Source organism: Triticum aestivum, chromosome 7D (genome assembly GCF_018294505.1).
Source record: "Triticum aestivum cultivar Chinese Spring chromosome 7D, IWGSC CS RefSeq v2.1, whole genome shotgun sequence".
NCBI classification, from domain to species: Eukaryota; Viridiplantae; Streptophyta; class Magnoliopsida; order Poales; family Poaceae; genus Triticum; species Triticum aestivum.
This window is the reverse complement of record NC_057814.1, coordinates 59457380-59529468: the sequence shown is the minus strand read 5'-3', so window position 1 is coordinate 59529468 and position 72089 is coordinate 59457380. Positions and strand designations below refer to the sequence as shown.

The following is a 72089-nucleotide window of genomic DNA, read 5'->3' as shown; positions in this document are numbered from 1 at the left end:
AAAAAAGAGAATTAAAAATATAATAAATAAATAAAAATATTAACTAATAAATAAGTTAATTTGATTAATTGTGTTTAATTAACCTAATTAACTATTGCTAATTAACTTAACTAATATGTTAGCTAAACTAATTAACCTCGATAGTTAGTTAACAGTCAATGACATGCGGGACCCACACGTCAGCGACCCACTCAACATCTCTGTTCACTGCTGACGTCATGCTGGTGCAATAATGCTATTTTCGAATTAATTCAATAATAATAATTTAGAAATTGATTAAAACTTTGAAAATTAATATAAAATAATTCGTAGCTCGGATGAAAATTCCTTGTACATGAAAGTTGCTCAGAACGACGAGACGAATCCGAATACGCAGCCCGTTCGTCCGCCACACATCCCTAGCATAGCAAACACACAACTTTCCCCCTCCGGTTCATTTGTCCGAAAATGCGAAACACCGGGGATACTTTCCTGGATGTTTCCCCCCTTCGCCGGTATCACCTCCTACCGCGTTAGGACACATCTAGCACTGCATTTTTCATGTTAAGCTTTGTGATGCTTTGATTGCTCTGTTATTTATTGTGTTCCCCCTTCGTTACTTCTTTCTGGTAGACCCTGAGACCGATGTCGGTACCCTTGTGATCGACTACATCGACGACGAACCCTTCTCGCCAAAGCAACCAGGCAAGCCCCCCCCCCCTTGATCACCAGATATCGCCTATTCTTCTCTATACTGCTTGCATTAGAGTAGTGTAGCATGTTACTGCTTTTGGTTAATCCTATTCTGCTGCATAGCCTGTCATTGTTGCTACAGTTGTTACCCTTACTTGCAATCCTAAATGCTTAGTATAGGATGCTAGTATTCCATCAGTGGCCCTACACTCTTGTCCGTCTGCCATGCTATACTACTTGGCCGTGATCACTTCGGGAGGTGACCACGGGCATATACTATATACTTTATACTGTTACATTACTTATGATACTGTTCGGAGATGGGGGCTGAAGGGGCAGGTGGCTCCATCCCGGTAGAGGTGGGCCTGGGTTCCCGACGGCCCCCGACTATTACTTTGTGGCGGAGCGACAGGGCAGGTTGAGACCACCTAGGAGAGAGGTGGGCCTGGCCCTGGTCGGCGTCCGCGGTTACTAAATAACACGCTTAACGAGTTCTTGGTATTTGATCTGAGTCTGGCCATTTGGTCTATACGCACTAACCAGCTACGCGGGAACAGTTATTGGCACTCGGCGTTGTGGTATCAGCCGAAGCCTTCGTAACGTCAGCGACTGAGCGGCACGCGCCGGATTGGACCGTAAGCCTGCTCTTGTATTAATGGGGCTAGGTCTGCTTTCGGCTGCGTTCGCAACGTAGAGGTGTGCAAAGGGCGATGGGCCCAGACCCCTGCGCCATAGGATTTAGACCGGCGTGCTGACCGCTCTGTTGTGCCTAGGTAGGGCTGCGACGTGTTGATCTTCCGAGGCCGGGCATGACCCAGGAAATTGTGTCCGGCCAAATGGGATCAGGCGTGTTGGGTTATGTGGTGAACCCCTGCAGGGAAGTTAATCTATTCGAATAGCTGTAATCTTCGGTAACAGGACGACTTGGAGTTGTACCTTGACCTTATGACAACTAGAACTGGATACTTAATAAAACACACCCTTCCAAGTGCCAGATAATACCCGGTGATCGCTCTCTAACAGGGCGACGAGGAGGGGATCGCCGTGTAGGATTATGGTATGCGATGCTACATGGTGAACTTACCATCTACTCTCTTCTACATGCTGCAAGATGGAGGTGGCCAGAAGCATAGTCTTCGACGGGATTAGCTATCCCCCTCTTATTCTGGCTTTCTGTAGTTCAGTCCACTGATATGGCCCTTTACACATATTCCCTTGCATATGTAGTGTAGATCCTTGCTTGCGAGTACTTTGGATGAGTACTCACGGTTGCTTTCTCCCTCTTTTCCCCCTTTCCCTTCTTTCTGGTTGTCGCAACCAGATGCTGGAGCCCAGGAGCCAGACGCCACCGTCGACGACGACTCCTACTACTCTGGAGGTGCCTACTACTACGTGCAGGCTGCCGACGACGACCAGGAGTAGTTTAGGAGGATCCCAGGCAGGAGGCCTGCACCTCTTTCGATCTGTATCCCAGTTTGTGCTAGCCTTCTTAAGGCAAACTTGTTTAACTTATGTCTGTACTCAGATATTGTTGCTTCCGCTGACTCGTCTATGATCGAGCACTTGAATTCGAGCCCTCGAGGCCCCTGGCTTGTATTATAATGCTTGTATGACTTATTTTATTTTAGAGTTGTGTTGTGATATCTTCCCATGAGTCCCTGATCTTGATCGTACACGTTTGCGTGTATGATTAGTGTATGATTGAATCGGGGGCGTCACATAGATGTAGAATCGTTTCGCTCTACTTGTCGCGGACATGATGCCTTTATACATGACCATGCCTAGATATTCTCATAATTATGCGCTTTTCTATCAATTGCTCGATAGTAATTTGTTCAACCACCATAAAACATGCTATCTTGAGAGAAGCCACTAGTGGAACCTATGGCCCCTGGGTCTATTTTCCATCATATTAATCTCCTAACAACTAGTGATCTTTACTTTTGTTCTAGCGCCGTTTATTTTGCAATCTTTACTTTTCAATCTATACAACAAAAATACCAAAAATATTTACCTTATTATCTCTATCAGATCTCACTTTTGCAAGTGGCCGTGAAGGTATTGACAACCCCTTTATCGCGTTGGTTGCAAGGTTCTTATTTGTTTGTGCAGGTACGAGGTATTTGCGTGTAGTCTCCTACTGGATTGATACCTTGGTTCTCAAAACTGAGGGAAATACTTACGCTACTTTGCTGCATCACCCTTTCCTATTCAAGGGAAAACCAACACATGCTCAAGAGGTAGCAAGAAGGATTTCTGGCGCCGTTGCCGGGGAGATTTACGCACAAGTCAAGACATACCAAGTACCCATCACAAACTCTTATCCCTCGCATTACATTATTTGCCATTTGCCTCTTGTTTTCCTCTCCCCCACTTCACCTTTGCCTTTTCTTCGCCTCTTTTTCGTTTTCCTTTCTTTCGCCATGGCCGAATCGAAAAGGGCTAAGGGTTCTCTCACGGGTTTTAGTACTTTGGATAGTCCCTCTGTCCTCTCTAAGCTCATAAATAATGATGCTATGGATAAACCTACCGGGGTTATCAATGATAGTTTGAATAATTTCGATGAAGATGATACCGAAATTTTTCATTATTTACTTGATGAGTCTTTGAAAGATGCTTGGGATAGGTTATTAAGAATCCGGGCCAGCTATATGCCCCATATCAAATTGAAATATACCTAAAAAGCTTTTATGTTGCCTTACCCTCTTCATTTAAGCACGTGTTAGATTCTATCTTTGAAGAAGGTTTTCTTGAGGGGGATGCCGTAGATACTTATGGAAAGATGAAAACCATATTTGGGAACCCCATGAGTGAGAATGTTGAATCCACCTCTCTTTTGTGCTTTTATCAAAATGAAATTATCAAAGAGATGAAGGCTAGCATAGATGCAAATTTCCGTAGCGTGCTTAATCTTTCTTCCACCATTAATGGCCATGTCGAAGGAAATATGCCCTAGAGGCAATAATAAAGTTATTATTTATTTCCTCTACTTGACTAGCTCGTTGATCAAAGATGGTTATGTTTCCTAGCCATAGACATGAGTTGTCGTTTGATTAACGGGATCACATCATTAGGAGAATGATGTGATTGACTTGACCCATTCCGTTAGCTTAGCACACGATCGTTCGGTATTCTGCTATTGCTTTCTTCATGACTTATACATGTTCCTATGACTATGAGATTATGCAACTCCCGTTTACCGGAGGAACACTTTGTGTTCTACCAAACGTCACAACGTAACTGGGTGATTATGAAGGTGCTCTACAGGTGTCTCCAAAGGTACTTGTTGGGTTGGCGTATTTCGAGATTAGGATTTGTCACTCCGATTGTCGGAGAGGTATCTCTGGGCCCACTCGGTAATGCACATCACTATAAGCCTTGCAAGCATTGCAACTAATGAGTTACTTGCGGGATGATGTATTACAGTACGAGTAAAGAGACTTGCCGGTAACGAGATTGAACTAGGTATTGAGATACCGACGATCGAATCTCGGCAAATAACATACCGATGACAAAAGGGAACAACGTATGTTGTTATGCGGTTTGACCGATAAAGATCTTCGTAGAATATGTGGGATCCGATATGAGCATCCAGGTTCCGCTATTGGTTATTGACCGGAGACGTGTCTCGGTCATGTCTACATAGTTCTCGAACCCGTAGGGTCCGCACGCTTAAAGTTCGATGACGGATATATTATGAGTTTATGTGTTTTGATGTACTGAAGGTAGTTAGGAGTCCCGGATGAGATTGGGGACATGACGAGGAGTCTCGAAATGGTCGAGACATAAAGATCGATATATTGGACGACTATATTCGGACATCGGAAAGGTTCCGAGTGATTCGGATATTTTTCGGTGTACCGGAGAGTTACGGAAATTCGTATTGGGCCTTAATGGGCCATACGGGAAAGGAGAGAAAGGCCTCAAAAGGTGGCCACGCCCTTCCCCATGGTCTGGTCCGAATTGGACTAGGGAAGGGGGGCGCCCCCTTCCTTCCTTCTCCTTTTCCCTTCCCTTTTTCCTATTCCATGTGGGAGGAGGAATCCTACTAGGACTAGGGAGTCCTAGTAGGACTCCACTCTTTTGGCACGCCCTAGGGGCTGGCCAGCCTCCCCTCCTCCATCCTTTATATACGGGGGCAGGGGGCACCCCATAGACACAACAATTGATCGTTTGATCCTTTAGCCGTGTGCGGTGCCCGCCTCCACCATAGTCCACCTCGATAATACTGTAGCGGTGCTTAGGCGAAGCCCTGCGCCAGTAGGACATCAACATTGTCACCACGCCGTTGTGCTGACGAAACTCTCCCTCAACACTCGGCTGGATCGGAGTTCGAGGGACGTCATCGAGCTGAACATGTGCAGAACTCGGAGGCGCCGTACGTTCGGTACTTGATCGGTCGGATCGTGAAGACGTACGACTACATCAACCGCGTTGTGCTAACGCTTCCGCTTTCGGTCTACGAGGGTACGTGGACACACTCTCCCCTGTCGTTGCTATGCATCACCATGATCTTGCGTGTGCGTAGGAATTTTTTTGAAATTACTACGTTCCCCAACACATGTGCTTTCTCAAAATAGAAAGATAAATGCTATAGATAAGAATTTTTCTCTTTTCTTCCCTAATACCAAAGATGGCAATACATAGATCTATTCTCGCCATTATGCCTAGCTAAGGGCGTTAAACGATAGCGCTTGTTGGGAGGCAACCCAATTTTATTTTTGTTTCTTGCTTTTTGGTTTTATGTTTTAATTAGTTTTTGTGCCAAGTAAAACCTATAGGATCTTCTTGGATGATAGTTATTTGATCTTGCTGAAAAACACAGAAACTTTCTGCTCACGAAAACAATTGTTAAAAATCACCAAAACGTGATAAAATACTGATTCCAGTAGCAGTAGGTCAATAAAAAAATTATCTAGTTCGTCCTATTTTGGTACAGATTACTACAGATTGTTCTGTTTTTGACAAATTCTGTTTTTCATGTGTTGTTTGCTTATTTTGATGAATCTATGTCTAGTATCGGAGGGTATGAACCATAGAGAAGTTGGAATACAGTAGGTTTAACACCAATATACATAAAGAATGAGTTCATTACAGAACCTTTAAGTGGTGGTTTGTTTTCTTGCACTAACGGAGCTCATGAGATTTTCTGTTGAGTTTTGTGTTGTGAAGTTTTCAAGTTTTGGGTAAAGATTTGATGGATTATGGAAAAAGGAGTGGCAAGAGCCTAAGCTGGGGGATGCCCAAGGCACCCCAAGGTAAAATTCAAGGACAACCAAAATCCTAAGCTTGGGGATTCCCCGGAAGGCATCCCCTCTTTCGTCTTCGTCCATCGGTAACTTTACTTGATGCTATATTTTTATTCACCACATGATATGTGTTTTGCTTGGAGCGTCTTGTATGATTTGAGTCTTTACTTTTTATTTTGCCACAATCATCCTTGCTGTACACACCTTTTGGGAGAGACACACATGAATCGGAATTTATTAGAATACTCTATGTGCTTCACTTATACCTTTTGAGCTAGATAATTTTGCTCTAGTGCTTCACTTATATCTTTTAGAGCACGGTGGTGGTTTTATTTTATAGAAATTATTGATCTCTCATGCTTCACTTATATCATTTTGAGAGTCTTTTAGAACAGCATGGTAATTTTCCTTGGCTATAAAATTAGTCCTAATATGATGAACATCCAAGATGGGTAGAATAAAAACTATCATATAAAGTGCATTGAATACTATGAGTAGTTTGATACTTGATAATTGTTTTGAGATATGAAGATGGTGATATTAGAGTCATGCTAGTTGAGTAGTTGTGGATTTGAGAATTCTAAAGTTTGTGATTCCCGTAGCATCCACGTATGGTGAACCGTTATGTGATGAAGTCGGAGCATGATTTATTTATTGATTGTCTTCCTTATGAGTGGCGGTGGGGGACGAGTGATGGTCTTTTCTTCACAATCTATCCCCCTAGGAGCATGCACGTAGTACTTCGTTTTGATAACTAATATATTTTTGCAATAAGTATGTGAGTTCTTTATGAATAATGTTGAGTCCATGGATTATACACACTCTCACCCTTCCACCATTGCTAGCCTCTCTAATACCACGCACCTCTCGCAGGTATCATACACCCACCATATACCTTCCTCAAAACAACCACCATGCCTACCTATTATGGCATTTCCATAGCCATTCCGAGATATATTGCCATGCAACTTACCACCGTTCTGTTTATTATGACACGTTCCATCATTGTCATACTGCTTTGCATGATCATGTAGTTGACATCGTATTTGTGGTAAAGCCACCTTTATAATTCTTTCATACATGTCACTCTTGATTCATTGCATATCCCGGTCACCGCCGGAGGCATTCACATAGAGTCATATTTTGTTCTAAGTATTGAATTGTAATTTTTGAGTTGTAAGTAAATAAAAGTGTGATGAGCATCATTATTAGAGCATTGTCCCAAGTGAGGAAAGGATGATGGAGACTATGATTCCCCCACAAGTCGGGATGAGACTCCGGATGAAAAATAAAATAAAATAAAGAAAAAAATAAAGAGGCCATAAAAAAGAGAAAGGCCCAAAAAATGAGAGAAAAGGAGAGAAGGGACAATGTTACTATCCTTTTACCACACTTGTGCTTCAATGTAGCACCATGATCTTCATGATAGAGAGTCTCCTATGTTGTCACTTTCATATACTAGTGGGAATTTTACATTAAAGGACTTGGCTTGTATATTCCAGTGACGGGCTTCCTCAAAATGCCCTAGGTCTTCGGGAGCAAGCGAGTTGGATGCACACCCACTTAGTTTCTTTTGTTGAGCTTTCATACACTTATAGCTCTAGTGCATCCGTTGCATGCCAATCCCTACTCACTCACATTGATATCTATTGATGGGCATCTCCGTAGCCCGTTGATACACCTAGTTGATGTGAGACTGTCTTCTCCTTTTTTTTGTCTTCTCCACAACCACCATTCTATTCCACATATAGTGTTATGTCCATGGCTCATGCTCATATATTGCGTGAAGATTGAAAAAGTTTGAGAACATCAAAAGTATGAAACAATTGCTTGGCTTGTCATCGGGGTTGTGCATGATTAAATACTTTGTGTGATGAAGATAGAGCATAGCCAGACTATATGATTTTGTAGGGATAACTTTCTTTGGCCATGTAATTTTGAGAAGACATGATTGCTTTGTTAGTATGCTTGAAGTATTATTATTTTTATGTCAATATTAAACTTTTGTCTTGAATCTTTCAGATCTGAACATTCATGCCAAAATAAAGGAAATTACATTGAGAATTATGCTAGGTAGCATTCCACATCAAAAATTCTGTTTTTATCATTTACCTACTCGAGGACGGGCAGGAATTAAGCTTGGGGATGCTTGATACGTCTCCAACGTATCTATAATTTTTTATTGTTCCATGCTATTATATTATCTGTTTTGGATGTTTAATGGGCTTTACTAAGCACTTTTATATTATTTTTGGCACTAACCTATTAACCGAAGGCCCAGTGCAAATTGCTGTTTTTTTGCCTAAGTCAGTGTTTCGCAGAAAAGGAATATCAAACGGAATCCAAACGGAATGAAACCTTCGGGAGAGTTATTTTTGGAACAAACGTGATCCAAGGGACTTGGAGTGGACATCAAGAAAGAAGCAAGGAGGCCACGAGGCAGGGAGGCGCGCCTGCCCCCCCCCCCCCCCCCCCCCCCGTGGGAGCACCTCCACCCTCGTGGGCCCCTCGCAGCTCCACCGACCTACTTCTTCCTCCTATATATATCCATATGCCCCGAAAACATCCAGGAGCACCCCGAAACCCTATTTCCACCATCGCAACCTTCTGTACCCGTGAGATCCCATCTTGGGGCCTTTTCCGGCGCTCCGCCGGAGGGGGAATCGATCGCGGAGGGCATCTACATCAACAACATGGCCTCTCCGATGATGTGTGAGTAGTTTACCACAGACCTTCGGGTCCATAGTTATTAGCTAGATTGCTTCTTCTCTCTCTTTGGATCTCAATACAAAGTTCTCCTCGATCTTCTTGGAGATCTATTCGATGTAATTCTTTTGGCGGTGTGTTTGTAGAGATCCGATGAATTATGGGTTTATGATCAAGATTATCTATGAACAATATTTGAATCTCCTCTAAGTTCTTTTATGTTTGATTTAATATCTTTGCAAGTCTCTTTGAATTATCAGTTTGGTTTCGCCTACTAGATTGATCTTTCTTGCAATGGGAGAAGTGCTTAACTTTGGGTTCAATCTTGTGTTGCTCGGTCCCAGTGACAGCAGGGGAAACGACACGTATTGTATTGTTGCCATCGAGGACAAAAAGATGGGGTTTATATCATATTGCTTGAGTTTAAACCTCTACATCATGTCATCTTACGTAATGTGTTACTCTGTTCTTATGAACCTAATACTCTAGATGAATGCTGGATAGCGGTCGATGTGTGGAGTAATAGTAGTAGATGCCGAATTGTTTCGGTCTACTTGTCGCGGACGTGATGCCTATATACATGATCATGTCTAGATAGTCTCATAACTATGCACTTTTCTATCAATTGCTCGACAGTAATTTCTTCACCCACCGTAATACTTATGCTATCTTGAGAGAAGCCACTAGTGAAACCTATGCCCCCGGGGTCTATTTTCCATCATATTAATCTCCCAACAACTAGCGATTTCTGGCGCCGTTTATTTTGCAATCTTTACTTTTCAATCTATACAACAAAAATACCAAAAATATTTACCTTATTATCTCTATCAGATCTCACTTTTGCAAGTGGCCGTGAAGGGATTGACAACCCCTTTATCACGTTGGTTGCAAGGTTCTTATTTGTTTGTGCAGGTATGAGGGATTTGCGTGTAGTCTCCTACTGGATTGATACCTTGGTTCTCAAAACTGAGGGAAATACTTACGCTACTTTGCTGCATCACCCTTTCCTCTTCAAGGGAAAACCAACGCATGCTCAAGAGATAGCAGGACCCACCAGGTCTATGGCCGTACGCAAGCAAGTGCCTTATCGGAAAAAACTTCCTCCTAATGCTATACTGACGTTGGGGCCCATGGGTTTGTCAACATAGTTACATTTTTTTAGGTGCTTCAACGTAGGAGATAAATTCACAACGAAGTTTTGGAGCTGGCGGGTAGTATCATTTATTATCACTGGGGCAGCAAGTATCCGCTGGGTTTTGGGCTGCCCCGTCTAGGCTTTCTTTTTTCACATGCACAGCCCATGACATGCCGGTTTGTATTTTTTTGAGGGCCGTCATGTATCGACCGGCCTATGGACCTCCCATGCGAGGTTTCATTTTTCCTGAAACATTAGCAGCCCAATTTATATATTTTTTTGAAGAAAACGCGAGGTTTGTTCTATTTTTCTATATAAGAATAGGAACGCCTGGTCCAAATTTTGTTTCCCTTCTAACTATATTATATATATTTAAATTATTTTATATGTTATTATATATTATTCTCATCATATATTTAATAGATACTTACATATGTAAGAAAACAATATCCCACATCGTATTAACTTATAAAAATAATTTCTTAACAATAAAATACTGGATCTTTTTGGCAACGAAAATCCTGGTGATTGTGTACAAAAGCTTGGTAAGATTTAAGGACCAATGTAATAATAAATCACTTATTATTTAAATTTATTTATAACAAAATGCTCAGCCCCTGTTTATTTTTTGATAACATTGTTGCGCCCAACCCAACATTATAATTAGAATCAGCCCAGAAAAATCGTGTATTTCGAGAAAGTGCAAATGGCCTGTAATTTTTTAGGAGAAAAATAAATGAGCCGCATGGACGCTACATTATTTGTTCACCTAGCCCAGCAAATGGACTGGAATTCTAAAAAAAGAGATGAAATTGACTGTAAATTCTGAAAAAATGGGTTGAATACGTGCCACATTTTTGGAGGCTGAAATGAGGGCCAATAGGTCGAAGCCAACGCAAGTCGTTGTCAACTTAGTCAACAAATGATTCTGACATCGTTAGCCGCTGGATTTACATCCAACGATCGGCATCCATCTTCAATCTCTCGTCTTCTTCCTCCAGCGCCGCTGGGACCACCTGCTCCCGCCTCCTGCTGCTAGCAGGTCTACTTAGCACGCTTCGCTGTGAAGCGCTACCCCACCGTTGGCCAGGCCATCACTCCACCCCTCCACACCTCATGTTCTTCTCCACCGACTGCCGAACCACACCGCACCAGAACCTGTTAACCCTCGTTCACCTCTCCGTGTGCGACTCTACTCCCGCGTCTTCCCATCTCCAGCTCGTTGCTGTCCGGGGCCTCGCCGTCGTCCACCACCTTGGATGCGCTCGGTGCATAGTAGTCAATGTGGTCAACGAATGACATCCATCGGAAGTAGACTGTGCGTGGAGAGGCTCACAGCTGGGTCCACGGCCGCATGCAAGGAAATGCCTCCTTATTATGCGGAAAATAATGATTTCTCCACCTAACAACTGGGACCAACCGGAAGGGCCTCTGTATTTCGTGAAAAAAAGTTCCCCCCGCTGACAAGTCGGACCCACCAGCTATATCTTCACACACAAGGAAGTGCCTCCTTATTACGCACAAAAAAATTAATACCCCCTGCTAGCTGGGACCCACCATAGTGGGAGGCTGACTTGTGGGCCTACTAAGTTGACGGGGACGGAGGGCTTTGTCAACTTAGTCAATATGAACGATTCTAGATCCAGTGACCATACGATGTCCATCCAACGGTGGTAGTGCTTCTTCAACCTCTGGTCTTGTTGCTCTAGCCGCCCAAACCAGCGCTGGTCGTGTCGCGTGCTGCTGCTTCCCGTGTCCGGCTATGATGCCGCGGAGACCTCACCGCCCCCTACTACTCCCACCGCTGGCCAGGCCCTGCGGCGAGGGCAGCCTCGCACCGCAGCCGAAGCAGTGAACCCTCGTACTCCTCTACGCTGGGCATCCACTGCCGCGTCTTCCCCGGCTCCGCGTCGTCCCCTTCCTAGGCCTCGCCATCGTCAACCGCCCTGGTGCTCTCGCCGCGGCGTGGTCAACGTGGTCAAGGAACGACTTCCATTGGAAGAGTACAATACGTGGAGAGGCTGACAGCTGGGTCCACGGCCGCAGCAAGGAAGTGCCTCCTTATTTCGCGGAAAATAATGATTCCTTCACCTGACAGCAGGGACCCACCAGACGGGCCACCGTATTTCGTGCAAAAAAATGTTTCCCCCTGACTACTGGGACCCACTAGCTACATCTTCGCATGCAAGGAAGTGTGTCCATATTACGGGCAAAAAAAGTGATTCATCCCCCTGACTGCTGGGACCCACCAGCTACATCTTCGCATGCAAGGAAGTGCCTGACAGTCGGGACCCACCCGGTCGAAGTGTACGTAGCATTGTCATTCTGGTCATGAACGTGTACATACATACTGGTCGATGTAGAGGCGCGCAAGTGTGGTAGTAGAGGCGCGCACGTGTGGTAGTAGAGGCGCGCACGTAGCATGTACACGTACGTACAGCGGCCAGGGTGCAAGAAAGTAAATACGGACACATACGTACAGACGGGCGGGGTCTCGAACGCCTACTCGCGGATACGTACGGCCAGGGCTCGTGTACATGGTTGTGGCTCGGTCGGAACGGAGAAACTGCGTTGTCGTCGTGTTCATGGGGAGGCAACGGAATGCGTCGTGTTCATCGAGAGGCAACGGAACGCGTGCTGTTCATCTGAGCCAACCGGCTTGGACGAAACAGCCGATGGAAACGAGGCATGGAGTGCCGCAGAACGGAGGAAACGGCCTTGTGTTCGAGGTGCTCCTGGAAACGGGATCCTGTTCATCGGGAGGGTCTAGAGTACCGCAAAACGAAAGAAACAGACCTCCTACGGTCAAAACGGGGTCCTGTTGATCAGGAGGGGTGTGGCGTACCGCAAAACGGAGGAAACGAACTTGTGTTGGAGCACTACAGTCGAAATGGGGGTTCTGTTCATTGGGAGGGGTGTGGCGTACCGCAAAACGGGACTCCACGGGAAACTATTCATCTCCACCGTCGACCTCCTCCAGCATCCACGGGCTACTGTTCATCCACCGTCGACCTCCTCCAGGCTCCACCTACGACTGTTCATCCACCGGCTCCTGTTCATCCAGCCTCCATCGGCTACTGTTCAACCAGCCCTCTCCACGGGGTCCTGTTCAACCACCCCTCCACGGGCTACTGTTCATCCAGCCCTCCACCGGCTACTGTTCAACCAGCCCTCCACCGGCTACTGTTCAACCAGCCTCCACGGGGTCATGTTCATCTAGCCCTCCACGGGGTCCTGTTCATCCACCAGCTCGATCGACCGGGGTACTGCTCATCCAGCGGCAACGGCCTCTACTACCATGGGTTCCTGTTCATCCAACCCCCACCGGGAACTGTTCATCCAAACCCCCCGACAACGCTCACTGTTCATCCAGACGCAGCATCGATCGGCTTTAGTTAGCAGCAGTAGCGAAGGAATCGCTCGATCGGGTTCAGTTAACAGCCATCGTCGATCGCTCGGGTTCAGCAACGCGTAGCCTGCAGTGCAATCGCTCGGGTTCAGTTAGAGCCCAATGCCTCGCTCGGGTTAAGTTAGAGCGGAACGCCTCGCACACATGCGCGTACGTACGAGAGAAACACGCATCGCTCGGCTCCCGACCACCCACCATAACCGGGAACTCCCCCGATATTTTCCTCGCCCTCGCTTCCACCACGGTTTTCTCCATCCTGGACGGCCCAAAGAATGTCATGCAGCTGCGTCTCCGGCCCGCCCAGGACGAAAAGCCCATTTTCTGTCATGCTTTTTTTTCATAGAAGTAGGAGCCCACCACATCTACGATGATATCGGGTTTTATCACAATTATCGTCATAGAAGTGTCATAAGTATGACAGAAAAAAATTCGTTTGGCCCAAAATGTCACAGATCTGTCTTTTTTTGTAGTGCAAGTAACATACGATCACAAAGGGAACAACATATGTTGTTATGCGGTTTGACCGATAAAGATCTTCGTAGAATATGTAGGAACCAATATGAGCATCCAGGTTCCGCTATTGGTTATTGACCGGAGATGAGTCTCGGTCATGTCTACATAGTTCTCGAACCCGTAGGATCCGCACGCTTAACGTTCGGTGACGATCGATATTATGAGTTTATGTGTTTTGATGTACCAAAGGTTGTTCAGAGTCCCGGATGTGATCACGGACATGACGAGGAGTCTCGAAATGGTCGAGACATAAAGATTGATATATTGGACGACTATGTTTGGACTTCGGAATGGTTCCGGGTGAGTTCGGGCAATTACCGGAGTACCGAGGGGTTACCGGAATCCCCCGGGGAGTCTAATGGGCCATATGGGCCTTAGTGGAGAGGGAGAGGGGCGGCGAGGGCAGGCCGCGCGCCCCCTCGCCCCCGGCGCCTCCCTTTCCTTCTCCCTCTCTTCTCCTTCCTTCCTCTCCTACTCCAACTAGGGAAGGGGGGAATCCTACTCCCGGTGGGAGTAGGAATCCCCTTGGGGCGCGCCATGAGAGGGCCAGAACTCCCCCTCCTCCACTCCTTTATATACGGGGGAGGGGGCACCCCGTAGACACACAAGTTGACAGTTGTCTTAGCCGTGTGCGGTGCCCCCCTACACAGATTCCACCTCGGTCATATCATTGTACTGCTTAGGCGAAGCCCTGTGTCGGTAACTTCATCATCACCGTCATCACGCCGTCGTGCCGACGAAGCTCTCCCTCGACACTCAGCTGGATCTAGAGTTCATGGGACGTCACCGAGCTGAACGTGTGCAGATCGCGAAGGTGCCGTAATTTTGGTCCTAGGATCGGTCGGATCATGAAGACGTACGACTACATTAACCGCGTTGTCGTAACGCTTCCGCTTACGGTCTACGAGGGTACGTGGACAACACTCTCCCCTCTCGTTGCTATGCATCACCTAGATGGATCTTGCGTGTGCGTAGGATTTTTTTTGAAATTACTGCGTTCCCCAACAGTATACCCAAGTAGCTATTGCCATTGAGCAGCTTCTTGATCTTAAAACCATGTCCATGGAGGAGCTTGTGGGAAGGCTCAAAACGGCGGAGGACCGAAGCGACTTGGACGAGGGCGCCAACAACTATGGCCAGGGTGGTGGGATTCATGCGCTCCTCTTGGAGGAGTGGCTTGCTCGCCACCGCAGCGGCGCCGACAAGAAGAACAGAAACTTCAACATTCGCAAAAAATAAAAACTTCGACATTCGCAAGGTTCATTGCTACACTTGCGAAGAGTACGAGCATTACTCTGAGGACTGTATCGAGCCGAAGAAGGAGCGGGCGCTTCTCGCCGACGCGACCGCCGACGACAAGTCGGGGCTGTGCTGAAGGTCGCCATGGAGTTCCCAATAAAGCACAACAAGGTTAAGGGGGTGATTTTTGGTATTAACCATTGTTGTTTAGTAGTTCAACTAGTTTATTTCTTTTTGGGTCTTTTCAGTCTAAGTTTTGTACAGAAATGCATGGCATCCTGGTGAAGTGGACTGATGGATCGGCAATGGTGTGAGCTGATCATCGGTCAAGTGAAGCCCGGAGTTGTGAGTGCATGCATAACTTCTAGATAGATTGTGTCGGTACGTGCATGCAGCCGAGAGCGAGAGGGATGTGTACGTTGTCGTGCCAAGAGACTAGCTCAACGTGAGGTGAGTTAGTTGAGGCAAAGACGATGAGTTCGTCCATTGGAGTGGCTGGATGTGCATGCACTTGTTTAGTGGAGTACACGTGTGTGTGGTGCGTGAGTTTAGGATCAGGCCGATGTGTGTGACTTGGCCCGTGCATTTGCTTCCCTTTTAAATACCCTTGTAATCACTTTGGTTAATTAAGAGAAAGAGAGTTAGAAAAGGCATAAGTTGTGCGGTACCAAAACTCCCGTGTACTCTTCTTCCATGAGTTCATCCCCTACCTTGAGCACATATTACATTAACGCCGTGGAACACAACCGGCGCTCATTACAACTTCAAGTGGGTCGCCCCACGAAAGCGCAGTGCACAGAATGGTGTTAAAAGCATGAAAAATCCCCAAGAAAATGCGCTCTCGCGATAAATCGAACTCGCAGCCTACAATTCCTGCAGGTGTTTGGATAACTCGCGGTCACGTCGGCCTTTTCACAAATGGGAAGTACGCACCACACGGTTTCCCATGCGAGGAGTCGCGTTGCTGACATGCCTGACAGGCGCCTATTAATGCCTTCTATAGCCGCGCGGCGCACTGGCGTTCACCCACTTCTATCCTAATCCCCTTTCCTCCCGTCGCCACCCCACAACCTTCTCCGCCGTGCGCCCCCACCAAACCCGAGCCACCTCCACCAAAGCCTAGTCGCGTCCACTTCCGCAGCTGCAGCAATGGCCAGCCGCGGCGGTGGGGTGGGAAGCAGCACCCGGGAGTGCTGTCGTGCGTTGTTCGTTCTGGACATGCCGCGCACCCTCCGGTTAGGCGTTGCTCCTCACCTGCTGCGGCATCATGGTGCTCCCGAACACGTGCCTGCCAGCTGGATGGCACATGAGCTTGGGGGGCTCGCGGTGGAGCCTATCCCCACCGCCTGCACGCCGGCCATGTCTCGCGCAATGCGCGCCTTTCGGGAAGGCTTTCCACTATAGGAGTGGTCCAACCCGTGCTATGTGCCCGGCAGTTAGAGGTGGTCAGCGATCCTGGTGGAGGAGAACGCCGCCCGCATCAATCACTGTGACGGCCACTACCCGGCATCGCGGAACAACATTGATGAGAGGTATGCCTTCTGGGAAGGGTGTTCCTTTCCTGACGCTTGGCCGTGTGCTGCGTGCAGCTCCGTCTGGACGAGGGCGACCGGGTTAAGCCATTGCGGACCGCGACGCCCACATCTGCAGGAGGCGGCAGTGGAGCCAGCAGCAGTCGGGGCTTCCACGTTCCAAAGCTGGAGGCAGGGACGCCGGGGACATGGTCTGCAGTCCGCGGTGCCAGTCTGGGCATCTCGAAGCCAGAACCGGGGACGAGCTCTGCATTCCACGACGCCGACTTACGCATCCTGAAGTCGGAGCCAGGGACGAGCTCCCGCAGCGCCCCATGCTAGTCCGAAAGCCCGATCCCGGGACGACATCGCCTGGCCACCTTCTCGTGCCCAAGCCCGAACCTGGGACAGGCCATGCTGCCCCCTGCTTGGTCCCAAGCAGGAGTCGACTCTGCCAATGCTGGCGGAGTACAGTGGGTGGTGGCCAGTGAGCCCGGTGACCCTGCAGACATGTCGGGGATCCTCCTAGTGCTGCGTGAATCTACAATGGGGCCACAGCGCCACGCCGATGACCCGATGGATATGTCGGGGTTGCGACAGAAGATCGACACCTCGGTGGCTGTGATGCGGCTTGAAGCTACGTTGGTATTTCCCCAAAGAAGAAGGAATGATGCAGCACAGCGGCGGTAGGTATTTCCCTCAGTGATGAGATCAAGGTTATCGTATCAGTAGGAGAGCCAAGTAACACAATGTAAACAGCCCATGCACACAAACAACAAATACTCGCAACCCCACGTGTAAAAGGGGTTGTCAACCCCTTTCGGGTAGTGGCGCCCGAAGATAGGCAAACGGACATGAAATAAATTATAGTAACTTGATATATCGAACGCCAAATAAAATAAATAAGAATAAAATGCAGAAAGTTATTTTGTATTTTTGGTTTAATAGATTTGAAACTAAAAGCAAAGCAAAAGTAGATCGCAAAGGCAAATAATATGAGAAAGAGACCCGGGGGCCGTAGGTTCCACTAGTGGCTTCTCTCGAGAAAAATAGCAAACGATGGGTAAACAAATTACTGTTGCGCAATTGATAGAACTTCAAATAATCATGACGATATCCAGGCAATGATCATTACATAGGCATCACGTCCAAGATTAGTAGACCGACTCCTGCCTGCATCTACTACTATTACTCCACACATCGACCGCTATCCAGCATGCATCTAGTGTATTAAGTTCATGGGGAAATGGAGTAATGCAATAAGAACGATGACATGACGTAGACAAGATCTATCTATGTAGAGATAGGCCCCATCGTTTTATCCTTAGTAGCAACAATACATACGTGTCGGTTCCCCTTCTGTCACTAGAATCAAGCACCGTAAGATCGAACCCACTACCGGGCACCTCTTACCACTGCAAGATAAATAGATCAAGTTGGCTAAAAAAACCAAATATCGGAGAAGAAATATGAGGCTATAAGCAATCATGCATATAAGGGGTCAAATAAACTCAAATAACTTTCATGGATATAAAAAGATAGATCTGATCATAAACTCAAAGTTCATCCGATCCCAACGAATACACCACAAAAAGAGTTACATCATATGGATCTCCAAGAGACCATTGTATTGAGAATCAAACGAGAGAGAGAAAGCCATCTAGCTACTAACTACGGACCTGAAGGTCTACAAAGAACTACTTATGCATCATCGGAGAGGCACCAATGGAAGTGGTGAACCCCTCCGTGATGGTGTCTAGATTGGATCTGGTGGTTCTGAACTCTGCGGTGGTTGGAATTGATTTTCGTCGACTCCCCTAGGGTTTCTAGAATGTTGGGGTATTTATAGAGCAAAGAGGCGGTCCGGGGGGCACCCGAGGTGGGCACAACCCATCAGGGCGCGCCTGGGCCTCCTGGCGCGTCCTGGTGGGTTGAGCTCCCATCGGACCACCCCCAGGCGCTGCCTTGGCCCATTGGGTGTTTTCTAGTCCATAAAAAATCTCCGTGAAGTTTCGTTGCATTTGGACTCCGTTTGGTATTGATTTCCTGCGATGTAAAAAACATGCAGAAACAACAACTGACACTTGGCACTATGTTAATAGGTTAGTACCAAAAATGATATAAAATTACTATAAAATGATTATAAAACATCCAAGATTGATAATATAACAGCATGGAACAATTAAAAATTATAGATACGTTGGAGACGTATCAGCATCCGCAAGCTTAACTCCTGCTTGTCCTCGATTAGGTAAGTGATAAAAATAGAATTTTTTATGTGGAATGCTGCCTAACATGTCATATCATATTCTTTTCTTTATAGCATGGACATTTGGACTTTTATATTGTTCAAAGCAATAGTCTAGTTTTGACATGATAACTTAAATACTCAAGCATAACAAGCAACCATGTCTTTCGAAATATCAACGCTAAAATAAGCTATCCCGAGCCCATCATGCTCAACCATTGATCCATTCATGAAACACACTCGCATATTAACTACACCCAATACTCAAGTACGATCATAGTGCCTCCTAGTAGGTGCTTTTTAAGAGAAGATGGAGACTCAAATTCAACATAAGAATTGCATAAAGTAAAAGAAAGGCCCTTCGCTGAGGGAAGTGGGGATTTGTAGAGGTGTCAGAGCTCAAAGCGAAAAACTTAGAGATAAAAACATTTTGGGAGGTGTGCCTTTCCTACCAACGAAAACGACTTAGAGTTCCCAACACTTTCCATGCTAGATATATCATAGACGGTTCCCAAACAGAAAATAAAGTTTACTCCTTTTTCCACCATACTTTCACTTTCCATGGCTAACTTATCTATAATTTTTGATTGTTCAACGTATCTATAATTTTTGATTGTTCCATGTTGTTTTATTATCAATCTTGGATGTTTTATAATCATTTTATAGTCAGTTTACATCATATTTTGGTACTAACCTATTGGCATAGCGCCAAGTGCCAGTTGTTGTTTTTTCCATGTTTTTTACATCGCAGGAAACCAATATCTAACGGAGTCCAAATGCCATGAAACTCCGTGATGATTTTTTATGGGCCAGAAGGAAGGCAATGGGCCCTGGTTGCACCTGGGGGTGAGGGGGGCACAACCCACCAGGGCGCGCCAGGAGACCCAGGCGCGCCCTGGTGGGTTGTGCCCACCTCGGGTGCCCCCCGGACCGCCTCTTTGCTCTATAAATACCCCCAAAATCCCGGAACACTAGGGGAGTCGACGAAATATTCATCCAGCCGCCGCAGAGTCCAGAACCACCAAATCCAATCTATACACCATCTCAGATGGGGTTCACCACCTCCATTTGTGCCTCTCCGATGATGCGTGAGTAGTTCTTTGTAGACCTTCGGGTCCGTAGTTAGTAGCTAGATGGCTTTCTCTCTCTCACTGAATTCTCAATAAAATGGTCTCTTGGAGATACATATGATGTAACTCTTTTGCGGTGTGTTTGTCGGGATCTGATGAACTTCGAGTTTATGATCAGTCATATCTTTTTATATACATGAAAGTTATTTGAGTTTCTTTGATCTCTTATATGCATGATCTCTTATAGACTCGTATTTCTTCTCCGATATTTGGGTTTTGTTTGGCCAACTTGATCTATTTATCTTGCAATGGGAAGAGGTGTCCGGTAGTTTGTTCGATCTTACGGTGCTTGATCCCAGTGACAGAAAGGGAACCGACATGTATGTATTGTTGCTACTAAGGACAAAAAGATGGGATCTATATCTACCGCCATAGATAAACAGAGCTTGTCTACATCATGTCATCGTTCTTATTGCATTACTCCATTTTTCCATGAACTTAATACACTAGATGCATGCTGGATAGCGATCGATGTGTGGAGTAATAGTAGTAGATGCAGGCAGGAGTCGGTCTACTAATCTTGGACGTGATGCCTATGTAATGATCATTGCCTGGATATCATCATATTTATTTGAAGTTCTATCAATTGCCCAACAGTAATTTGTTTACCCGCCGCTTGCTATTTTTCTCGAGAGAAGCCACTAGTGAAACCTACGGCCCCCGGGTCTTGTTTCTCATATATTTGCCTTACGATCTATTTTTCCTTTGCATTTTTATTCAGATCTATTAAACCAAAAATACAAAAATACTTTGCTGCATTTTATTTTATTTGCGATCTATTATTTCAATCTATTACAACTTTCTCCCGTAAACGCGGCGCCGTACCCCGAAAGGGATTGACAACCCCTTTAACACGTCGGGTTGCTAGGTGTTGTTATTTTTGTGCAGGGGCTGTTTACGTTGTGTTGCTTGGTTGTCCTACTGGTTCGATAACGTTGGTTTCATATCTGAGGGAAATACCTACCGCCGCTGTGCTATATCATCCCTTCCTCTTTGTGGAAATATCGGCGTAGCTTCAAGCGACATCACTAACCGTATCCACAGGTGCCCTCCATATCAACACTTTCCAAGGAATTTATTATTTGACAACATAAATTAAATTCATTTTTCATTTCGGGACTGGGCATCCCTAATACCTTTTCCTTACTCTCTTGCAATGACAAGTGAATAAACACTCATCGTGAGAATAACACATCTAGCATGGGAAATATTAGCCACCCCTCATTGCCTTGTTAGCGGTACGAGCACACAAAAGAGAAGTTTATTTTGAATATTAGAGATCGCACATACAAATTTGCTTAAAACGGCAAAAGAATACCGCATATAGGTAGGTATAGTGGACTCGTGTGGCAAAATTGGTTTAATGGATTTTGGATGCACAAGTAGTGATCATACTTAGTGAAAAATGAAGGCTAGCAAAAGATTGAGAAGCGACCAACCAAGAAATGAATAATCTCATAAGAGAGCATTAAGCATAATTAACACCGAATAATGCACCACAAGTAGGATATAATTTCATTGCATAACTATTGACTTTTGTGCTTGCATAGGGAATCACAAACCTTAACACCAATATTCTTACTAAAGCATAATTACTCATCAACATGACTCACATATCACATCATCATATCTAAAAACTATTACTAAGAATCATGATTATTTTGTCCAATGATCTTCATGTAAGTTTTTATTATATCCTTCTTGGATATCTATCACTTTGGGACTAATTTTCATGTGTTGCTTTTGATAAGCTCAAACAAGTGTAAGTGAAGATCATGAGCATAAAATTTCTTTCTCTCAAATTAATTTAAGTGAAGCAAGAGAGAATTTCTTGAAAATTTTCGTAACTCTCAAATAAATCTAAGTGAAGCAAGAGAGCATTTTTTCAAAAATACTAAAGCACACGATGCTCAGAAAGATATAAGTGAAGCACTAGAGCAAGTCCATAGCTCATAAAAATGTAAGTGAAGCATAGAGAGCAATTCTAACAAGTCATGACATAATTTTGGCTCTCTCAAATATGTGTGTCCAGCAAGGAATCAAGACTTAAAACACAAAGTAGAACAAGCAAAGACTCATATCATACCAGACGCTCCAAGCAAAACACATAGTATGTGACGAATAAAAATATAGCTTCAAGTAAAATACCGATGGTCGTTAGAAGAAAGAGGGGATGCCACTCGGGGCATCCCCAAGCTTAGTTGCTTGCTCTCGTTTGGATAATAGGTTGGGATGCCGTGGAATACCCAAGCTTAGGCTCTTCTTACTCCTTATTCCTGCATCCATCGTAAGATAACCCAAAACTTGAGAACTTCAATCACACAAAACTCAACAAAACCTTTGTGAGATCCATTAGTATAAGAAAGCAAATCACTACTATAAGTACTACAGAAAACCAATTCATATTTTGTTCTTGCATTATATCTAATGCATTCCAACTTTTGTAAGGCAAAAACTCATCAAAGAAAACAATAGAGCAGTCAAAACAAGCACACAACGTAACGGAAACAGAATCTGTCAAAAACAGAACAGTCTAGAGCAATCTAGATGTTTCGAATACTTTTGAAACTCCAAAAATTCTGACAAATTAGGAAGACCTGAGCAGTTTGTATATTAATCTTCTGCAAAAAGAATTGGTATTTTATCACGCTCTGGTAAAAAATGAGAATTGTTTTCGTGAGCGCAAAAGTTTCTGTTTTTTAGCAAGATCAAATAACTATCACCCAAGAAGATCCTAAAGGCTTTACTTGGCACAAACACTAATTAAAACACAAAAAACACAATCATAACAGCAGCATAATTGTGCAAACACTCAAGAACAGAAAGGAAAAAAGCAAAAATAAATTTTATTCATTGGGTTGCCTCCCAACAAGCGCTATAGTTGTACGCCCTTAGCTAGGCATAAAGCAAGGATCTAAGTTTTGTCATCTTTCTTTCGAGATCCATAAGATGCCCTGATAATTGATTCATATGGTGGCCTAATTCTTGTTCTAGGGAAGTGTTCCATACCCTTCCCCAAAGGAAATTGGAACTTAGTATTGCCTTCTTTCATATCAATCACGGCACTGATGGTGCGTAAAAACGGTCTACCAAGAATAATTGGACAAGACGGATTGCAATCAATATCAATAACAATTAAATATATGGGCACATAATTCATATTTGCAAGAATAAGAACATCATTAATTCTTCCCATAGGCTTTTTAATAGTAGAGTCCGCCAAGTGCAAATTTAAGGAGCATTCTTCAATATCGGTAAGACCAAGCACATCACATAAATATTTCGGAATTTTAGAAACTCTAGCACCCAAGTCACACAAGGAAAAACACTGGTAATTTTTAATCTTGACTTTGATAGTAGGTTCCCATTCATCATGCAATTTCCTAGGAATTGAAACTTCCAATTCCAACTTCTCTTCTAAAGCTTTCATCATAGCATCAACAATATGTTTAGTAAACGCTTTATTTTGTTCATCAGCATGGGGTGAATTTATCATGGATTGCAACAAAGAAATACAATCAATCAAAGAACAACTATCATAATTAAAGTCTTTCTAATCCAAAAGAATGGGCACATCACTAGTTAAAGTTTTGACCTCTTCAAACCCACTTTCACCAATTTTCTCAACAAGATTTTCACCCTCCGAATTATCGGGACGCCTTCTAACTAAAGTTGAGTCTTCTCAAGTCCCTTTTTCATCAATCTTAATTTTACTAAACAAAGAATCAATAGAAGAAACACCAATCATTTTGCGAAAGTAATCACTAGAAAACGCTTTTTCTAAAAATTCTCTTTTAGCTCTAAGCATAGCAGTTCTTGTCTTACTTTCATCCATAGAAACATAAAGAGCTTTAATTGATTCTTCTACCTTATGCACAAAAATTTTCATTTTAAGATTTTCCACATCATGAGAAATTCTATAAACACTTCTAGACAAATCATCAATCTTATTCAGCTTTTCTTTTATGGTAGTGTTGAAAAAACTTTGCGTGTTGATAAATTCTTTAAAATTATTCTCAAGATCAGAGGTGTTCCTATTATTATTATAACAAGGATTTCCATAGGAATTACCATAATTGTTAGAGGAATTACTAGGAAAAATCCTAGGATTAAAATTACCTATATAAGCATTGTTGTTGAAATTATTTCGAGAGATAAAATTCACATCTACAGCATCACTATTTTGCTCAATCAAAGTAGACAAAGGCATATCATTGAAATAACTAGGAGCACTTTTGCAAGCAACCAATTTCACAAGAGCATCAACTTTTTCACTCAAAGAAGAAATTTCTTCAGCCGAATTAATTTTTTTACTAGTAGGAGCTCTTTTGGTATGCCATTGTGAATAATTTGCAATGATATTATCAAGAAATTTGGTGACTTCACCCAAAGTAATTTCCATAAAAGTACCACCCGCGGCGGAATCTAAAATATTACGAGAAACAAAGTTCAACCCCGCATAAAAAAATTGTATGATCATCCAAAGATTTAACCCATGAGTTGGGAAATTCTCTAGCATCATTTTCATCCTTTCCCAAGATTGTGCAACATGCTCATGTTCAAGTTGCTTGAAATTCATGATCTGGGTTCTAAGGGAAATAATTTTTGTGGGCGGAAAATACTTAGTGATAAAAGCATCTTTGCACTTATTCCAAGAATCGATACTATTGCGAGGCAAAGAAGAGAACCAATTTTTTGCGGAATCGCGCAAAGAAAAACGGAAATAATTTCATCTTGACCACATCATTGTCCACATCTTTTTTCTTTTGCATATCCATAATTCCACGAAGGTATTAAGATGGGATGCGGCATCCTCATTAGGAGTACCGGAAAATTGATTTTTCATAACAAGATTCAGCAAAGCAGTATTAATATCACAAGACTCTGCACTAGTGGCGGGAGGAGCAATTGGAGTGCAAAGAAAATCATTGTTGTTGGTATTCTCTTGAGTCATGATGACTAAGCAACAGATTGCACTCAAAAAACAGATCCGGCAAGAAAATGGCAGACTAAAAAGAGGGCGAATAAAATGGCAAATTTTTGTGAAGTAGGGGAGAGGAAAACGAGAGGCAAATGGAAAATAATGTAAATTGTGAGGAGATGAGATTTGTGACTAGGAACCTGGTATATGTTGAAGATCCTCCCCGGCAACGACGCCCGAAATTCCTTTTGACGCGGCTTGAAGCTACGTCGGTATTTCCCCAAAGAGGAAGGGATGATGCAGCACATCTCGGCGGTAGGTATTTCCCTCCGTGATAAGACCAAGGTTATCGAACCAGTAGGAGAACCAAGAAACACAACATAAACAGCCCCTGCACACAAACAACAAATACTCGCAACCCGACGTGTAAAAGGGGTTGTCAATCCCTTTCGGGTAGCGGCGCCCCAAGTTAGGCAAACGGGCGTGAAATAAATTGTAGTAGATTGATAGATCGAATGTAAATTAAAATAAATAAGAATAAAACGCAGCCAGGTATTTTTGTATTTTTGGTTTAATAGATTTGAAAATAAAAGCAAAGGAAAAGTAGATTGCAAAGGCAAATATTATGAGAAAGAGACCCGGGAGCCGTAGGTTTCACTAGTGGCTTCTCTCGAGAAAAATAGCAAACGGTGGGTATACAAATTACTGTTGGGCAATTGATAGAACTTCAAATAATCATGACGATATCTAGGCAATGATCATTACATAGGCATCACATCCAAGATTAGTAGATTGACTCCTGCCTGCATCTACTACTATTACTCCACACTTCGACCGTTATCCAGCATGCATCTAGTGTATTAAGTTCATGGGGAAACAGAGTAATGCAATAAGAATGATGACATGATGTAGACAAGATCTATATATGTAGAGATAGACCCCATCGTTTTATCCTTAGTAGCAACGATACATATGTGTCAGTTCCCCTTCTGTCACTGGGATCAAGCACCGTAAGATCGAACCCACTACAAAGCACCTCTTCCCATTGCAAGATAAATAGATCAAGTTGGCGAAACAAAACCCAAATATCGGAGAACAAATACGAGGCTATAAGCAATCATGCATATAAGAGATCAAAGAAACTCAAATAACTTTCATGGATATAAAAAGATAGATCTGATCATAAACTCAAAGTTCATCCGATCCCAACAAACACACCGCAAAAAGAGTTACATCATATTGATCTCCAAGAGACCATTGTAATTAGAATCAAACGAGAGAGAGGAAGCCATCTGGCTACTAACCACGGACCCGAAGGTCTACAAATAACTACTCATGCGTCATCGGAGAGGCACCAATGGAAGTGGTGAACCCGTCCGTGATGGTGTCTAGATTGGATCTGGTGGTTCTGGACTCTACGGCGGTTAGAATTGATTTTCATCGACTCCCCTAGGGTTTCTAGAATATTGAGGTATTTATAGAGCAAAGAGGCGGTCCGGGGGGCACTCGAGGCGGGCACAACCCACCAAGGCGCACATGGGCCTCCTGGTGCGCCCAGGTGGGTTGTGCTCCCCTCAGAGCACCCCCCAGGCGCTGTCTTGGCCCATTGGGTGTCTGCTGGTTGATGTCTACTACGCAACCTTCTTCTTGTAGACGTTATTGGGCCTCCAAGTGCAGAGGTTTGTAGGACAGTAGCAAATTTCCGTCAAGTGGATGACCTAAGGTTTATCAATCCGTGGGAGGCGTAGATTGAAGATGGTCTCTCTCAAGCAACCCTAGAACCAAATAACAAAGAGTCTCTTGTGTCCCCAACACACCCAATACAATGGTAAATTGTATAGGTGCACTAGTTCGGCGAAGAGATGATGATACAAGTGCAATATGGATGGTAGAAATAGGTATTTGTAATCTGAAAATATAAAAACAGCAAGGTAGCTAATAATAAAAGTGAGCGTAAACGGTATTGCAATGCTTTGAAGCAAGGCCTAGGGTTCATACTTTCACTAATGCAAGTTCTCTCAACAATAATAACGTAATTGGATCATATAACTATCCCTCAACATGCAACAAAGAGTCACTCCAAAGTCACTAATAGCGGAGAACAAACGAAGAGATTATGGTAGGGTACGAAACCACCTCAAAGTTATTCTTTCCAATCAATCCATTGGGCTATTCCTGTAAGTGTCACAAACAGCCCTAGAGTTTGTACTAGAATAACACCTTAAGATACAAATCAACCAAAACCCTAATGTCACCTAGATACTCCAATGTCACCTCAAGTATCTGTGGGTATGATTATACGATATGCATCACAAAATCTCAGATTCATCTATTCAACCAACTCATCGAACCTCAAAGAGTGCCCCAAAGTTTCTACCGGAGAATCACGACAAAAATATGTGCCAACCCCTATGCATAAGTTCATGGGCGGAACCCGCAAGTTGATCACCAGAACATACATCAAGTGAGTCACGTGATATCCCATTGTCACCACAGATACGCACGGCAAGACATACATCAAGTGTTCTCAAATCTTTACAGACTCAATCCGATAAGATAACTCCAAAGGGGAAACTCAATCCATTACAAGAGAGTAGAGGGGGAGAAGAAACATAAGATCCAACTATGATAGCAAAGCGCGCGATACATCAAGATCGTGCCAAATCAAGAACACGAGAGAGAGAGATCAAACACATAGCTACTGGTACATACCCTCAGCCCCGAGGGTGAACTACTCCCTCCTCATCATGGAGAGCGTCGGGATGATGAAGATGGCCACCGGTGAGGATTCCCCCCTCCGGCAGGGTGCCGGAACAGGGTCCCGATTGACTTTTGGTGGCTACAAAGGCTTGCGAGGGCGGAACTCCAGATCTATTCTGTTCTCTGAAGTTTTTAGGGTATATGGATATATATAGGTGGAAGAAGTACGTCAGGGGACCCACGAGGGGCCCACGAGGGTGGAGGGCGCACCCCCCTACCTCGTGGCTCCCTCGTTTCTTTCCTGACGTGCACTGCAAGTCTACCAGGTTGCTTTCCTTCCAAAAATAACTTCTCCAGAAGGTTTCATTCCATTTCGACTCAGTTTGATATTCCTTTTCTTCGAAACACTGAAATAGGCAAAAAAAAACAGCAATTCTAGGCTGGGCCTCCGGTTAATAGGTTAGTCCCAAAAATAATATAAAAGCGGATAATAAAGCCCAATATTGTCCAAAACAGTAGATAATATAGCATGGAGCAATCAAAAATTATAGATACGTTGGAGACGTATCAAGCATCCCCAAGCTTAATTCCTGCTTGACCTTGAGTAGGTAAATGATAAAAAAGGATAATTTTTGATGTGGAATGCTAGTTGGCATAATTTCATTGTAATTCTTCTTATTGTGGTATGAATATTCAGATCCAAAAGATTCAAGACAAAAGTTCATATTGACATAAAAATAATAATACTTCAAGCGCACTAACTAAGCAATTATGTCTTCTCAAAATAACATGGCCAAAGAAAGTTCATCCTTACACAATCATATAGTTTAGTCATGCTCCATTTTCGTCACACAAGAATCCTCTCATCATGCACAACCCCAATGACAAGCCAAGCAATTGTTTCATACTTTAGTAATCTCAAACTTATAAACTTTCACGCAATATATGAGCGCGAGCCATGGACATAGCACTGTGGGTGGAATAGAATATGATGATGGGGGTTATGTGGAGAAGACAAAAAAGGAGAAGATCTCACATCAACGAGATTAATCAATGGGCTATGGAGATGCCCATCAATTGATGTTAATGCAAGGAGTAGGGATTGCCATGCAACGGATGCACTAGAGCTATAAATGTATGAAAGCTCAACAAAAGAAACTAAGTGGGTGTGCATCCAACTTGCTTGCTCACGAAGACCTAGGGCATTTGAGGAAGCCCGTCGTTGGAATATACAAGCCAGGTTCTATAATGAAAAGTTCCCACTAGTATATGAAAGTGACAACTCTCTATCATGAAGATTATGGTGCTACTTTGAAGCACAAGTCTGGCAAAGGATAGTAGCATTGTCCCTTCTCTCTTTTTCTCTCATTTTTTTTGGTGGGCTTCTTTGGCCTCTCTTTTTTAATTATTTGGGCTTCTTTGGCCTCTTTTATTTTTATAACCTCACATGGGACAATGCTCTAGCAAATGATGATCATCACACTTCTATTTATTTACAACTCAATGATCACAACTCGATACTAGAACAAAGTATGACTCTATATGAATGCCTCCGGCGCTGTACCGGGATATGCAATGAATCAAGAGTGACATGTATGAAAGAATCATGAACGGTGGCTTTGCCACAAATACTATGTCAACTACATGATCATGCTAAGCAATATGACAATGATGAATGTGTCATGATAAACGGAACGGTGGAAAGTTGCATGGCAATATATCTCGGAATGGCTATGGAAATGCCATAATAGGTAGGTATGGTGTCTGTTTTGAGGAAGATATAAGGAGGTTTGTGTGTGAAAGAGTGTGTCATATCACGGGGTTTGGACGCACCAGCAAAGTTTGCACCAACTCTCAATGTGAGAAAGGGAAATGCACGGTACCGAAGAGGCTAGCAATGATGGAAGGGTGAGAGTGTGTATAATCCATGGACTCAACATTAGTCATAAAGAACTCATATACTTATTGCAAAAATCTACGAGCCATCAAAAACCAAAGCACTACGCGCATGCTCCTAGGGGATAGATTGGTAGGAAAAGACCATCGCTTGTCCCTGACCGCCACTCATAAGGAGGACAATCAAAGAACACCTCATGTTTCAAATTTGTTACATAACGTTTACCATACGTGCATGCTACGGGACTTGCAAACTCCAACACAAGTATTTCTCAAATTCACAACTACTCAACTAGCACGACTTTAATATTATCACCTCCATATCTCAAAACAATCATCAAGCATCAAACTTCTCTTAGTATTCAACACACTCATAAGAAAGTTTTTACTAGTCTTGAATACCTAGCATATTAGGATTAAGCAAATTACCATGCTATTTAAGACTCTCAAAATAATATAAGTGAAGCATGAGAGATCAATAGTTTCTATAAAACAAATCCACCACCGTGCTCTAAAAGATATAAGTGAAGCACTAGAGCAAATGACAAACTACTCCGAAAGATACAAGTGAAGATCAATGAGTAGTTGAATAATTATGCAACTATGTGAAGACTCTCTCTCATTTAAGAATTTCAGATCTAATGTATTTTATTCAAGCAGCAAGCAAAACAAAATAAAATGACATTTCAAGGATAGCACACATCATGTGAAGAAGCAAAAACTTAGGATCAACCGATACTAACTGATAGTCATCGAAGAAGAAAGGTGGGATGCCAACCGGGGCATCCCCAAGCTTAGACGTTTGAGACTTCTTGAAATATTATCTTGGGATGCCTTGGGCATCCCCAAGCTTGAGCTTTTGTGTCTCCTTAATTCCTCTCATATCACGGTCTCCCTAAATCTCAAAAGCTTCATCCACATAAAACTCAACAAAGACTCGTGAGATAAGTTAGTATACACCAATGCCAAAACCTTATCATACTCTACTGTAGAAAATCACTAAAATTGTTATTCAACATTGCATGCTAAATGCCTCTACATATTTAATAGTCCTATCCTCAAATAGAATCATTAAAGAAGCAAACATATGCAAACAATGCAAACATAACAGCAATCTGCCTAAACAGGACAGTCTGTAAAGAATGCATCAAGATCCATACTTCCCTAGCTCCAAAAATTATGAAAGAAAATTACCGCTGTAGTAAATTTATCAGAGCTTCTAATGCAAAAGGTTTCAACATTTTATCACATTCTGACTTTTCTAGGGAATTTTTGCAACAGCGGTAAACTTTCTGTTTTCAAACAGCAGCATGCATACTTGCAAAATAAGCATGGCAAAAGCTATCCTTGACATTTTTATTGAAAATAGAGATTCAAGACATTGACATAAATGACAGAAAGCAAAAACTAACAAAAGGAAATGACGCTCCAAGCAAAACACATATCATGTGGTGAATAAAAATATAGCTCCAAGTAAAGTTACCGATGAACGAAGACGAAAGAGGGGATGCCTTCCCGGGCATACCCAAGCTTAGGATCTTGGTTATCATTGAATATTACCTTGGGGTGCCTTGGGCATCCCCAAGCTTAGTCTCTTGCCACTCCTTATTCCATAGTCCATCGAATCTTTACCCAAAACTTGAAAACTTCACAACACAAAACTTAACAGAAAACTCGTAAGCTCCGTTAGCGAAAGAAAACAAAACACCACTTCAAGGTACTGTAATGAACTCATTATTTATTTATATTGGTGTTAAACCTACTTTATTCCAACTTCTCTATGGGTTATAAACTATTTTAATAGCCATAGATTCATCAAAATAAGCAAGCAACACACGAAAAACAGAATCTGTCAAAAACAGAACAGTCTGTAGTAATCTGTAACTAACGCAAACTTCTGGAACTCCAAAAATTCTAAAATAAATTGGTGGACCTGAGGAATTTGTCTAGTAATCATATGCAAAAAGAATCAACTAAATAGCACTCTCCAGTAAAAAGTTGAAGCTAATCTCATGAGCGCTAAAGTTTCTGTTTTTTACAGCATGATCATAAAGACCTCACCCAAGTCTTCCCAAAGGTTCTACTTGGCAAAAACACTAATTAAAACATAAAACCACATCTAAACAGAAGCTATATGGATTATTTATTAATAAAAAGAACCAAAAATCAAGAAACTAAAATAAAATTGGGTTGCCTCCCAACAAGCGCTATCGTTTAACGCCCCTAGCTAGGCATGATGATTTCAATGATGCTCACATAAAAGATAATAATTGAAACATAAAGTGAGCATCATGAAGCATATGACTAGCACATTTAAGTATAACCCACTTCCTATGCATAGGGATTTTGTGATCAAATAACTTATGGGAACAATGATCAACTAGCATAGGAAGGCAAAACAAGCATAACTTCAAGATTTTCAACACATAGAGAGGAAACTTGATATTATTGCAACTCCTACAAGCATATATTCCTCCCTCATAATAATTTTCAGTACCATCATGAATGAATTCAACAATATAACCATCACATAAAGCATTCTTTTCATGATCTACTTGCATAGAAATTTTACTACTCTCCACATAAGCAAATTTATCCTCATCAACAATAGTGGGAGCAAACTCAACAAAATAACTATCATGTGATTGAAAATTAAGATCAAGATGACAAGTTTCATGGTTATCATTATTCTTTAAAGCATACGTGTCATCACAATAATCATCATAGACAGGCGGCATACTTTCATCATAATAAATTTTCTCATCAAAATGTGGGGGACTAAATATATCATCTTCATCAAACATAGCTTCCCCAAGCTTGTGGTTTTGTATATCATTAGCATCATAGATATTCAAGGAATTCATACTAACATCAGTGCAATCATGCTCATCATTCAAAGATTTAGTGCCAAACATTTTATAGCATTCTTCTTCTAACACTTTGGCACAATTTTCCTTTCCGTCATACTCACGAAAGATATTAAAAAGATGAAGCGTATGAGACAAACTCAATTCCATTTTTTTGTAGTTTTCTTTTATATACTAAACTAGTGCTAAAACAAGAAACAAAAAGATTCGATTGCAAGATCTAAAGATATACCTTCAAGCACTCACCTCCCCGGCAACGGCGCTAGAAAAGAGCTTAGTTGACGGGGTGTGAGTGCCGCTTACCTAGCCTCCCCGGCAACGGCGCCAGAAAAGAGCTTGATGTCTACTACGCAACCTTCTTCTTGTAGACGTTGTTGGGCCTCCAAGTGCAGAGGTTTGTAGGACAGTAGCAAATTTCCCTCAAGTGTATGACCTAAGGTTTATCAATCTGTGGGAGGCGTAGGTTGAAGATGGTCTCTCTCGAGCAACCCTGCAACCAAATAACAAAGAGTCTCTTGTGTCCCCAACACACCCAATACAATGGTAAATTGTATAGGTGCACTAGTTCGGCGAAGAGATGATGATACAAGTTCAATATGGATGGTAGAAATAGGTATTTGTAATCTGAAAATATAAAAACAGCAAGGTAGCTAATAATAAAAGTGAGCGTAAACGGTATTGCAATGCTTTGAAACAAGGCCTAGGGTTCATACTTTCACTAATGCAAGTTCTCTCAACAATAATAACATAATTGGATCATATAACTATCCCTCAACATGCAACAAAGAGTCACTCCAAAGTCACTAATAGCGGAGAACAAACGAAGAGATTATGGTAGGGTACGAAACCACCTCAAAGTTATTCTTTCCAATCAATCCATTGGGCTATTCCTATAAGTATCACAAACAGCCCTAGAGTTCGTACTAGAATAACACCTTAAGATACAAATCAACCAAAACCCTAATGTCACCTAGACACTCCAATGTCACCTCAAGTATCTGTGGGTATGATTATACGATATGCATCACAAAATCTCAGATTCATCTATTCAACCAACACATAGAACCTCAAAGAGTGCCCCAAAGTTTCTACCGGAGAATCACGACGAAAACGTGTGCCAACCCCTATGCATAAGTTCATGGGCGGAACCCACAAGTTGATCACCAAAACATACATCAAGTGAGTCACGTGATATCCCATTGTCACCACAGATACGCACGGCAAGACATACATCAAGTGTTCTCAAATCTTTAAAGTCTCAATCCGATAAGATAACTTCGAAGGGGAAACTCAATCCATTACAAGAGAGTAGACGGGGAGAAGAAACATAAGATCCAACTATGATAGCAAAGCTCGCGATACATCAAGATCGTGCCAAATCAAGAACACGAGAGAGAGAGAGAGATCAAACACATAGCTACTGGTACATACCCTCAGCCCCGAGGGTGAACTACTCCGTCCTCGTCATGGAGAGTGCCGGGATGATGAAGATGGCCACCGGTGAGGGTTCCCCCCTCCGGCAGGGTGCCGGAACAGGGTCCCGATTGACTTTTGGTGGCTACAGAGGCTTGCGGCGGCGGAACTCCCGATCTATTCTGTTCTCCGGAGTTTTTAGGGTATATGGATATATATAGGTGGAAGAAGTACGTCAGGGGAGCCACGGGGGGCCCATGAGGGTGGAGGGCGCGCCCTAGGGGGGTGGGCGCGCCCCCCTACCTCGTGGCTCCCTCGTTTCTTTCCTGACGTGCACTCCAAGTCTATCAGGTTGCTTTCCTTCCAAAAATAACTTCTCCAAGAGGTTTCATTCCGTTTCGACTCCGTTTGATATTCCTTTTCTTTGAAATACTGAAATAGGCAAAAAACAACAATTCTGGGCTGGGCCTCCAGTTAATAGGTTAGTCCCAAAAATAATATAAAAGTGGATAATAAAGCCCAATATTGTCCAAAACAGTGGATGATATAGCATGGAGCAATCAAAAATTATAGATACATTGGAGACGTATCACTAGTCCATACAAAATCTCCATGAAGTTGCTTTGCATTTGGACTCCGTTTGGTATTGATTTCATGCGATGTAAAAAACATGCAGAAAACAGCCACTAGCACTTGGCACTATGTCAATAGGTTAGTTCCAAAAAATGATATAAAATGACTATAAATTGATTATAGAACATCCAAGATTGATAATATAACCGCATGGAACAATCAAAAATTATAGATACGTTGGAGACGTATCAGGCCGACTTCACCATCGACCTCATGAGCGAGGAGGGCGACGACGGCAAGGATGGCTACTCAGGTGGCGATAACGGCTCGGACGTGGACGACCAGGATCAGTAGATCAGGTATAGCATTATATTGTCAGTAGCTATGTTTAGGATTTATGTCTGTAAAAAAGCTAAATTTGAAATGAAATTTGTGTTGTCTGCATGTCTGAATATTCAAATTTTGCCCTGTTGGATGTGTCTGACAAGTGGTGACACTCATTTTATTAATTTGCTAAAATAATTGGGTTTTTTCATTCAGTGCCAAATTTTAAACTTCTTGTATTGCAAGTTTAATATTTTTCCCACAAACAAGTGCACAAAAGATGGCTCCATGCAAGGGCATTTTATTTTTTGAGTTTTTTTCCATTTTATTTGTCTTTTTTCAAAATGGGGTCAAACTTGTAGTGTTGACTATTCCTACAAAATGGTTTGGGGTTCCTACTTTCGTTGTCCCAAGTTCATCAACCACCAACGACAATGCATAAAACCATTTTTAGCAATTTTCATGACCAAACTACATCACACTTGTAGTGCAAATTTGGGTAATTTCTGAAAATTCACTAAAGCTCAACTAAATTGATGTAATATAGCAATTATTCTCACAAACTATTGGAACCTGGTCATTTTCCAATGTGGCCTGCTTTTGAATAAAAGTAAAAGCGCACCAATTTCATAATTATTTTAGGCACTTCCTTCACAAAAAATATTATTTGTGAAACTTGAAAAATGAAAGTTTTTTATTACAAAATAATTGCAAATTTCTAAGGAAACACTGTGCTAAATTGTAAAACCAAGAGTTGGGCCAAATTTGGGCATGTTGTCATGGATTATGCCATGTATGTGGCCATTTTCATGTGCACATGCCTTGAAATCCACACAAGTTCATACTAGATAGTCCATTTTGTGAAGTTTTTTTTCAAACTTGCAGTATTGCAATTTTAATATTTTTCTCACAAACAAGTGCATAAGATGGCTCCATGCAAAGGCATTTCAATTTTTGAGCCCTTTTCCATTTTCTTTTCCTTTTTTCATAACGGGGTCAAACTTGCAGTGTTGACTATTCATACAAAATGGTTTGGAATTCCTACTTTCCTTGTCCCAAAGTTCATCCAGCACCAACTACAGAGCATAAAATCATTTTTGGCAATTTTCATGACCAAACTACTTAAGATATCCAATTCGAATGACTATAACCCTCAAGCACCGTCGGGTACGCAGAATAGGGAATTCCGTAGTTCACAGTACCTTGCAAATAACTAATCACTCTCTCAACAACATGCCAATGCACATCTCCCGAATTGAAAACATACCGACTCAGTTTGCACACATCGAATGAGATGTCAGGACGAGTAGCACAAGCTAGGTACATGAGTGAACTAACCACTTGAGAATATTTCAATTGATCTACAGTCGTGCCTTTGAGTTTTCGAATCCGCACGCTAGGATCATATTTTGTTGCGGGTCGTTTGCATTCCGAATATCCAAAATAGCTAAAAATCTTCTCAACATAGTGGGGTTGCAAAAGTTTAATTCCACCCTCACTATTTCTTAGTAGCTTGATGTTAAAGATAACATGAGCCACGCCTAGGTCTTTCATGTCAAAGTTATGAGATAAAAAAACCTTGAGCTCATCAATGACTTTTACGTGGGGTCCTAAATATCAGTATTTCATCGACATATGGACACGTTATAACTCCTTCGCCCCCACCATAGTGATAGTGTACACATTTGTCAGCTTCATTAACAACAAAGCCAACAGATGTCAAAGTTGTCACTACTGCAGGATGCTGCTAACGCGACACTACGATCAGAGACCCTTCGACGAAACTATGTGCGATGCCATAATCGCAAACGGTGGTGTAAAAGACCTGTCAAAAAAGGTGCAAAACGTTTGCGATGGAGAATGCATCAAACACGGTTCAGATTTTAGTTGGGGTGCGATGCAAGGCATACGGTTCAGCTCAATTAACCGTTTGCGATGAGGAGGAACAAAAGAAACGGGCAGCCAGATGAAGGTGTGTGCAATGTACAGCATACGATTCACTCGGATGAACTCTTTGTGATTAGGCAACACAAAAGAAACGGCCGACCAGATCAAAGGGGTGTGCGATATACGGCATGCGGTTCACTCGGATGAACTGTTTGCGTTGAGACATGAGAACAAAAACGGTTCAAATGAACAAGATGTGTGTGATACGAGGCAAACAGGTTTGTAATCGGAAACGTGTGCGAAGACCGATAACAACACAGACGATTACTGCTAACAAGCCATGTGTGTTGTGAGCAAACGCTTGCTGGTATACAATTGTGAATGATTGATGAAAACATCACCGACAGGTTCCATTGTTTAGTCCGTGTGTGATGTGATTTTCTTTGTCCGCACAACATCTACACTTTGTCTACAGAGCATCAACATATATACTTAAAAAGACAACATTGCATAACCAAATTAAGCATACAATTACACAAGTGACTACACACATAACATTTCCACACACCAAAGAAAGCAATTACATGCATACTAAAGTAGGAGAAATGAGGATCTAATCATCTACTTATTGTTGCGACGACGCTTGCCATTTTTCTGCTTCCGGCTGGATCCCTGGCCGTTTTGGGGAAGGAAGCACTTCCTCATGTCAACGATCTGCCTGTACATGTCGTAGCTCGTGTACGCCTCCTTGGCCGCGTACACGACGTGAGCTTTGTCGAGTTTCTCCATCCAGGCCGAGTGCCAGGCACGCTTGTCCTTGTTGCACAAATCCTTCATGTCTCTGTAGTAAGGGTCGATGATGGCCTCGGCGAGGTGAACCAGTGAGTCCTTCTCATGCTCCTTGCTGCCCCAGATCTTGTATTGGCCCTGGATGCCGACAAGATTCTGGCAAGTGATGCCCGAATTCTTGAGCGCCTTTACATCGTTGGTGATGTCCACCGTAGCGAACATGTAGTGGGGGCTGTTGACAAACCTGGCGAAATGCTCGCAAGGCCTTGTGGCCAGGCAGTAGTGGTAGATGAGGACATGGTGGCGCATGCACATCTAGGCAACGGCGACCTTGGGACGAGACCCGACACGAGCGTGGGTGTACTCGAGGTCGAACCCACCACCTTGTACCTCTCCTCGGCAAGCAACAGCTCCATGATGTGGATGGAGTGCTCCACCCAGACCGGGTCGTTGGTGTACACCACTGAGAGGTCCATGAGCCTTCTGTGAGTGTCCACCACGGCACGCATGGTGAACTGCTACTCGTCGTCGGCAGCCGCACGGAGTGCCATTGGAGCCGCGCAGGATACCCTCTAAGAATTTCTCATGGTGGGTGTGCTTCTGGCAATGGTGGGGCGCGATCGAAAGGTTGAAGAGACACAAGGGTAGGTTAAATGGTCGCTGTAATAAATGGGGGCCGGCCGGCCTGTAATCGTCACGTCTTGTCATGGCGTTCATAGCGGAGGATTCCAGTGCACGCTTGACAACACCACACCACACGCATGGGCTCGAAGAGGTACCAAATGTATCATCGGTGAGCCTATTCCCGTGCTACCGCGCTGTTTACCGAGCAAGCTTCCCGCCCGGCTAGTTTGGCCACGCGTCGGCTAGAAGAGGGACAAATCATGGGCGTTTATTGGCAAAAAGCTTTGTGAAAACAAAGTGTGTGGAATGACTTCTGTCATAAGTTTACCCTTGGGTGATGAGGTAAAAGTTACACAGAAGGGTGATGATGGACACTCGAGTGCGATAATTAATTTTGCGCTCTACAGTGCACACGGTGGAAGAAACCAACTATGTGCAATAATGTCGAAGATCGCAGTCGAGTTAGCTATACAGATCGAGTGCTGTGAGATCGACAAGGTAAACTGATTCGAGAATGGTTAGTAAAATCTGAGAGCATTGCATATTCAGGTCAAAATAGTGCTAGCAATATACGAGTCTCATATGATGCCATTTCAACGATTGTACCACAAAAGCTCGAAATGTTACAAGTTTCAAATTCCAGAGTTATATGGCTCAAATTCGAAGATTACAAGGTTCAAACTAATATTAGAAATGAAATTCAGCTCATCAGCTGCAAACGCTCGCGCTGATCCGCTGAACATGGATATCAGAGAGGTTCAAACTAATATCACCGCTTCTAAGTCTGGCTTCGAAACCTCACAATTTTTGCAAAGGGGTGAGCCACTGAGAAGTCATGTATGGGGTTGACACGATGACTTCCGATTACTCTATCATCTGAAGTTCCAAAATGAAATTCAGCATTTTTGGAGCCTACTCCATTCTGCCGCAGGCGCCGGCGCCGATCAACAAACCATTCATTTTTGCAAAATAATTGTAGGGCAAACCTCATTTCCTTCAGCACCCTTGCTCTGAGAACAAAGAACCTGGCGAATATAATCTCCGGTAAGGTCCCTCGGTAGGAGTTCAAAGTAATTTCTGAGAGATGCAGATCTAGGCATTCGACGTGATTGTTATATTGTATCACATTATCCACCACTGGGCCTAATCTTATCTGTAAAAGAAGAAAAGGTGTTAGTTCCTACATGCAGTTTTGAACATTACTCAGGCCTAGCTATTTGGTTTGCTGGATTGGTAAAATGCACTAACATGCCATCTTCGATCTGACATGATTAACATGGGCATTTGATTATATTCTAGGAAAATATAGCCTTCTTCACAAGAGGTTGGAGTGGATGAAAACTTCCCTAAAAAAACTAGTACAGATGAATCCAAAGGAGAAATGCTTATTGATTGTAACCATATGGATCAAGCAACCAATATGGGGGCGCATGTATGTACTGAAATCCTCCAAAAGAACCTTCAGAAATCGTAGTACATTGTCATTGTAAACTTGGAAAAAGGTGTTACAGATTGAACTCCCTTATGGTTAACATTTAACAGGAAAGGAATATCACCTCGATATATAGATTCTCCAGGCACGTAAAGCATCTCAGGAAACTAACAACTTGCTCCTGGTTGGGCCCGATAGATTCTAGTGACAAGACCTTCATTGTACGCAGTTTCGGGGTCAAACTTGTCGGAATCATTTTCTGAATGACAGACGAACAAACATCTTCAAAATTAGAAATAACTAGTCGTCGACCCATGCATACGCACGGGATGGTTATAATATTTTATTTTAATCCATATTGCCAAAAAGATGGTTTTATGATACTATAGAAGAATATATGCGTATAATTGGATGAGATCATCATCTAGCACGACCAAATTGAAATGGTTTGTGATATTACAACATCACATGCCATAATCATATGTTTGTTAGTTTCATTTGGGATTAAGCCGCCGGATACACTGCATATTTTTTTAGTACATAGAGTGTGACCCATATTCCCGTTAGTCGAGCATTTTGATTTCCATTTCCACAAATATTGTTATATCTGCATGCAATTTTAAGATTTACAATTATAAACGAATACTTCGTTTGTTCCATAATGTAGTGCATATAGATTTTTTGAAAAGTCAAATATCACAAACTTTGACCATGTTTATAGACAAATATACGTACATTTGAAATACCAAATGCATATCATTGGATACATCATCAGTTATATTTTTAAGTTGTGTATGTTTGAAATTGTATATATAAATAGTTTTCTCTATAAACTCAGTCAAAGTCTCCTTAGTTTGACTTTTCAGAAAATCTATATGCACTATGTTATGGAACGGAGGGAGTATTTCTTTAGGACACGTCTTGTAGTAAATAGATGGCACCAATAAAACATGCAAGTAAACTTCTCTAACTTTGACTATTAATGTATTATGTCAAAATGGTTGAGTGATAGTATGTTCTTGAAAAATATTTTCATAAAATCATAAGTGATAATGATTTACATTTATTTTCCAAATATCAAATAGTAACATACAATTTCAATTAAACAGTTTCATAATATCATAAATTTAAAGTGTTTTCTGAATATATATTTTTATGATAAAAAACAAAGTAAAATATTGTTGATTATGCCTATGTATGTTGAAAATGTCTTCTGATCTTGTGCTGGAAAGAGGATATTTTTATTTTCCATTCCATAGTAGCAAATTAGCATGTCGTCGAACTTCTCCTAAGAATGTACATATGGAGTCTAATAACTTTATGTGCTTACCCTAATGAAAATATTATAATATATTAGGTGTTTCCAAAAATGAAAATAGACCAAATAGTTGGTTGTAGATATCCATATTGAATCATGACTGAAATTTGACTGTCAAATAGTTCGGGGAAGAGCAGAACATGCATATAGGCCTTGATAACATGTATGGTTATGAAATGAATAACTTATGAAAACTTGGTAAAAAAACAATCCAAGATGGATCAAGCATCAAGCTGTAGTGTTGGCATTTGGCCACATAAACAAAATAAGAAAATTTGGAGCCGGTTAAAAATATGACATGGTTGATGAACCATATAGACATAATTAACTGATGGTTCCCTTGAAAACTGTAATTAAACCTTACTTGATGAAGGTGAAACTATGTGGTAGTTTCATTTGTTTGGAACTGTACTTTGCAATTTAAAAGCAACATCATAATAGTGCTTTCAAAGTTGCCAAAAAGCAGTGTTTTTCTTTGGGAAAGGTTCCATGGAGCCAAGAAAAAAGGGAGATATTTAGATATCTCATAATATGTAACCATAAAAGATGATGCCGACAATAGGAAAATAGTGTGTTCACATAGTACATTGGTGTCACAAATCATTTGAGAAACTGCTCACACCCATGTATGAAACAAAGAAAATACATCCACTATGATGTTTTAGTGATTATTTTCAGAGAAAGAGACCATTGAGGCACACCCGAGTGGACGTAGGTTTAGAATGGAATTGTTGCAACATCAGTGTGCTACATCAAGCGTCCTTGAGAGAAAAGGAAGCAACGTCATTGTGTTCATGTGTAACGTCTCAAATTGGCTAAATTGGGAAACCCACCACAATATAATTTTGTTTATGTTGTGCCCCCATGAAATTAATAAATGCATAGAAGTTTAACATGATTGATGTGTTGTAAGATGAAAAGGAAGGAGGCAACCAAGTGTTGGTTAAGGAATTAGGTGTGGTTTACTGCCATGAAACAAATCGCCAAGTTGTCCTTGTCCTAGTACAAAACTAATAATGGTACAGATAACATGGAAAGTTCAACACGTTATTCAGTTTAGACCCATTTCCTAATGCAGTGAAAATTAGGCAATGCATATCCCTGGGAATCAGCTTCGAGCAATCCACTTGTTTTACCTACATAGAAACCAGGAGCAAATTATTCAAACTACTTACGCACGATAAATATGCATGCCCTCTTAAAGAAATTAGGAAATTAAAAGTAATGCAAACAATCCTCCGGATGGCCGAGCACTCATATCATTGAGCGTACCAACTATTATGACGCTGATCGCAATAAATTTCTAAATTTTAGCTCTGATCATGTCATGCATAAGAAGCATGCAAAAAGCTGCAATAAAATTTCAGTCATTGGATGTTGGCCCTAACCTGATCATATGTCACTGGTAGACGATTACTTCCCATTGAGAAGATATTCGTTGTCGTTGAATCGATCAAGCTCTTAGTAGCCATAAGTAGACTACATGCGTACATGCTATGCTGATTCAACCTGCCAGGTCATGAGCCTGTAGCAATAGTACCGTGTCGTGTCTCCACAGAATAGATTGAAGAGATTAACATATTCATGCGTCTCCAGGCAGAACGTATTCTGCTGTATACCTCGTCTCCTCGTAACACCGACCACCTCAGAAGTAATCGAGCAAAACCTTGTACATGCGTATCGTCAGAAAGTAGTGGGTTGTGTCGTCGTCAAAGCTGTTGTGGATCACAACGAAAACGCCGGCCATGCGCTAAGTCCCCTTGATTAAGTTCTCCACTATGTACTCATCCAGGTGAACGCACATGGCAAGGCTATGCTTTTTGGAGGCATCCATGGAGAAACCCATGATGAGGAGGGCCAGATGTACCTATATGAATATCGGTAGTTCAAAGGAAGCAGTTTTTTTTTGAAGATTATAAAGGGAGCAAGATTAGTCAGTTAGGATCGGTTGGTGCTAAATATGATTGCTAGGAGTTTTTTTTTTTTCACGGGCAACTTTTTTGACAGGAGAGTTTGCTGATAGTACGTCTTGCACATGGCCACTTTTTTCATGGGAGAGGTTTTTTAGAGGAGAGTTTGTTTGTAGTACGTTTTGCACGTCAAAGTCAGTATATTTAAGCTGGATCGCTATACTCCGGCTCAATAGATTGACGGTCTTTAATTTCATATAAGAAAAAATAATCGTGTAATTAATGAAAATCACAACAATTAATTGTGTGGGATATATAGGCTAATCTAGACCGTGATAACAGATCCGATGTATGACCATCTACTTTTTGCTATATTAACGTGGACGGATGAGTATTTACTTTTCGGTAGAATTAACGTGGAAAAAACCTAGAGTTGTTTTTTTTCAAATATTATATGAGTCGATCTCCACCGTAATAATTCGGTCCCACGAGATTAACGGCTCGTAATTTCTAACTAACGTGGTAATTTCTAGGGAGTCACAAATTAGTATAGGTATAGATAGATGTTAATTTGTTAGGAGAAGTAGAAGGCGACTGTTGTACCTGAACGGGTGTGGATCCACTAACAAGTTCGGAGTATTTGTCAGACGAGTAGCCCACCACTGTCAATTTTGGCGCAGAATGACATTGGTTCTTGTTGGACCTTCTTGATCAACTACAAGTAATCTCTCAAGTGCAGGTGTGTCCTGGATGACCATACCGTGGTAAACATCTTGTGATGTCTTCCTGCCGCACCGGCAACACACATAAATAGTCCGGAGAGTCATGGAGGTGATGTGGAAGGTACTCAACCCATTGATCACCTGAAGACGAAGGTACTCGAGTGCAGTACAGCCACGGAGTAGGCGCTCCATGTCACCCTTTGAGAGGCAGACGACGACGAGCTCGAGGTGCTTCAGTCGTGGTAGAATAAGAGCGGGCGCGTCATTAAGGGGCGGGAAATGGCAGTTCCTGAATTTGGCGACCCGCAGCGTGGGCGCGAGGCGGAGTGCGGACGTTGGCAGTGACCACATATGCCCATCATCAAAAGTGAGCTCCTCGAGCTTATCTAGGGCGGGGGATCGGAACCAGTCGTCAAGCTTGGCTCGGTCCTTGTCGTTGAAACGGAACTTGCCCATTCTAAGGGCTTTGGTTGGGCCAAGGTGTCTACCGAGGATCTTGGAGAATGCATCCAAGCTTTTGCGATAGCCATGGCAGAGCTTGTGGGTGTCGATGAGGTCCAGATGGCTGGAGTTCCATAGGGGGCGCCACTGCCAGGAAAGGAGGGTTGTCGGTGTCGGTGTCAAAACCAGCGGATCTCGGGTAGGGGGTCCCGAACTGTGCGTCTAGGATCGATGGTAACAGGAGACAGGGGACACGATGTTTACCCAGGTTCGGGCCCTCTCTATGGAGGTAATACCCTACTTCCTGCTTGATTGATCTTGATGAATATGAGTATTACAAGAGTTGATCTACCACGAGATCGTAATGGCTAAACCCTAGAAGCCTAGCCTATGTGTATATGGTAATGAATCTGTCCTATCCGAACTACGCTCTCCGGTTTATATAGGCACCGGAGAGATCTAGGGTTACATGGAGTCGGTTACATAAGAGGGAATTTTCATAGTCGGTCGCCTAGCTTGCCTTCCACGCCAAGGAGAGTCCAATCCGGACACTGGTATAGTCTTCGGCCTTCATGTCTTCATGGCCCATCAGTCCGGCCCAATGGATAACAGGTCGGACGCCCGAAGACCCCTTAGTCTAGGACTCCCTCAGTAGCCCCTTAACGTGGCTTCAATGACGAGGAATCCGGCGCGCAGATTGTCTTCGGCATTGTAAGGCGGGTTCCCATCTTCCAAACTCAAGAATAGTCTTCGGATGTAGTATATCCGGACCTGTGTATGTAATCGCAGAGAATACAATATCCCATGAGTCCAATCTGCTGACAACTGTTCATGACATTGTATCACGCCCGCCCGGTTATTACTTCCAACCATGGACTGGCCCGTCGCCCCACGTCTCGGGGTGCGGTTTTTACTGGCACATCTGATCAAAGTAGAGATCGTGTCCCCCTTATTCACGGGATCTTCACTAATGCCGTCATGGGTAACCCAACCGTCCTCTGGGTACAACTCCTTGGATAGGTAAGTTTAGAGGCCCAGGAGGAGACGCGTAGTATTCAAGGTCTTTATATAGGGACCCGGACTCGTCTTTTTCTTTTTTGTGCTTGCTTCTTCCTCGACTCCAGCCACCCCCAGCTCCAGCCTTCGGGTTCCAATCACTACCAGCCCTGATCATGTCCGGGTCCGGCCGTTCAGGCCGGTGGGTGGCTTCTTCTGTCATGGAGGAGGATATTGCGAGGCTCTGCGTGGCGAGGTATCTGACCCCGGAAATCCTTCATCGGCTTCCCGCACAGGGGCAGGTTATTCCCACCCCCAAATCTGGTGACAGAGTAGTATTTGTGTCCCACTTCCTTCACAGGCTAGGGTTCGCGCTTGAACCCTTTGTCCGGGGGCTCATGTTCTACTATGGGCTAGACTTCCATGACCTGGGTCCGGACTCAGTTCTTCTCATCTCGACCTTCATCATCACGTGTGAGGCCTTTCTCCGGACTCCTCCGCACTTTGGTTTGTGGCTCAAGACCTTTGGCGTGCGGCCGCAGGTGACAGAGGAGGAGCAGGCAGAGTGCGGCAGCGTCATAATAGACTAGCTCGCCAGGGCGGTTTGGTTTGAAGGATCTTTCTCCGACTCCTCCGATCTATGGCATCAGGGGTGGTTTTATATCAACGAGACGCGTGGCTCCAAGTGGGTGGAAGCGTCTGCGTCCTGATCCGGCCCTCCAATTCAGCTTGCCTCATGGATCAACGAGGGATTAGACTGGGGATCTATTACTGAGGTGCAGACTCTGCAAAGTCGCATCCGAAGCCTTACCGAGAAGGGCATCAATCTGGTGGACATCGTTCAAGTAATGCTAGTCCGCCGAGCCCTGCCATGTCAGCGGCGGCCTCTCCGTATGTGGGAATTTAACCCAGAAGGGCGACGGACTCTTCAGCACTTCTTCGGCACCACGCATGAAGGAATGTGGAAATTATATTTCGAGGAACGAGAGCAATGGCCGGACACCACCGAAGATGTTGGCCTTGACTGCAATCATCCGGACACTTCGGTAAGTACTCAATCTCCGAACACCTTTTAGTCGAGCACCCTTTGACAAGATACTGAACCAACCGTCCCCGTGCAGGACTGGATAAAGAAAGCGGTGTTGATCCGGTGTCCGGCGCCCCTTCCCGAAGGTGCTGCGACCGCTCAGCTGACGAGAATGCTGGTCCCGACACCGTACCGGGTGTCTACAGGGGGAGGCAAGGACAGGGGGACCAGAGGTGATCCCCGTCCTGAGGATAAATTGGACACTGTATTCGGGGAAACCGAAGCCTTTTTGCTCAACGGCAGAGGCACAGAGGAAGCTCTTCATGGCAAGAAGAGGGCTGCTCCTGAAGACCAGGAGGGGAAGCTTTCCCAGAGAAGAAAAATGCCGTCATCGGGCAACTTGGGTCGGGCAAACGATGTTGCCGCAGAGCTTCATGATGAGGGCAAATCTTCGGCCAAACTGTATGTGAAGCTGGGGCGCTGTCAACGTACCTCATTCTTTTCCAATTAGTGAAGTAATCTTCCGACATATGTATATCCTCGCAGGCCAAACCATGGTGTCTCTGGGTCGTCTTCCTCCTCAGGAGATCTTCCCCCAGAGATGATGGAGAGTGAAACGCCTTCTCCGGCCTCCTCTCCCAACAGGGCGGATGATTCTGAGGTGTCGTCCCGGAGGGCTCCTCCCGACCAACAAGTAGTGCAAAAAACTAGGAAGGAGTTGCCCGAAGGTGGTGCCTCTGTCGTTCAGGGTTCGGTAATCAAGAATGATGACCCCAAACTATCCAGTTTACTACCGAAAACAATCCTGGAGGCGGGTAAGCGGATTCCTTTAAAGGAATGTCGTACTCCGGCGGCGGTTTCCGAAGACCCAAAGGCGCCGGAGATGCTGACGGATATGCTATGAAAAGCGTCCGTTCCAGAGGAGCACCGTGCCTTAATGGTTACGGTGGTCGAAAAGGTTCTATCCACAAAAAGCGGGTTGAATGAGGCCTTTGCGAGCCTTCTGAGAGGTTTTGAGGTTTGTGATTTAACTTTGCCACTTAAATAATAGTGACAGAATGCACCTGTTGCATATGCAGTAGCCCCTGAGACTCGGATTGCCTTCCGAAGGGAGCGATTGGAGGATCATAAAGATATGCTCAGGTATTAACCTTTATTTAACTTGGAATGTAGGCTGTTGCCCCGCCTGCCACTACCCGAGAGATGGAAGTGGCCGAACTACAGCGAAAGCTGGATATGGCGGAGGATGACATTGCATTGATCAACAGGCGTCTTGACGACTCGCAAGGTATATATTCCGAGCAGTCCTTACACCAAAGCGCTTGTAATTAAAGCCTGACTCTGAAAAGAGTTTTATATGAAATGTGCATGACTGCAGATGGTGTTGCCACCGTGGAAGCCCTTCGGTCGGAGCTAGCCCGGACCAAGGAGCAGGCCCGGTTTAGTAATGCGGCTGCCGAAAAAGCATCGGCTGAGTTAAAAGCCGAACAGGTTGCGCGGCGTCAAGACAAGGAGAAGATGTCCGCCATGGCGCATGAGTTAGAGAAGGCGGCTAGCCGCTGTAGACTTCTCGAGAAGGAAAATGAAACCAGAACGGCTGAACTTGACAAGGCCTTACGAGAGGCTAGAGAAGCGCGATCTGAATCCAGGGCAGCCCGTGAGGAGATCCGGCAGGCTGGGGAGACTGCGGCTGGCAAGCCCTTTTTGCTACGGGCTAAGTTCAGCGATCCGAACTATGCTCAGCTTAACCAAGTATGGAGTTCTCCGGACAATTTTTTAGACTTGCCGAAGAGTTCCTCCGTTGCAGCGCAGTTTTATCATGCGCAAGAGGGGTATGCAAAGGAGAAGCTTTTCTGGTCGCAATTTGGCGCATCGAAGCGCCCTCGATTGCTGAATGAACAGATGTCCCAGTGGGACGAGCTGCCTAGGATATCTGGCGCTGCCATGAAGGATGTCATAGCCCGGTTGTGGCCGACTGAGCGTGTGCCGAGTAGTTACTTTCGCTTGGTGGAGCGGCTTCTTGACGCAGTGTCGCGTGTCGACGCTGTGAAGCAGTTGGCGTGCATTGAAGGTGCACGGATGGCCTTTGCCCGAGTCAAGATATTCTGGGGGAAGATGAGGTCCATCGATGTTGCGGCAAAGGGTCCACCCAAAGGCAAGGACCGCCCGGAACCGGAGCATTATTTTGAAGACGTCGTGGAAGCCGCCCACTTGATAGAGGGCCAGTGCTCGAAAAATATAATGTTCGAGTAATGTATATAAGGGTTGTAACAAATAGCTCTATAGTTAATCTATTTGTATTTTGCTGAAAAGCTTGAATTCCTCCTGTGCGGCCGTTTTTAATATAACTTGAAATTTTTCCAGTCGTCGGCTTCAGCCCCCTCGTAGGAAGTACGGGGGTGTTCGGAAAAGCATTTAATCACTCTTTATCCAACGTCATGGTCCCTGAGGGAGGCGATAATGCGGCGAACCAGGCAATCGGACTATAGGGCGTTAACACTTTCACTTAGCCATAGGAGTTTTATGGTGGGGCTACGACATAGCCCCTGGTATGTATGCGGCGTGTTATAATGTAATGCCTTACATATGTGATCTGAAAAAGATCCCTCGTGTGACACGGAGAACCGCTAAGGATTCGAATAAGTCGTCAAGTGGTTGACCAGCTCTCGCCGCATCATGATAGTCAGTTTTCGGCTTTCTCTACTGAAGTGCTCATCTGGTCAAAGCCAGGGAACAATCACAATAGTTCTCCCTTTACTACCCTAGCCGATAGAGCGGAACGTAGGGTAGCAAGCACAGGAGCCGGGCAACCCAACTATTGACCAAAGACAATGATTCGGAGGTGATGCATATAAGGCCAAACTTGCGACGCCGAAGTACACTATAGAGCTGTTCGGACTTTTATTGGCGACTCATTTGTTTCCATACCAAGCCCCTGGCAAGTTATGCCGAGGTGCATTTTATAACACAGCCGTTACGGCCGTACTCATTGTAGAAAGAGTGTGGAAGATTAGTTCGAATAAAGTTTACTGGAAGCAGAGCAATAAGCCAGTGATAAATTCATATATAAAAAGGAAAATCACAACCTGGCTATTTGACATGCCCGGGGTCGGGAACGGAGGAACAAGGCATAATACAGGCTCAAAAAGAGTGCGGTCGACAAAAGCTGGTTTGGACCTCCTGTCGCACGTCTGTGCCGCCTGTCCTCGGGGAGGGGAATCCTTAACGGAGGTAGCCCCTTAGGTGAGTGTACGGATCCGAACTCCGATAGAGTCCGTTGTAGATACTGTCCTGTTGGTCACCAATTTTTAAGTTTACAAAAAAAAGAAAAAGAAAAACAGATAAAAGACGTTACGGGAATGCTTGCAGGGTTGTCCGTATTGTGCTTCCACCGGTGCCCATGGTATCTTGAGCGCGTAATGATATATGCGTGGTGTAAATCTTGCCAACATAGTGGGTGCGTGGCGGAAGCCGAACTACTATTTCCGTTCTGGGAGTGGTCGAACTTCAGAGGGGAACTGATTCTGGTCCCTGGTGTTCGGCTGACGAGCCATTCCGTCAATTTTATCGTTTGGTGGCCTCCTCCCGTTGTGTTCGGCATTGAGCTTGCCTGCCTACTTGAGGACCCAACAGTTTCTGTTGGTATGATTAGCTGGCTTGTCAGGGTGGCCATGAATCTGACAAGGTCGGTCCAATATCCTGTCAAGGGTGGATGGTCTGTCTTGATTTTCGTTTAATGGCTTCTTCCGTTGACCAGGTTTTGGATTGTTAAATCCGGCGTTGACCGCTGTGTCGCATAATCCTTCATTGTGATTGCGACTGTTGTGTTTGGTTCGTCTTGGCTTGCCGTTGCCGTCTCGGATTTCGGAGGTGCCCGGGTCACTGGCATTGTTGCTTTTACGAGCAAGCCAGATGTCTTCTCCTGCACAGAAGCGAGTCATAAGAGAAGTAAGGGCTGTCATGGATTTAGGTCCTTCCTGGCCGACGTGACGTGCTAGCCATTCATCCCGGACGCTATGTTTGAAGGCCGCTAGGGCTTCCGCGTCCAAACAGTCAACAATTTGATTCTTTTTGACTAAGAACCTAGTCCAGAGCTCCCTGGCTGACTCGCCGGGCTGCTGGACAATATGACTTAAGTCATCGGCATCTGGTGGCCGGACATATGTTCCTTGGAAGTTGTCTTGAAAGGCATCTTCCAACTCTTCCCAGCTGCCAATAGAATTTTCTGGTAAACTGTTTAGCCAGTACCGCGCTGGCCCTTTGAGCTTGAGAGGTAGGTATTTAATGGCGTGAAGGTCGTCTCCGCAAGCCAGGTGAATATGGAGGAGGTAGTCCTCAATCCATACCGCGGGATCCGTTGTTCCAACATATGATTCGATGTTAACGGGTTTGGGTTTGAACCCGTCTGGGAATTCATGCTCCATGACCTCGTCTGTGAAGCAGAGAGGGTGTGCGGCTCCTCTATGTTGGGCCACGCTGTGAAGCACCTCCGGTGGATTCCGTTTACGGTGTTCGGACCGGGCGTGTCCGGGTCTGCTGCGTCCGAATAGGTGACCATCATTGATGGATGGGGTATATCCCCGCGATCTGCACCTTGCTCTTGTGTGTCTTGTTCTGCCCTCCAGGTCTTGTTGGATGTCGTGAGTGTTCCCCCGGGCTGTTTTGTTCTGGCCGGATGGGTTGGTATGGTGCTCTGCCTTGGTTGCTACTTTGCCCGGACCAAATTGTGGTCGGCTCGCCGCGTTGTTCGATGGTGGTGTGGGCTCCAACGCCCTACCATTATATTGAGGGAGCCACCTACTCTTGGGGTGGTTTTCGTTCGGCGGCCAGGACCTCGGTCCATCTGTCATTGAGAAAATCCTGGCTTGCTTGAAGCTGCAGCTGTTTCTTCCTTAGGCTCCTTGCCGTGGCTATAAGTCGGCGTTGAGAGCGCTCCTGCTCGAGGGGTTCTTTGGGTACGATAAAATCCTCGTTGTCGAGGATCTCCTCTTCCTCAAAGAGTGGGAGATAATTGTTGTCCTCTGAGTCTCCATATGTGGCCTGTTCATCAGGGTTGTCTTGTCAGCTTTCCTGTTCCTCCTGTTCGGATTCTACCTCAACAGGGTCTTCATTGGCCGGAGCGTTATCTTCGGCAGTGTTTTCTCTTGGGCAATGTGTCTTGGAGCGGCGTCGTGGGCGCCGGTGTTCGGACTGTGTACCAGGAGGTTTATTCTCGACTAGATCTTCCTTGTCGTCGTCAAGAGCGTCGTCAGGTGTGTCTATCATACACACGTCATACCAGTAAGTGGCCATCCCGTGTCTGGCGGGTAGAAAGCTTTGGTCCTGCCCCTTATCGTCGTTTATACCGTCGATGTCTTCGGAGCGGCGGTCAGGCGTGTTGGTTGGGTCTTCGACTTTGGCTATGAAGTGGGTGGCGGGTGGGAAGCAAAATTCTGCAGCATCAACCGTAAACTCAAACCGAACATAGTTCGGCGACAAGTCATCTGCCAGGGACAGGTTTTTAATGAGTTTAGTAGGTCGCCCATGGGCGAGTGCTGGAAGACATCCGCGACACTGAACTTGAAGACCGATAACCGATCGAGTTCGGTACCCGCGGGCTCGCAGGGTTTGGAATTCGACACCGGAGAAGAGTCTGGGGTTCCGCTGATGCAGATATCGTACGGGGTGGGATCTGCGGGCGGCTCCAACGCCGCGAAATCAGTAGCCCCCATGATGGGGTTGGTCTTACCATATGCGGATGACTCGATCTGCTCCGGATCTAAGGCCAGAGCAGCTACAGGAGCTATCTCCTAGATGCGGCCCGACGACAAGTTTAAGCCATGTTCGTCTGGGTGAAGGGAAGCGATTGCCGTGGTCTCAAATCCGTCGAAGATCAAGTCTCCACGGACGTCCGCAGCGTAGTTTAGGCTTGTGAATCTGACCTGATGGCCAGGGGCGTAGCTGTTGATCTGCTCCAGATGGCCAAGCGAGTTGGCCCGCAGTACGAAGCCGCCGAATACGAAGATCTGTCCGAGGAGAAAGGTTTCTCCCTGGACAGCGTCATTACTGACGATCGCAGGAGCCATCGAGCCCTTTGGCGACGGCACAACGGAACTCTCAATGAAAGCACCAATGTCGGTGTCAAAACCGGCGGATCTCGGGTAGGGAGTCCCGAACTGTGCATCTAGGATCGATGGTAACAGGAGACAGGGGCCACGATGTTTACCCAGGTTCGGGCCCTCTCTATGGAGGTAATACCCTACTTCCTGCTTGATTGATCTTGATGAATATGAGTATTGCAAGAGTTGATCTACCACGAGATCATAATGGCTAAACCCTAGAAGCCTAGCCTATGTGTATATGGTAATGAATCTGTCCTATCCGAACTATGCTCTCCGGTTTATATAGGCACCGGAGAGATCTAGGGTTACATGGAGTCGGTTACATAAGAGGGAATTTTCATAGTCGGTCGCCTGCTTGCCTTCCACGCCAAGGAGAGTCCAATCCGGACACTGGTATAGTCTTCGACCTTCATGTCTTCATGGCCCACCAGTCCGTCCCAATGGATATAAGGTCGGATGCCCGAGGACCCCTTAGTCCAGGACTCCCTCAGTCGGCGCCCCATATTTGATCGGGAGGAGGGAGATGATGACTCTCAACATATCATCGGGGAGGCTGCTGATTAAGTCTAGGCCTGCTGGACTCGCTTGCGGTTCTAGCTCGCCCCGCCTCCGCTTGTTGGCAGCCCCGTTCTCCACCTCCGGAGTCTCCTTGTCATCGGCGCTTTCTGATAGAAATGGGAGTATAGGGAATATTTAGTTAAAACAGGGCAATAGAAAAGTGTATTGGTAACTAGAAGTTGTTAGGTAGGAATATAGTAAGAAAAGGGAATACCAATTGGTTGCTTAAATACTACACAATTCATTTGACATTGCTGGGTAAGTCAACATATGGAGATGGTTGAAAATAAAACTTACTTCGAACAAAGTTTGGACGGATGATTTTGTCGGGGAAGTTAGCATATATCTCATGACCAAGCCCTTTTATGTGTTGTGCAATTTTAGTGCCAGCTTTCAGTACATAAAACTTTGCAATTTCATTCCAGAAGCCAGTGCCAAAATAGGAGTCATCACGTTCATCAAGTCTTACAGTAGCAACGATTGTAAATCCATGGTTTGTGTGCAGTATGACATCCGTGGAGCCTTGATCTATGTAAAGGGAAAAATTGTGCACTACATAATCTGTTGCATAGCGAGGGATGTTCTGCAAAAAATGGTAGGATTGTTAAAGAAAATATGGTAACATGCAAATACGGGCCCAAATTGGAAGAACTGTACAGCAGTTGAAATCGAAGGACAAAAATCTATAATTAAACAGATAGGGTAAACATGATGTCATGGAAAAATGAGAGTAATCGAAAGAACAATACATCATTAATTTGCCTAATATAGAAAGAAGAGGGGGGAAATCCCCTTTGACGTATATGGTGCATGTGGCACCTTTTATCCAAATGTAGCAATATTTAGAATATGTTCAGGAAAGTAGGCCATGCCAACCGATTTAGGGTGAGACTGAACATACTGCGTGCGTCCTCAAGTTATCTGGTACGGTGAGATGGAATCTCTGGCGGTTGTTGCAAAGTCCTGAAGTGTCGGCGCACTGTACATTCTATGAATGAAAGAAAACCCTCAAATCAGCTCGAATAAAAATGAATTCATGGCGATTTCCGCCGAGTGATGAAAGGAGGAAGATGAACGGGGATAAGAGATGAGATAATATATCGTTAAACTAGTTACCTTGTCGTCCATGAGAAAGAACCCTCGGTACGGCAGATTCCCCAACCGAGCGGAGCTGGGTCGACCGCGAGCAGCGTCGAGAAAGTCAATGGCGATAGGCGGCGGCAAGCGGAAGTGGCAAAATGCGGTGGGCTTTGTCAGCAGCCTAGCGGTGGCGGGAAGCGGCGAATTAAGTGTTTACCACCGCGATAGGCGGTGCCATGGCATAGACGCAAAGGATCTTGTGCAGGTGTGAATGGGGAACGTACCGGAGGGGCCGAGGGGGTGGCGGGCGGGGTGAGGGTTTTTGTGACATGGGGATGGTGAGGGTTTTATTTTTTCTTTTTTGAATTGGGTGGTGAGGGTTTTCTGTCCCACAAAGAATTTTGGGGGCGATGATTTGCTAGAGCGAACCGTGTGTGATTGACGCAGGAGGCAAAATGAAAGTCATTGCACAGGGTTCCAATTTTGGGAACCGTGTGTGATTGACGTACTACCTTCGTCCTGGTTTATTGGTCCCCCGTTGTAATTTTTACCAAAATTTGGTGAAATATTTAACATACTCAGACATAGATAATAAGCGTACACGTACATAAGCATAGTTCAACCATAAGTACATAGTTCAACCGTCATTAAGCACACTCAAGCGTACATAGTTCAATCCATCCCACATATCATCTCACATGCGGCCGGCACGATCCTGAAGCTTCTCCAGGTACTCGTGGTACGCGCCGTGCACCACCCTGTGAGAATACTTCTGCTTGAAGGAGCCAACGGCCCGTCCTCTTGCATGTGCTAGAACACTTAGATACGCGTCATGAAGCTTTTGGTTGCAAAATGGGCATCCATAGCCACCGTTCTAGGTCCCAACACGCCTGTTATGCATTCCCGCATAAAGCTCCCTCAGGATTTGCCTCTTGTACCTCCTCTGACCATCTTCATCCTCGCTGTCCACATCGTCAGACAGCATTTATACAAATTGTAAAACAAATTTGGCATCAAATCAATGATTACATGCCGTGAAGTAGGATTAGGAATTTATGGCTATTTATTTATACATATCCAGAGATTATGGATCGATTTTTAAGCACACTAGTCTATGTACAGACCAATCTTGAAGAAAATAATGGCACAAACATATGTAGGTCATTCAAAATCAATTGTCAAGCCCTACCTAGGAATTATTAGCACGAACACTAATCCTAGTCGGATTACTAGCAGAAATCATTTGCACAGATGAAACAACTAATCACTTATCACCTGTACCATTCAAACAATCAATACACTACACGGATCTAACGAAACTTACTCAGATTTCATGGATTGGAAGAACATAACCATAGGATTTCTATTCCAAAAAGGGGGAGGCAGGAGTAACCGGAGAAATCCTATGATCTATTTGACATATAAATGGGTATAGATGACTAACCAGCTGTCCGTCGTCGTCGGAGTCGTCGCCGGAGTGGTCGTCGGAGTCGGTGTGGAACTCCGCCTCCGGCTGTGGAAGCTCAACGCTGTCGACGACGTCAGGGTGCAGCGATAACTCGCCGACGGTGACGGCAACCTCTGTCTCCATCTGCACGCCGTGCTCCGGTGCTTAGCAGCCCCGGTGTCGCCACTCCCTCCGATGGGGTGCTTCGGCCGCATCCTCATACACTGACGGCTTTGAGGACTGAGAGCGGCGTCGAGGATGCAAGCGGAGAGAGACGATTGTGTGTGCGTAGCGAGAATGGGGGGTGCGGCCACTCGGGCGCACCATTAATATGGAGTAGTGGGAGTTGTGGGAGAGAGGCGGGCGATGGTCAAACCGATGGCTCGCCTCCCGGTGAGCCTGCGCACTGGACTGCTGGCATGCCTACCAAAGTTTCACACAACTACTCGCACGCCCCCCGATGACACTGCGCAGTGAGCACGCCTCCATCAATTCACACACCTGCACCCATGCCTCCCCGTCTGCCTGCACGGCGGACTGCTCGCATGCGTCCCGTCAACTCACGCCCGCTCGCACACCACACGGGTCGCGTGGCGGCGCGCATATTGTTTTTCTATTTGGATGATTAATGTTGCCGCTTTATTGCTTAACCGAAGCATGGCACGTATCCATTGTTGGTCTAACGCTCACGGTTCGAATAAATAATCCGTTGGGATATTGGTTCCCAATTATTAATAATCTCCCGTCTGTAATTAGATAAAGATTACATCAAAACTGGTCTCAAATTTGACAAAAAAGGTACGATGCCACTTTGTATTGGTGTCCATATGACAACACGATAAGTTTCATGAACTTCAAATAAGTTTTGGATATACTAGAATTTAAAAATCAAGATTCTCAATGTTTGAAATTTGTTGCACAGGGAGTAAACATGCACCCAGTGAGACACATGTGTTTTTGCAATCCACTTAGATGCACCGTCATGTGTGCATGTAGCTCAAATTTGATTTTTGCACATTATACCCGTAGAAAATCAATCAATGTACTAAAACGTCTTAATGATCTCTGTGATTTTTTTTGACATTAAAACGTCCCTCCTTTGGTAACATGTATGTTCACCGCGGGATAATTAATTTAACATGCATCGTAGTTGCGGTCGATGCGCGATGTGTGTGTGGGTGTTTGCGTCTAGGGGTGGCAGGTGGCTCGCAGTACACTACGAGTTGTGAGCCACCGTGTGGGTTGGCCGTTCTGTTAGACAGGTCGGTGCCACATCAGAGTCGTGACATCGTTATTTAAAACATTACACAACCCTTTCATACATCAATGTTTTGGCCACATGCAGTCAATGGTTGTCCTACACGACACTCGATATTCACGTGTGATGCTTTCTGTGGGCCCGCGAGGTCGTCGTCCATCACTTTGACGAACAGCCGACAATGAGGTTAACTTGACCAGCAAGGTAAAATCTTTTTTCTTTGTGTTATGGTGGTATATAGTATGCGTCGAAAAGGTGGGAGGGGACTAGCATATATACTATGCGTACGCGTCGGTGAACAAGTACACTTCACTCAATGTCGGGACTTTTTGGTTACCGAGGCACGTGCCACATCAAAATTGTGAAATTGGTTATTCAAACATCACACAACACCTTTTGGTCCACATGCATATCCTAGCTAGGACACTCACATGTGACGCTTCCATCTGTGGGCCCACGAGGCCATCATCGATGCATGCATGCATCACTTTGACCTACATAGGGAGAGGTTACTTAATTTCACCATCGATGAGGGTTCTTTTGGGTTGTACATATATTACGGCAGGAGCATATAGTATGCGGTGAAGAGGGGGGAAGGGGACCATCATATGTAGTACGCTTGATATGAACCTCACTCTGTGTGGGTGCATGGTTTACGGTTTTTGAGGCATGTGGCAAATCAAAGTTGTGCATTTTGGGTATTCAACATATATATGTTTGGCCCACATGCAAAGCGGTGGTGGTTTTCCTCTTGCACCCACTTAAGCGGTTATCAACGATATCGATGCTTTCCATCTGTGGGCCCACTTGGTCCATCACTACTTTTTGCCTGAAAACAAGAGAGGCTAATTTGACTTAGGAGGGGATTATTATTTTTGCTCTGGGATGACATGCATGATACAGTTTGAGCACACACACATGCATGTGTCCGCATGAATCCCTCCCATCAAGTCGAAGTTGCTTGTACAACGACACATCATAAACCGATCTCGCTCTCTGTGGGGAGCTAGTGTACGATTTTTGACACACGCGCCACATCAATGTTGTGTATTCAAACATGCATGCACGCATCACCTCCATACATATGCATGTAGTGGTTGCCTTCGCACGATACACTCCCTCGCTTGGTTATCGGCGACAAGCCTATATATTCGTGGGCCCACGTGGACATCCATGATCACCTTGACCAACAACAAGATAGGTTACTATGGCGGATTCTTCATTTGGTTCGTGTTATCGTAGTATAGGTCATGGTGAGATTCAGACCTAATTAAGTTTGAGCGCATATACTATGCACGCATGCATGCATGAATCCCCGTCGTTGGATTGAAGTGTGATTAACATACATATGCATCGTCAACCTAACCCTCACTCAGTGTGGGGATTTCTAGTTCGAAATCACGATGCCACATCAAAGTTGTTCCATTGTTACTTAAAAACACACCTCTCCATACATTCATAGCTTAGGATTCCCTTCGTGCCGATATGAGGGGGGGCTGCTAGCTACTTCGCACTTTGCTAGGTGAACCTCGGTTGGGGGGGGAGGGGGCATGCATTCATAGCTTAGGATTCCCTTCGTGCCGACACAAGGGGGGTGGGGGCAAGCAATACTGTGCGCTTTGTGCGAGAGGTGCCACATCGAAGTTGCATTTGGTATTTGAAAATTAAATCACCCTTTTGATACATAAATTTGGTCCACATGCAAGTGCGTTCATGTTCTGACCCTCCCCCGCGTCATTTTTCGCCAAATTTATGAACATTAGACAAGTCGGATGATGCAACAGACACGGTTCACTCAAACTAACCGTGTGCCACGCCGGTGCACCTATCCCGCACACATCCGCACAGTACATTGGGCTCCACGAGGCTCCTCCTCTCAAAAATATCTGCCCGCCTCGAGGGTTTTTCTGTTTCATAACACACGGTTGTTATCTCCGGACCATGTGCGATGTTTCTTGTTCCGAATCCCGCCTGCATCCCTAGAAAATATCTACCCGCCTCGAGGGTTTTTCTGTTTCATAACACACGGTTGTTATCTCCGGACCGTGTGTGATGTTTCTTGTTCCCAATCCCGCCTGCATCCCTAGAAAATATCTGCGCACCTCGAGGGTTTTTCTGTTTCATAACACACGGTTGTTATCTCTGGACCGTGTGCGATGCACTATCATCAAAATTTTCAATAGCTAGGCATTTCACTCCCGTGTTTGACTCCCGCGTAGTAAATTTTTTAGTACCCGTGTCATTTCCTCAAACACCCCGCGCCCCCCTCCACACACACACACACCAAAACCTCCTCGTGCGTGCGCACACACACACACACACACCCTCCCTCGCTCTAAACCCTAGCAAGGTCCCCGCCGCCGCAAGGCCGCCATTGTCAACATCTGCCGGTTTGCCCGTGCAGCTTACCCACCGATCTCCATACCCAAGCCGCCCTGAGTTTCTTAGATGACGCCTGCCAAACGCCCCTTTCCCACAGATCCCCATCCCCCACTCCAAAGCGTCGCAGCCTAAGCCTGGCTATGCTTCCCGTGGAGCTCAAGGAGCGACTGGCCCAAAAGAGGTGTATAGAGGTCTCTTCGCCCGACGTCGCCGAGGAAGCTGACGACCATTACTAGCGGCAGGCACTCAAGCAGAGGGCTAGAGTATGCGGGCATGTCTCAGCCGCCGGCTTCGACAACGAGGTCATCGACAACGATGGCCTGAGGCGGGCTATGTCACAGGTTAAGTGGCCCACCCCCAACCCCTCGGGGTTCAACCACCGTCGATCTCATCCATGGCCTCACCGCTGATCTCCTCTGGCTCGCTGTCAACAATTTGCCATTCTACATCGCCATCGAGCCCCTTTTGTCATTTCTGAAGGACGCGCTCTGCGACGCTGGCTTGGGATCCACAGCTTCCAAGTCAGACCTCATCGACGGCGACCACGAGGAGGGCACCCTCTCCGGCTCATCCAAGGGGAAAGAGCCCATCTGCTCTTCCAAGGCGAAAGCGCCTGTCTGCGACATCAGTGAGGGCACCCTACAGTCATGCTCTTCCAAGGGGAAGGAGCCCATCTGCGACAACATGGAGCGCATCCAGGGTTCGTGCTCTTCCCACGGGAACGAGCCCATCTGTGACAAGTGAGGAAACCTATGATTTGTTTTGTCGTGCCTCTTCACAGGTAGAAATCCATGATTTGTTTTGTCCAGTCCCTTTTGTAGTGTAGTGAGGATATGTCCAGTTTTAATTGCTATATCTGGTTGTTTGCAGTATGCCTTTTTTATTTCAGTTGTTCACAATGTGATGCTCTATATGTGCAATTATTTACTGTGCAGTACATTTCACCAATCCAGTTTTAAACATACCGATAGGAATGCATATATTGGCTTGCTGTTAAGCCTGTTATAGCTACCGTATGCCTCTTTTAAAGTTTTTTTATTGTTCGGTTGTTTGTAGTTAGCATATGTTCAGTTTCAAGTGCTATCTTTGGTTGTTTGTAGTATGCTTTGTTTATTCCAGTTATTCACAATGTGATGTTCTATATATGCAAGTATAAAATGTGCAGTTCAATTTCATCAGTACCAGTTTCAACAATACCACAATGAATGACTACATTTGGTTGTTGCATCTTGTAGTTAACACGCCTTTCCATTTTTATTTAACCATAACCAGTGTACTTAGACCGGCACAATACCAGTTTGAATAACTATGTTTGCTTGTTGTTAAATGTTAGGCCTGTTGCAGTTAGCACGCCTTTCCACTTGTTTTGCTTTACTAGAATGCTTAAACCTGCACACTGAAGCTATCGTTTGGAGATTATTTTGTCTACCATGTATAATTTTGGTTGATATTAAGCCTGTTGTGCTTAACATGCTTCTCGATGTACCTACACAGGACAATTTTGGGAACGACTGCTGTTTTCCATCGAGGTTAGTTTCATCCCATGGCTTATATCTACTCACTGTTCAGGATATCGGTAGCTGGTACCATATAGGCCGGCGGCTGATAAGGGACTAATCGGTGAATCGGACTTTTAACTGAATATATCTGCAACCCTTTTTTCGTTAGGTTAACTAGGGCCATATGTAATATATTTGAGGCTACATAGCAATATGCACTGTACTTAATGTCTAAATATGCAATCCTAGGCTACATAGTAACAAGGAAGAGTGTTACATTAATGTTCTAATGATGTCTAGATATACGTAAAAGAGCAGCAGCAGCAACAGCAACAACACAGCCCTATTTGGATACGCAACTTAGCTAGAGGTTAGAGTTAGTTTCTAGCTCATTACTAACCCTGAACTAACTCCATCCAAAGAGTTGTTTGGATGGCAGGGTTAGATTGACAATAAATGCACTAGGAGAACTAGCTCCAATTAGCACCTCTTGGGTTGGATAGTTTTTTTGGGTGGGTTATAGATGCAACTAGCTCAAACTAGTCCTCATGTTTAGATATACTTTAGGGCTATTTGATCCCGAACTAGCTCAAACTAACTGTGACCCATGGATACAGCAGCAGCTAATCAGCCGATAATTTGTAAGAATGAACTAAACTCCTTCTGGACCATAATATAAGATGTTAATTCATCTAATATGTGGGTATATTGGATGTTATAAAATACTCCCTCCGTTCCTAAATATTTGTCTTTTTAGAGATTTCAAGTGGACTACCACATACGGATGTATATAGACATATTATAAAAGAGTGTTGTACTACATTATTGTGCAATTGTTGTTTAGCTTCTAATATTAACTTTGTGATTTTAGGTACATATGTCATTGGTAAATATTCGTGGTTCGACCCTTTCTGCGTATGGGGCAATGAGATATCAATGAACCAACATCAAGTGAGGAAGCTGATAAAGATTGTTAGTAAAATGGGTCCAAAGATGGCAATTAAACTATTTGTTTACACTTTATCCAAGACAACAGCGAACTGCAGGATGGTAAGTAAGAACTCTGCAGCCTTCTTTCTACGACCCATAATGAGTTGTGTTAGATGACAATGTCTGATCTTTTTCCTTTGCAGTGGTTGCCAAAGCAGTTTACTCAAGATTACCTCTCAAACTACATGATTGGTGGGCATGCAAAGGTTAAAGTATTTCTACCAGAACACAATGATTATCTAGATGTTTTCATGAAGACCATGAAGGATGGGGTCGGCCATCACAAGGGGCTGGACTAGAGTCGTGCGTGCCTTCTGCATGGAGGAGCGCACAATATGGGCATTCCGCTTCACCTTGTTCAGCAACCAGAATATATTTCGCCTCTTTCTTTACCGTCTTTAATAGTACAAGTATACAAGTGTGGTTCATCATTCTTTATTTGGTTATTATGTAATTCTTGAACATATGTACCTATGAATCGAATAATGCATTGGTTGTTTGAACCTGATGGATATGAATAAAGCTGTAGCATACATTCAAATTCAAATTCAAATTCAAATCCAAATCCGGTACAATTTGGAAAAGCAGCAATTAAATTACGGTGAAATTACGCTCTCCAGGTTGTTACGACACACACGGTTGGTAAAACACAAATGTTTGCGATATGCACCATAATCCGAGATGGTTCACAGAGAGGAAACGTGTGCAAGCATGCACACAGTTACCGTTTGCAAAGCGTGTGTGATGTCAGACAATATCACAAAAGGTGCAGGCAAACTAAACGTTTGTGTTAGTTGCCTTATCGTACACGATTCGCAACCATGATCTGTTTCTGGTGAAGTATGCATTGTAAACGTTGCACCACAGAATAGCGTGTGGATAGTTGTCGTGCACGACGATGTTATGACAGTCTGACGTTTCGTATTCCTGTCTGACACTCGTACGATGATTAGCTAATCTTCTTAACGGTGAACCGTTTGTGATGGGCCGCGCATCATACACGTTCTCTAATAGTGAACCGTTTGTGATGGGCCGCGCATCGTAAACGTAGCACCATAGAATACCGACTGCGATGGCAATGCGAGAAGAAACGAGTAGGAGTACTGGAGGGGCCCTATCCCTGACGGTTTCTGGGTCGTGTGGGAAGGACCCCCCTATCGCCCACACTCACTTGGCGACGGTGCCAAATGCCGTCGCGGAAAGGGGTTAAAACAGGACCGACGCGTACCAGTGTGTATTAAACTTCTCATGCCATTGCTTAGGTGCTTGTTTCAAGCCATACAAAGATTTCACTAGCATGCACAGCTTTCTTTCCTGATCATTTACTACAAAGCCGTATGGTTGTTGCATGTAAATTTCCACGTCTAGCTCTCTGTTAAGGAAAGACATCTTAACGTCCATCTAACGAACGAGAAGATCATGCGAGGAAGCCAATACGAGTAACATTGAATGGTTCTCAGCCTAGCCACAGGTGACTAAGTATCAAAGAAATATGCATCTTCTTTATGGGTATAACCCTTGACCACAAGCCTAGCCTTGTATTTCTCAATAGTACCATCAGGCATAAGCTTCGTTTTGAACACCCACTAACATCCCAATGGTTGGCAACCATAAGGACGATCAGTGATCTCCCATGTCCCATAGCCAAGACGGAATCAATCTCGCTATGGACCGCATCCTTCGAGTAGTCAGCAACCAGAGATGCATAATTAAGCTTCTGAAATGGAACTGGGAGTGTCATCATCTACAAAGTACACGAGGAAATCATCACTAGAAGACTTTGCAGTCCTTTGTCACTTGCTCCTAGCAGGAGCATCCTAGTCATCCTCCGTAGAACTTTCATCACTTTTGTGTTCATAATATTCCAACGGAATGGCAGGTTCAGGAGTCTCATCAGATTCCAGTCTAGAAGTGCTTTGCATATCTCTCATGGGGGAAAATATCCTCAAAGAACGTAGAATCTTTAGACTCCATGACCGTATCAACCTTCACGTCGTATACATCGGATTTCACCACTAGAAATCTAAAGCCAACGCTAGGCTTGGCATAGCCAGGAAAAACGCAGTCCATAGTCTTCGGACCCAACTTATGCTTCTTGGTTATCGGCACGTTGACTTTCTCCAAATAGGCCCAAGTGTGCAAGTAATAGAGTGTAGTTCTTTTCTTTCCCATTGCTCGTAGGGAGTAGTCTCATTATCCTTCGTGATGTATCTGACATGGCACTAATCAAATCTGTTAGAGTACGGTTTTTCTGTTCGGCAACCCCGTTTGACTGGGGTGAATAGGGAGGAGTCCTCTCATGAATAATACCATATTCTGCACAGAGTAAATCGAACTCATTAGAAAAGTACTCTACACCATGATTAGACCGGACTCATTTTATTTTATTTTCAATTTGGTTCAACTTCTGTCGTATAGATTTTATTCCTTGGTATTTAACAAATACACATAGCATAATATAGTGGAATCCTCAATCAACATCATAAAATAATTCTTTCCACCTTTATTCAACACACCATTCATCTCGAACAGATCTGAAAGTGGTGCCAGGTGTCTCTCCTTCGCAGCCTTGTGAGGCCTATGAGGTTACTTAACTTGCACACACGCATGGCAGTTAAAGCCTTTGGCTAAAGTGAAACTCGGGATTAAATCCATCTTCGCTAGCCGTGTCATACAACCGAAATTAATGTGACAAAGATGTGAATGCCAAACCTCCGATTCGTTCATATTAGAATGAATTTTTTTCACGACTTTATTATACAAATCCTCCGGGTAAAGGCGGAACAAACCACCACAATTATATCCTTTTCGAACAAACAGTTCATATCGAGATACGACTACTTTATTGGACTCAAATACTAACTTAAACCCTTCTTTATATAGAAGGGAGCCACTATTGAGATTCTTCTTGATGGCGGGACATGTTGGACGTTCTTCGGTTGCACAATCTTTCCCCTAAAAATCGGATCTCCCGTGCCAACACCATGAATAGAAGCATGCGAGCCATACCCCATCAGGATGGAGCAATCTTGTGCGGCCTAGTAAGAAGAAAACAAAGACACATCAGCACACACATGAATATTGACCCCACTATCAACCCACCAATGTGTGGACTGACAAACTGAAAGTATGGTAAATAGATTACCATACCCACATGCTCCATCAATGTTGCTTTGAGTGACATTGACAAACTTGGAGTTTTGTCCTGGCTTCTTGTACTTGTTTTCCCAGTGTTCCTCTGAACCAGAAGTAAAGCAGCCATCTCTCTTTTTGTCTTTCTTCTTACCCTTCTTCTTGAAGGTAGTATTCTGTTGTACAGTGTTCTTTCCCTTGAACTTGTGGAAATTCTTCTAAACCACATTGGCGCTAGAAGAACCCTCTGCCCCTTTCACATGTGAGTCCTTTTCTGTCGAGTTCTGCTCAACACTCAGATGACCGATGGCATCCTCGACAGAGAATTCACGTCTCAAGTGCTTGAGAGAAATAGGAAAGTACCTCCATCCAGGAGGGAGTTTTGCAATAATAATGCAACCCGCGACAAACTTGTCCGGTAACTCGCACTTCAGGAGCCCCAGCTCCATAGCGATGCATTGTATCTCATGAGCCTGGTCCAATACAGAACGGTTATCAACCATGCGGTAATCTTGTTACTGCTTCATGGCATACAACTCGCTACCAGCATCGATTGCGTCAAACTTAGTTTCGAGCACATCCCACAGGTTTTTGGCAACACGCATATGGAGCACGTGTCAACCAACTTGTCTCCGATCACAATAAGAATGGCTCCCAAAAAATGATGGTTGTCTCCCTAAACTCATACTCCTGTTCAGGAGAAATCATTATCGTGGGAGACATACCACCAATCCAAAACACGTTCATCGTTGTGAGCCACAAGGTGGTCCTTTTCTACCAATGCTTGAAATGCGTCCCCGTAAACTTTTCCGGTTTCAGAGTAGTAGTGAATCCATGAGTCAAAAAGTACATAAAATAAGGTATTTGGATTAATGTTAATATTAGCACACTTTCTACTAATTTAATCGACAGGTAAAAAGTAAACATGGCATGTGAGAACATACGGTACATAGAATCCAAACATCTATGAACATCATATATATGGCTAGCACATGAACGAGCAAATAGGGGATGAACGAGTCACATCCTCTAGTTGGCCAGGCCAACACGGCGGTGGCGGCGGCAGACTCGGCATTGGCCGAGGCCTTATTAGCTTCCCAAAAACCTTATTGTCGTTCTTCCGGGCAGGATCTCGAACGACATGGTTCCGGAGGCATCTGCTCTCCCGACCAACCGTGCATGCGGTCATCAGGATGGGATTGCCGGAGGCAGTACAGAGAGAGGAACATCAGATGACGGCTAGGGTTATGGGAGGGGGTATGTGAACTGAGTTAGGGTTCACACCACTGGCCCGTGCCTCATATATAGGCCGCGTCAGGTAGACGGGTCTGGCCTAAAAAATAAGCTTCGGCTCAGCTCATTCCCACAACCTACATCGTGAAGAGACATGGCGCGACGAGGCGAGGCGGGCGGTAGGGGAGGAGGAGCACGTGTACAACTCCTCTTTCCAAGATCCCAATGGCATGTGCTAGAGCAAACCTCATAAAGGGGTCTCACTCTCACTCCACTAGCAATATGGTACTAAACTTCCCACCACTTGCCATGCACCTTTTTTTTAGGATTATCTTGCCATGCACCTAAATGGGACTTAGAGATTAACCAGGAATTACTGTCTTATATGGGCCTAAGCCCACCTATAATCCAACAGAAATCTTAGATTTGAGATTGATGTTTGCATTATTTCTGAATTTATTTCAGACTTCCGGCGATATCGGTTCAGAGGGAGGAGATGTCCCGTCGATTGTGAGGCGTCGATGGTGACTTGGAAAATCTAAAGATCCTATGTCGGCTCAGTCTCTCGGAGGTTCTCATAGGGGCAGGGTGTGTGTGTGTGTGTGTGTGTGCGCGTTCATAATGGTGATGATATGCTCGTGTATGTGAGCGAATTTGATTGTATTGTGTTACAAAAATGACCTCCTTTATGGTGGTAGGCAATATCAATCAAAGTCTAACCCTCCACATAAAAATTTCAAAAGAAGGAAAAATTAGACCTTCCAGTTTCACTAATGGCAGAGAAATCTAACTTAAAGTCTCTAATCGTCTCGTGAACAAACAAATATTTTGACGTGTCTCTAAAACCGTCGCTATTCCAAACCTCCTATGATTGTTTTCAAAACAGACATTTGTTTTTTATCCTGATACTACTTACATATTGTTTCTCATTCAAATGTATTTAGTCGTTTGAAATGTTAATAATTTAGGTGTTCATGGATGCTTTATTAAGCTAACTACTAGTGCTCAACTCGTTGCTGCCACTAGTAGAGATGGCAACAACAATATATATCCACTAGCATTTGGCATTGTTGGACAAGAGGCTAGTTGGTGCTGGTTTCTACACCAACTCAAAATTTGCCTAGGGGGAGAAGTGGGACAGTTTGGACCATATACTATAATGTCAGATAGAAAAAAGGTATGTGTATGCATATTTCATTTTGTTTTGCACACGTGTTTACATTGTCTTGCAATGCTTCATTTTGTTATCTTTGTGCTAGCTAGTAGCTTAGACTTGTTAATTGTATGTATCAGGGGTTACTAAATGTAGTGAATGTTGTGTTTCCAAATAGCAACCAAAGATTCTGCCTTAGACATTTATATGCAAATTTCCAGAATGCTAGGTTTAGGGGGGGAGATCTTAAGAAGTGCATGGATAATGCTAGCTATGCCTACAATGAACACAAATTTAATATTGCAATGAATGATCTCAGAGTTGAAAGTGAGGAAGCTTGGCAGTGGCTTAGTGCAGTACCAAAAAAACATGGGCAAGGCATGCATTTGACACAAACTGCAAGACTCGCTTGGTAGTTAACAACTTGTCTGAGGTGTTTAACAAGTACAATCTAGATGTTAGGAGAAAACCTATAAGTACAATGTGTGATGGGATAAAAGATAAGCAGATGGTGAGGTGGCACAACAATAGACAGAGTGGAAAGACAGCAAGATGGAAGATAACACCTCATTACAGTGAGAAGCTAGAGATTGAGAAGGAGAGGGCCAAATATTGCAAGCCAATACAAGCTGGTGTGAACTTATGGCAAGTTACAAGTGGGCAACAAACACATGTTGTGAACTTGGAACTTGGGACTTGTGGATGCTGGAAGTGGGACCTTACTGGCATCCCATGCAACCATGCCATCTTTGCAATAAACAAGGCTAAAAGGTTTCCAGAGGATTATGTCAGCAAATTCTTCAAGAATTTTTTTATGTGGCAGCTTATGAACCAATGATCTTTCATGTTCCTGGTGAGCATGATTGGACAAGGACCCCTGGTCCAGACATATAACCGCCTGCATTTAAAGTGAAGAGAGGAAGAAAGAAAGAAAAGAGGATCAAGGGGAAATTTGAAGTACCAGGGCCAAAGGACACATCAAGAATGGGTACTATAACATGTGGCAATTGTGGTCTCCAAGGGCATAGGTACACAAGCTGTCTTAAAGAGTTGAAGCCTGAGCTAGCTTTGAGGAAGAACAAACATGTAGTAATAATGTTTCCCCTTGCAGTATACTACTTTTTCCCTTCTTGTACATTTCTTTCCTTCCAGTATTATTAACTGTTTCCAATGTGTATACAAGGCTACTCCAAGCAACTCACAACCAAGAGTTGATGCTCCTGCTCCTACACCACCATCAAGATAGGCAAGAGCTGCTGCTACTGCTCCTACACCACCACCAACACAGCAAAGAGTTGCTACTCCTGCTCCTACACCACCACCAACACAGCCAAGAGCTAGAGGAGGAGGAGCTGGCAGAAGAGGTGCTGGTAGAGGAGGTGCTGGGAGAGGAGGAGGTGGGAGAGGAAGTGTTGTCACAAGTGGTGCTGGAAGAGGTGCTGCAGGAAGAAGTGCTGCTGGAAGAGGTGCTCCAAGGACATTCACTGCCCCCAGGCAATCTGCTGCCTCCACTTCTAGCGCTCTTCCTTCTTATGTACACACACTGGATGGATGGCCTACTTCAGTGCTAGTGGTAACACCTAGATGGCATGATGTGCCATGTAATGTTGAACCGATGCTACAATTTGTTGTTATTTTGGTTCAATGCTAGAATGTGTTGTTATGCTATAAAGTGATGCTACAGTGACTGAACTTGATGGTGTTGTTCATGGATTAATGACATCAGTCTAATTGATGGTTGTGAACATGATTTGATGCCACTGTTGTTCTCTTTTTGTTATGTGGATGCATATGTTGATGATTATGTTGATGGATATGTTGATATATTGATGATCATGTTAAAGGATATGTTGTTATTTGTCCATGGATATGTTGATGTGTTGATGATTATGTTAAAGGGTGCCTAGGGGTCGACGGAACCACCTAAACCTACAATTTAGGATTTAGGGTGCCTCAGGGTCGACGGAACCACCTAAACCTACCATTTAGGGTTTAGGGTGCCTCGGGGACGACTAAACCACCTAAACCTACTTTTTCGGTTTAGGGTGCCTCAGGGTCGACCTAAACCTACCTTTTAGGTTTAGGGTGCCTCGGGGTTGACGGAACCACCTAAACATACAATTTAAGGTTAGACTGCAGAAAACTGAAATCCACCAGCCTTTCCTCCTGGAAATTCATAAGTTCATGCACATCTTGGACTAACTTGTCATAGTTGGCCTCCAACTTCTTCTTCTCTTCTGTCAGATGGTGAATAGTTAAAGCACTTTCAAGTTTATCATTCACCCTAGCACTAATGCTATCTTCAACCATTGCCCACGACTTCAACAATGCATTCTGCATTGTTGGGGGCCACTGGTGGTCAACCCATTCAACAAAACCACGATTATGACCTTCCTGCAAAAAGAGCAAGAAGGGCAAGTAAGTTCATACCCCAGGTAAATAGAGTAGAAGAGCAAGAGCACTGCAAATTAACAGTAACCTAGCTACATTGGTAATAAGAAATACCATAGTTTACTTTAAACCATAGTTTAGGTACATTGGTAATTGTACCTACCCACAAAATAACAGCATGTGCATCCCAAAATTACAGCACCATTCAGCTAAAGATTTTAGCTATATTTGTGTACACTATAAGAGGAAGCTCCAACTGCAAAATTGTTGAACTCCAAAAGCGTATGCACTACACAGTCCATGTTCATCATTCAACACTATATTGGTAATAAGCTCCAATTTCAAAAGCATATGCTCTATATTTTAACAACCATTCTGCATTGAACTAATTTTTTTGCATCACTACAAGAGCATATGACATAGTGTCAACCCAACATTGGATGATCCATAAATAAACAAGCATGTACGAATGCAAAATAACTCTCAATTCAACTACAACAGCATATGCACAGAGGTTAACAATGAAAATACGCATCATTCATACCACCATCAACCAAAACAACTATGCCCTTGTACTGATGTTAAATATGCCACTGTAAAACTAACAAAAATATGACACTATCAACCTAAAAATAATATCCCACTATCAACCTACAATTCATACCGGCTCTGCGCGGTGCTGCGGGCAGCGAGGGATCAAACGAGAAAGGAGAATGACGGAAGAAGAATGGTGGGGTGGGGGAGGACGGAAGCCGACCAGACCAGGCTAAGAGCGACCGAGCCGGACTCGTCCTCGTCAGCGCGCAGGCACGCTCCGATTGGCCACCGTGGCACCTGGCGGGTGGGCCCAACCCGTCAGTTTGGGCGTCAATACGTATAAACACAATGTTTATCTTTATTTCCAACGGCCCGCCACAAAGTTGGTACTGACACGCGAAAATTAGCAATCTTGGTACCAATCTACGCATTCTGCCCCAGTTGTGATACTTCTGTGCAATTAACTCTCTCGTGAACAAACAAATATTTTGCCGTGTCTCTAAAACGGTCGCTATTCCAAAAGCTCCTCTTATTGTTTTCAAAACTGACATTTGTTTTTTATCCTGATACTACGTCTAACAACTGAGTTTTTTTTAAATGGGGGATTATCCCAGTCTCTGCATCAATCGCTGCACACAACGATTTATTGCAGAATTCAAGCGTTTAAGGTTTACAGCTGACTTCTCTTGTGCTAGTATTTTGTTAACCCGAGAGGATATCATGCCGGTGTCGCCGGAGCAGCTCATGGCAGTCCCGCCTCTCTTTCTCAGATCACATGTTTCTGGTACGCATCATGTCCTTGTGCCAGCGTTGGATCAAGTCGTCCCATGCATGAAGCATTTACCGTTCATGCCATATTGTCCTGCCCTTCCATGAAGCATGAACACTACCTCCTTCTTCTGTGTGTGTATCCACTGCTTTGCCACCGGCTCCCCCTGCTCTGCCGCCGGCTCCCCTGCCCTGCCGCTGTCATGGTTGGACACAAGTAGCCAGGTAGGGAGCTGATCATATTTGGACGCTGATTACTTGCATTTGTTAACTCAGGCCATGTTGGAGAGGAGGCCACAGCTGTGGAAACAGAAGCATCGTGGGAAGGCGTTCATGGCACTAATTTTCTTCCCGGTGATCGTGCTCCTCAGCGGCAGTAGCCGAACAATGTCGGGCCTATCGACATCAGCGCTTATCCCTCCGGTGGAGCGTAACTTGCCGGTTTGGCACCGGCCAATCATCGTCCAACGGGGCAATGTAAGTCTTTTCATTCTGCTCGACAGTGCCTTAGTTTGGAGTTAGATAAGATAATCATAATTAGACTTCGAGTTATGATCTTATGGTATAAAAGGAGTCGTTGGGTTTGCCAAACAGAATATCCTTTTATTAGGAATAGGTCGTGAAGAGTGAACTAATTATCCTCTTTCTAGGGTAGGTCCAAAATACTAGTTTCTTTTGTAGAATGATGATAATCAAATTGGCAAAGTTTTCGTTTTCTTAGGTTGTATCTACTGTTGAGACCAATCGAAATCTTCTTGAATGTGATTGAATTTATAAAATTATCATGCATAGCTAATACACCTAATCATAATTTTGCACCTCTTCTTTATGTCTCCAGAAGCTGCTTCAACGTATCAACCAGATGGAGGAGGAAGAGCTGGCCATGGGAAGGAATGGCACGACCCAATGGAGCAAAAGCAGAGTCCAGACCGTTGCCGATGTGGTCCGCTCAGATGTTGACAGGGGTAATGCTTCTCTCTGTCTGAGCCCTCCTCCTTGATTCATGGATATTTTCCCTAATTTCTTCTTCAAAACCAGGTGACAAAGAAGTGCAAATGAAGAATATCCTGGAGTCGAAGCCCATGGCCTCACAATTCCCTAGGTAATCGTTGCATCCAAACGAAATGTGCTGTCTTGCCCTTCTATGAATGAAAAATAGATGTGTGTAACCTGTTTTTTGTTCCTTGTATGCAGTTCCGCTACAAAGCAGGGGATACCGGAGTTCTTTAAGGATGAATCTCTTGAGAGACCTAAGTTTGCTTCTCTCACAACGCTAGGGTCCATGGACAGGAACAACTCAGGGCCTATTGCTGGTATCTTGCGACATATGATGGGCCAAAATGTGACATATGCTCTTCTTAATCACACGGAATATTTTGAGTTGGTTCCATTGGAGGAATTCAACTCGGGGAGCAGTGACTATGTTAATTACTCAGAGACAGAGCCCAATGTGCTTATTGAAGTTCTAATAACTACCTTTGCAGGTACATTCTTTCTCTTAGAATTCTGATCCTTAGATTAATGGTAGAGTTTCACCCTGTGTCCTCCTTTAGCTGTTGTCAACTGCGTCAGAAGTACCTAGTGGCTAAACTAGCTTGCTAAAACGCCTTATTTTGTGGAACAGAGGAAGTAGCATTTGGTGTACAGAATTAGTCACTATCTCTGAAACTACAATCCCGTTTTGGCTATGTTGCTGTAGGCCGCCTATACTTGTTCGTTTTATTGCACTATATGCATCCTGATTGTTTTTTAAGAACAGGAAAGATTATTGAATCCTTTCTATATGTATGTATGCAGCTGGGATAATTGTGTGGTTGATATGTACAACGATGAACATCAAGCCTGTGATCTCTAGATGCTTGGGCAAGGATGTACGCATTCTGATTGCTGTTGCTGTTGTGCTCGCGT

At 44.2% G+C, this 72089-nt stretch overlaps 1 pseudogene; it reads left to right on the top strand.

Annotated features, from left to right (window-relative positions):
• Positions 1 to 70292: 70292 nt before the first annotated feature.
• LOC123164679 (uncharacterized) overlaps positions 70293 to 72089 on the top strand; it is a 2534-nt pseudogene continuing 737 nt past the window's right edge.